This window comes from Canis lupus, chromosome 25 (assembly GCF_048164855.1).
Source record: "Canis lupus baileyi chromosome 25, mCanLup2.hap1, whole genome shotgun sequence".
NCBI lineage: Eukaryota > Metazoa > Chordata > Mammalia > Carnivora > Canidae > Canis > Canis lupus.
The window spans coordinates 41,090,839-41,160,074 of NC_132862.1; the positions used below are offsets into that span (position 1 = coordinate 41,090,839).

Genomic DNA, 69,236 nt, shown 5'->3' on the forward strand with positions numbered 1-69,236 from the left:
TTGGGCAGACCTTCAAAATTTATGCATCTTGGTAATAGAACCCCACCCAAAGCATTAACCGATGGCTCGGAGAGAAAATTCGGGCAGCTTGGGTATGTATCTCCACTACAGGGCTGCTAGGCTGCCTCCAGGGCTGTGAAAGCCACACAAAACAGAGTCACATTGCAGGCCACAGGTGACAGGGGGTGCAGATGGAAGGGAACTCTGAGCCAGGTGGGCACAGGAGGAAGTGCAACCTGCTTCCTGGGATGAGTGTCTCTGGGGACCAAAGCCCAGGTGCAGGAACGTATTTTAAATTTTCTTAAAATAGAGCTGAAAGGGCCCTCGTCTCCACAGAAGCCAAGCAAAGGGCTTTTCCCTTTCTTGCTGAAGGGTACCGCTCTACTCCCGCTACTACTCCAGTGCCCCTGGCTACAGAGAATCCCATTTGAACCAGCCCGACTTGCACTCTATAGCCACCTAATCGCCCTGTTCATCAGCTGTAGATGAGCTCTTTGGTATTGTGGAAACATGAGTAGTAGAAGACAAGACAGTGTGAAAGTGACTACAACATTGTACATGCTCATAAATATTAGTAAAAGGAGAGAGAGGGAGAGAAGAAAGGCAAGATGGGAGGGAGGAGGGAGAGAAGAGGGAGGTGGGAGGGAAGGGGAAGGACTGGAGAATAATCTCAGCAAACAGAGAACACGTTTGGTTAAGAGGGCCCACCTACCATCACCAGGTTCATTCACTCCTAAAGGGCCCATGATGGACGTCAGAAACTCCTTGAAGAAACTTCTGTTGGTCTGAGGGGAAATAAAAACTGTGCGTGTATAGAATATATTCCTTGAAAGAGTGCCCTTATTCTGCAATGTTCTTACTCTTTGTTTTTAAAATATCCTTTCTTAGGGAGAGAGAACATGAGAGACTCCTAACTCTGGGTAACGAACTAGGGGGGGTGGAAGGGGAGGAGGGCGGGGGGTGGGGGTGACTGGGTGATGGGCACTGAGGGGGGCACCTGATGGGATGAGCACTGGGTGTTATTCTATATGTTGGCAAATTGAACACCAATAAAAAATAAATGTATATAAAAATTAAAAAAAAAAAATGTCCTTTCTTGGGGCACCTGGGTGCCTCCGTGGTTGAGTGTCTGCCTCAACTCAGGGCATGACCCCGGGTCCTGCGGGGAGCCTGCTTCTCCCTCTGCCTTTGTCTCTGCCTCTCTCTGTGTGTCTGTCATGAGTAAAGAAATTTTTTAAAAAATCTTTAAAATATCCTTTCATTGGGAAACAAAGTCATAACAAATGGTGTTTTATGTTTATTTATTTATTTTTTATTTTTATTTTTTTTAAAGATGTTTTATTATTTTTTATTTATTCATGAGAGACACAGAGCTAGAAAGAGAGAGGCAGAGACACAGGCAGAGGGAGAAGCAGGCCCCATGCAGGGAGCCCAATGTGGGACTCGATCATGGGTCTCCAGGATCACACCCCGAGCTGCAGGCGGCACTAAACCGCTGCACCACCAGGGCTGCCCTGTTTTGTGTTTATAGCTGTGTCTACCTATGTAGATATTCTGTTTTGGCAAAATACAAAGTCATCAGCTTTTTACTTGTCCTCAATTTTCTTGTGTGCGAAGTTTTACTGATCTGTTGGGGCAAAAGCCTGGAAACCACTTAGGCCATTGCTGACCTTTGAGTAAAATGATCTTTAAACCATCCTGGAAAAATGGTCAATCAGCCTCAGATCCTAGGCTCCTTCAAAGGAGAAACCTTGTACCTCAGCGCTCCCGCCCCAAGGTGAAATTATGTCATGTAATGAGGTCCCCCTAAATGTAGTTCTCTCTACTCCACGAAGAAGGGCTACTTTAAATTTTGTTTGAATTTCATGCTGTGGAAGTTTCCTTCAAGCTTCTTGAAGGAAGACTTAACTTCTTACTTTTCATAATGTAAATGGGGGAAATCTGGAGGCTGGAGGCTCAGACAGTGAAGCAGGCCCCTAGATGCCCCTCACAGCCTCTTGATCATCCAGCCCACCCTCTGGGTCTCTCTTCTGGTCTCCAGGGAGGGGCACCATGGTCCTTTTCCCTCCAAGGAAGAGTGCCTTTGAACTTAGAACACTGCCCTAAGCATGGGACCGAGGAATGTACCCAAATTTCTCTCTGTTTGTAAGAAATCTAAGTCAGGTTAGAGGTGTTCTCCAATGTGCTGTGGGTCAGCCACCACCTCCAGGCCCGGCCCACCCCTTGCAGTAGACTTTCATCATGAGTACTGTTCCTGGCAGCCTCCTGGCAGTGGTGGTCTGATCAGTCACCCACTCTGGGTTTGGGGGTGCTCACCTGTAGGTGGAGGAGATTGCCTGCATGATCTCTAAGTCTGTTCCAGATTTCTGTCCCACTGCCCTCTCACCCCCTAACCCCATCCTCAAACCAAAGACAGCCATTCAAGGATTGGCTCTGTTAAAAGCCCGGGACTTTACAAATCCAGCCGCAAAATCCCATGCATGGAGGAAGGAGAGAGAGACAGCCTTCAAAATATTTGTTTGTGAAGTTTAAAAGCTAAGTACATTACCATTTGTGATAAAGGGAATATACAAGAGTATTTATACATACTAAAATGTATATGCAGAGAATAGCCATGGACTGATATATAAGAAATAGACTTATCTGGCAGCTTTACGGGAAGAGGGCAATGCTGGGAGACAGGGATGGGAGGGAGGCTTTTGGTTGCACACACTTTTGTAACACAAATTTTGAACTAATCGAATTCTCAAAATGACCTCATGAAAACATCCTGGCTCAGCCATTTGGTAACTATTGGTCTCTGCGCAAGTGACCTGACTTCCAGTTTTAGTTCCTCATCTAGAAAATGACAACAATCACCCAATGATGTTATGAGTGAGAATTAAATGAGCAGATGACACATGGAAAGCGGACCCCGGTTCCTGGCACATAATAAGGCTTCACCAAGTAGTAACCAAAGACTCATCAGACAGAAGCGCTGAGCTCTGCATCCCCGGGGAGCCCACAGATGAGCTGGGAGGACCATCTCAGCACGGAACACTTAACCTCTGCATAGGGTAGGAGTGTTTACAAGCGGATACCTCCATCGCACCATATTTCCTCCTCACCAAGCCCTGTGGTGGGCAGGGATGGCACCAGAAACGGGAGCTAACTTGTGAAAGGTCACACTTCAGGATGGTGGGACAGGATCTAGAATTTGAGTCATACAACCTTGTGTCCAGACTCTTTGGGTCATATTTCCCTTGAGCGAAGCCCAAATGTATTGGTTGGTGGGGTGGGGTTAGGACAGAGGTCTGGAATGTCCTGCTCCCCCTGCCCCATCCTTTCTGTGTGTGTGTGTGGGGGCAAGACTTTTGGCAGGGATCTGGTTTAAGGCTAGTGGACAGCAGCCCAGGACTGGGTAGAGAAGCAATTCTGTGTGGCATCATTGCTTGAAAACAGCTCTGGGACACCCTCTCTGGCTTGCTGTCCACTACTGTCATTTGCATTTCCTTTATGTGTTTCCTCCTAATTCCCACTTCCACTAAGGGTGGAATCAACTTTGGGAGCTGCATAGGGAGTTTTCTCAACATTAAAGGAAGAATGTTGGGTTAATCAGCATATTTGAGTCCTAGGATGTCAGACTTCAAGGGTATGAGAGGCATGTAGCCACTAGGTCCCCAGGATTACAGGCAAGGAAATGGGGGTCTGGAGGGTGAGTGTGATATTATCAGGACCACACGTCACTTAGTACCATGTTGAGACTTGAACCCAGATCTTCTGACTCCAAGACAAGTGGCAGTAGAAGTTCTCAAGCTTCTTAGCTGCAGGAAACATGCTGCAACATTTCTGAGGGTTTGTGTGTGTCTCTGCAGAGGTACGAAGGGGTTGGGATAAGCAAAGGTGCGCTGGAACTAACTTGCCAGGTAGGGTGCTAGGTACGCGTCATTAAGCCTCACTAAGGTTCAGAGAAGTAAACACTGCTATCCCCATTGTAGAGAAAACTGAGATTTAGAGTACCTATGTCAGCTTCCCAGGGCCTCACACCCAGTGAGAGATAGAACAGGATTCAAGCCCACATCCACCTGCTTTGAAGCATTAACGCACACTCCATTACAATAAAGTTTGACATTAGAAACAGGGCATGTTTTCCATGAAAGTGTCCTCACAGGCTTTACAAATGAAATCAGAGTGAGGCTATTGCAGTGGAGCTGGTAGATATTTTGTGCCTGACCAACACATGGCAAATTGGTCTCTGAAAGCCTGGGGACTTCCCGTGAAATCCCCTTTGAAGGTGGATGTATGAGGTTTCTGGATTGGTGAAAAGTGAAATGAAGAACTGGTTCTCAGGGATCCCTGGGTGGCGCAGCGGTTTAGCGCCTGCCTTTGGCCCAGGACACGATCCTGGAGACCCGGGATCGAATCCCACATCGGGCTCCTGGTGCATGGAGCCTGCTTCTCCCTCTGCCTGTGTCTCTGCCTCTCTCTCTGTGTGTGTGACTATCATAAATAAATAAAAATTAAAAAAAAAAAAAGAACTGGTTCTCAGATTGCATGTGAGCTGGTATGATCTATGATGCTTGAAGGACCTCTGCACACTGTCAGCTCTTCCTTAGCCAGGGACCACACTCTGCGCTGTGAGTTCTGCTCTCCTGGTCACAGAAGACTGGGCAATGGTTTGGTGCCCAAGCCAGAGGTCTGGCTCCTTCCAGGTGGCTTGGCAAAAGCTTCTGTCCTTCTGTGCCATAGGGGTCTTCTGTATGGGATGTTGACAGCATGACCCAGTTGGATCCCTTCTCTTGGAAAGTGTGAGTACAAGTGAGAAGTGAGTAGCTGGGAGCTGTGTCCTGAGCAATGATGAGCCAGACTGGGAGTCCCCAGGAGGCCTGATGAAGCCACCTCTCAGCACGGTTGCAGGGATTCTTCTTCCTCATAAATGCTCACATAACTCAAGGCTCCCACATTCTTCAGCCTCCAAGGAGCACCCTTTCTTCTTGTGTTCCAGTAACACCAGCTGAAGTCCCCGTAGCTGTAGGGAGTCCCAGTGTTTCTGGGAAGCATCAGGAATGCTTACATTTTCCATAAACCCACCCCAGGGGCCTCTTGATAACTTGGTCCATTGCCTTATGCTTCTAAGCACACATCTTGCTGTGACAAAGCAAGAGAAAGGCAAGGAATTGAGGACATCCACAAAGGAGTGATCCTAGTGATTGGCTGTGGACTCTAAGGCAGGTAAGAAGGAAAGAGGCAGTAAGCTCAGGGAAAGGAGGGTCTGGTGGGATCCAGAATTATTGCTATTGAAGTTCTAGAGGGAGTGAGCTGGAACGATGGGATTACACTCTAGGGATTAGAGTGGACTACAAGAAGTTGCAATTATGGTGGGATGGAAATCACTAGTAATGACAACTCTAGTAGACGGCTGGGATAGGGTAGAGGACAAGATCATTAGAAAAGAGGTGTTCAAGGGACCATGTGTAATGCATAAGAAAATCCCCATGACTTAAGACATAGGAATAACGATGATAGAGGGTGACAGTGCGCTAGGAGCTACAGCCATGAGAAATGACAGCATGAACCAGTCAGGCAGGCAGGTGTTTGTACACGTCCCCGGTACAATCTTCTCTTTCCTGAATTCTGATCTTAAGACAGATTGTTAGAAGAGGCGTGCACTTCTAACAAGGATTTATCTCTTGGATGATGTAAGGTGACAATCTCTTTAATACTTTAATAGTTCATACTGGTACCTGTCAGCTTTGCTTTTACAGGCTTCTTTCCAGGGCAAGGCTTTTTTTTTTTTTTTTTTTTGTGACTGTTGTAGGAAGAAAGAAAGGGTAAGGTTGTTAAATAAAAATTGTCATAATTCCTGCCCCTGCTCTATAATATATCTGAATTTAATGTATCCCATGACAGACAAAAGTTCCCCCATTTCTAACAGGGAACTTTGATTCTAAATCGATGCATAAGACAAGAGCCTGGAGTGAGAAGGTTTCTCCTGATGCCAAGGTTGTGCTTGGTGCCTTCTTTACTGCCTGGGCATGTTGGTATCTGGGATGCCGTCAGATGCTTCTGTGAAGGGGAGAAGAGTATTTGTGGAAGGACATTGCAGGCAGAGCCAGATGGGAATGTGCTGGTAGAAGTGGAGGTCAGGAAATTGATTCGTTTAAGCCGTCCAGGCTCATATAGCTTTTGGGAAGTCCTGTAGCCCAGCTAGAAGGCCACTGATCTACCTCACACTAGTCCTTCGGGTTTGTTTTCATCTCTGTAATATCAAGAGGTGTGACTCTGTGACCCCTGAATTACAATCCAGCCTTCAGTATTTAATTCCCACCATCAAGCCCAGCTACTGGAGAGTTTGTGCATTTACTGAGGCTACTCCTGTCTCCTAGAGAAGCATCGAATGGGCTGGGCACTCCCACCACTCACAAATGAGCTAGACTCCTGCTGCCTCCCTCACTAGTAGTGGTGGTTTGCTCTGTGTCTCTCTCTTGCCACACCACTGAATGGCCCTGCCAGCTCCAAGCCAGGTAATCTGGGGCAAGTTCACTGCATTCAATAGCATTCCTACTAACAGACCACAATACAGCATTAAAAAAACTCTGAACTATGAAAGGAGATGGTTTTTGGAGGATGGCGTTATAGGAACTATGTCTTATTTCTGCAGTGTTTGAGTTTTTCCTATGAGAATATATATTGGTTTTTTTTAAAATTTTTTATTTATTTATGATAGTCATACAGAGAGAAAGAGAGAGAGGCAGAGACACAGGCAGAGGGAGAAGCAGGCTCCATGCACTGGGAGCCCGACGTGGATTCGATCCCGGGTCTCCAGGATCGCGCCCTGGGCCAAAGGCAGGCGCTAAACTGCTGCGCCACCCAGGGATCCCTATATTGCTTTTGTATACATGTATACTTATTTTTTGTATTATTAGTGTTATGTTTCCGTTTTTTACTTGACTGGTGCCAGCTCAAGTGTGGAAACAGCATAATATGCAGCTTGGAAGCCTCGGCCATTATGTATGTCTGATGCATTTTTTAATGTAGAAGAATTGGTGTTTACTTAGTAAACGCAGTCAGAGCATAAAAAGGAGTCAGGGTTGGTAAGGTGGCTAGGTGCCCACCCTACATGAAGAGCGTGTCTCCTCCACCCCACCGCTGTCTCTGACTTCTGTGTGGGCGGTGAGGAAGGGAAAGAACAAAGTCTTTAGGGTAGTTGGGAGGGGGGTTGTGGAGGCCCAGCATTCAGCAGGGTTCAGAGTTTGGGCCAGGAAGGGAGAGGCAGGAGCAAGGCCTCTAAGACAGGAGTGGCTTAGCTGAATTCAGCACTTGTTGGGGGGAAGTGGGTGGTTTGGGTTTTACTTTCAGTTTTCAATCAAAGTCATTTCAGGATGAAACCCATATAACGGTCCGATCTCTCAGCCAGATTTCTCAGCAACCTGTGCTCCACCCCAGCCCAGGTTGTTCAACTTGAGCTGGAGGGTGGGCTGGGGAATGTGAGCAGTAGGAACAAGGTTTTCTGCAGGGCAGTGCCCTGGACTCTGCATCTCAGCAAATTGTCCAGCTCAGGCCCTCAGTAGCAATTCTACTACCACATTTGGATGATAGTGGCAAGTCATTCTACCTCCCTGCACCACAAGTGGGCATCTATAAAAGGATCTCTAGAACATCATTTAGCATCTAGTGTGCACCAGGCTGGCACTGTGTCTTCAAAGATGAATCAAATACAACCTCGACCCTCAATTTGCTCACAGGGTGGAGAGAGAAGAAGGAAACAAAGAGGTACAGTGTGATGAGAGCTGCCATTCATGGGGGCCCACTCCATGCCAGGTGCTTTACTTATGTTATTTTCATAGTCTTTAGTATGGCTCAAAGACAATGGTTCTTGGTGTTTGAGCCAGGGACAACCTATAAGAATGCAGATTCCTAGGACACTGCCCCCCGCATGAGCCACTGGGTCAGAATCATGGGGGTTGGGTGGGGCATCATCACTTTTGACAAGCATCTTGAATCACTCTCGTGTACCCCAAAGACCAAGATCTCCCTTGCTAGATGGTAGATATTTGACCTTAGTAGGTTGTACTAAGAAAATAATCAAATCGCTCTGGACCAGCCAAGGTGCATGTTGTAGAAGAACCTTGAATCAAACCCAGAGCTAGGGTGATCAATGTCTCACTGCACTTGGGAAAATTCTGCTTGATGTCTGTTGTCCCACATAATTAACAGCAGCTCTTTTCACTCTCAAAAGCACCCTGCATTGGATAATAAATTACATGGCTACTCTAGCGGGAGCCCCTGGCCAGAACTCCATCCCCTGCTATTGCCTCTTCTCAAGGGTCAGCTCATGTGGTTGTGGGAACACACAGAAGGTGGAGGGGGGTAACCTGTCTGGGAACGTAGAGTGGAGGTGGAGGGGGAGGAAGGTCAGGGAAGAAATTCCAGCTGTGACCCCCAAGTCCCCTCTCTGCGTTTAGGACAGTGGAATGGACAGCAGGGATTTTACGGAAGGAAATTGATAAACAACTGGTTTCCATCTCCTCAAAAAGCTGCAACTCCAGCAGCAATTACAATAACAATGAACACTTATGTGCTGCTCACTGGTGCCTAGCACCCTTCCAGCCACTTTATATGTGTCATGTAGATGAGCCCAGAGCCTGAAGATCAGGTGAAGGGGTGATGCTGGGCCACAAGAACTTTTCTGCCTAGGAGACTTGGAGTCATACTGCACTATTGACCAAGGACCCAGAAGTCCAGACATCCAGCTTAATCACAAAGCAGTTCCTGATACAGCCTCTGTAAACTGTGGCCTTTCTGGATGATGGAAAAAGTCAACACCAAGTTTCTGAGTCTAATATTTGGTGAAAAAGAGCTCATTTTTCCTTCTCTGGAGACCTTTAAGAACAGAGCTGCCTGCACATCTTGACTAGTTTAGATACAGCCCTGTCCGGAAACAGAAGGACGGAGGAGATGACCTCTGAGGTCTCTGAGAGCCTAAGGGGACTGTGATCATTACAACCACATGTCAGGACCTGGAGACATTCCGGTTTCCTGCTCCTTTACCTGGGGCCCAGGGCTGCAGGGCCCCTTTGCCTGTGTATTTAGTAGGTCAAGCCCTCCCCCCCCCGCCCTCCCCCCTCCGGCCTCTCAGCCTCCTCTTTAGTGAAGATTTCACTGTCCACCCCAGCAGACCCCTCTGCTCTGCCTTTACCTGGATCTCCCTTGCACTCTGTATGTAGAAGGAGCTTGAGTGTGGGTATAGGACACGGGTCCTCCTTCTGTTTTCTCTACTTCATCTCCAACACACATCTGGATTTTTCAAGTCAAGCCTGGGTCCTTCCTGATACCAACTGCTCTTTCAGTGACATGGAGCAGGATGCCCTCTCTCTAAAATACTTACCATTGCAGACTTGCATTCTCTCTGGGCAGCAGAACTAGTGGCCATGGTGGTTGAGGCTGCAGTCAGATGTGCCCAAATTGGCCAGATGTGGATGTTCTCTGAGTGTGGTTTTTAACCCAGAAGACCAATGAAGGCCATCCCTTGAACACAAATAGGCCTACACATACATTTCTTATTGAGATCATCCTGAATTGGGCAGCTGGAGGAAGGGGTTGGCCCAGGGCCCAGCCGAACAGAGGTTCCTTGGAGCCAGCTGCTTGGCTAGAACAAAACTGACAGCTCAACAGATGGGAAGAAAGCCTGGTTGGGGGGATTTGGGGGAGAGGGTAAGAGAGTGAGGGAGAGAGAGAAAGAGTGTGGAGCAAAGAGGATGAAAATGAGGAGAGAAAAGCGAGAGGGAGGAGGGAGTGGATGTAGGGGGAAGAGAGGGAGAGGTTTAGGGTGGAGGCTTCGTCTTGGGGCTGTAGATCATTCAAGGGTTGGCAGGAGAGGGAGGGTTAGGAAGGAAGAGCACAGCGAACTATGGTTTAGGTACATTGGGCTCTCACAGAAGAATCTCAGTGTCTCCCAAACTTAGCTTTGTGGGACTCTGGGCAGTCTGTATGGTGAGATAGAGGGTAGGGATAAGAGAGAAAAAGTGTTAGAAAATTGGGCAGGTGCCATGCATTCAGCTCGCTCACACTTTTTACACACATCCATTTTATGTGTCAAGCTCTGTGCTAGGCACTGGACATAAGAGGGATGAATGAGGCGCAGCCTCTGGCAGCACTCTGAAGGACACCTGCAGTGTGCTCAGTAGGCAGGTAAGGATGCATATGAGGGATGGGCTCAGGATACTGAGAGTTCTCCAGAAAAAGAGGAAAATATGCATTATTTCTAGGTGTGAGCTAGAGGATCTGAGAGTTGGAAAGTCAGCTTGTGGGGTGGCTCCTGAAACCAGCCAGACCAAGGGTTCCTTCTCATATGCTAGCAGGTCTCTGGAAGAGAAGTAGTCTTGTTTGTCCTGTGAAAGGGCAGGAGCAGAGATGAGAGAAGCCATTGGCTCTGCAGGTCAGACAGGGAACTTCAAATCACATTAAGTTAAAAAAAAGGTCCCCACCCCCATCTTTTTAGAGGTTTTGTTTTCTTCTTATTTTGGGTTTTTTGTTAGTTTGTTTTTGGTTTTGACCAGAAGACTTCTCAGAGCTTTTAGTATGTAAATTCCAAGACTTGGACAGTATGAGCTTTTTGAGGCTGCACTATATCTTGTGACTTACTTTGAGTTCTGCTATGGTGTTGGACAGAACTTCCCTATGATGAAGTACAAAGAAAGCTATGGGTGGGGACACTGATCTCCTGGGAGGTCTGAGCCTCCTGTCAGCCATTCATTCCACCTGTCCCCAAAAGCTCTTTGAAAACCCTTCAGCTAGATTAAAGATTTGATGAACTTGTCTTTGTTCTCAGTGATGTGACCTTGGATGAACTCCTCCAATTCTTTATGGTCCTTCCATTTTCTCCTCATTGAATTGAGATAATGGGCCTCAATTCATTCCTGTCTTTAGGGGTAATCTGTCCCCAAAGCATCTGTGTTGTATTATTAGCATCTACTTCCCCGAATTGTTCTGTATTATTTCCTCTATAGGTTCTGAGCCCCAGCTAGGTTGAAAGCACCCTGAGGGCAGAGGCCCTTCTGGCCACAAAGGTTCTAGGTTCCCCCTAACAGGGTGACAAGATGGACTAGCAGGGGACCTCAAGTCGGAGGACTGGATTTGCTTCCCCACTCCTTCTCTTAAGCTCTCAGAGCCTCTTCCTTCTATTATGAAAAAATGGTGTTACCTGAGCCGAGGGAAAGTGATTTATAAATTAAATTTCCATAGACTCTTAGTTATTTTTATTAAACATTTGTCCTACTCATGTTAACCGTGTTTGAGGCACGGTGCAGGATGCTGAGAATCCAGAGATGAGCTACTGGTTTGTCTACCTCATCTCATTCAGGCTGTAGGTTGATAAGGGGATGATTGTGGAAAATCACACTTACAAAGCTAAGAAAACCTCAGCATTGTGAATGGGGAAATAGATATATTTAAGATGCAGGAAAAATGAGTGCTATTTCATGAGCTCTGGTCCCCAAGCCATCGTTTCCTCTTCGGAGCAGCCATACCCATGATCAAGCCAAGCACACGGATACTTTATTTTCTACTGTAAAAGAGGAATTCGACAGAAGTACTTTTTGTGTTCAGGTGAACCGGAAGTGGGGGTGTTGAGGGGGCAGGGGAGGGGAAAGCACGGGAGGAACGGAGGTGGGAGAGGCTGGCAGCAGGGCAGACAGACCCCGGCACAGATGTCTAACTGAAACAAGGGAATGTTGTGAAGCGGTGGGTCCCTCGTGGCTCCATCGCGGCCCCCTTAAGGACCACCCTGGGAAGTCCTCTAGAAAAGCCATCCATCATGGACAACAGTCTGCTTTCTTTCCCCCCTGCTTCAATATCCATAGCACAAAAATGTGCTTCACTAATGGAAACCTCGTGCTGACCTCTCGGAGGGTTGTGGCAGTGAGCGGCAGAAGAGGAAGCGGCTGTGTGTAAAAGAACACACAGAAACAGGCCAGAGCTCCCAGCTCTGCACACACGCACACGCACACTCACACACTCGGCTAGGCGTGGACACAGAGAGGGACGGGAAAGCCTTGCTTGCACTGGCTACTGTGACCGTGACAGCAGGGAGGCAAAGAGGATGGACTTGCCCTGCAGCCCCCCAGATCACCAGGCAGGGCTCAGTGCCACCTTCTCTGTCCTCAGTGATTCAGAGGCTGCTTAGTGCTTAGTGTGTCTGGCTGGGGTTTTCACTGGCTCTCATGCCCTGTTGGAGGGGGAAAAAAAGGCAAGAAAAGGATCGAATTTCAGTTCCCCTCAATTGCCCTGGGTTTGTGCAACCAGAACGGTCATTGTGAGACTGTCTCAGTCCTCAAGGGGCCCTGCCCACCCATCAAAAGTCCCCGGTCTACCACTCTGACCACTACCTCACCCATGGGGCTGTCTGAAGGAAGATACAGTCAATAAATACTTCCAGGATTCATGTGAATGAGCACCAAGTGTATGGAATGAGCCCTGACCAACATTTTAGGGGACTTGAGTGCTCACCCTGGATCTGTTAGGAATTGGCTGTGTGACCTTCATCGGGTCACTGAAACTCTCTAATCCTTTGAGCAGGCTACTGAAAACTGAGCGGGGGCGACGAGACAGTCTCTGAGGCTCTCCATTTCTGACCTTGCGGGGAATCTTGTCCCCTGGCGGTTATCTGCATGAATGAAGAGTTGCAGAGCCATGGATAATACAAAACAGTGGTGACCTCACTTTCATTCCTTCTATTTTATTTTCTGTTTGCCTCTGGAATGTAACTGCAGCACACGTTCAGGCACAAACTTCCTCTCCTTGCCTGCCCCCCTCCGCTCCCCTGTTTAGCCCTCCTGGCCCTGGGTTGGGATGGAAGAATGTACTGCTGACCAGGGGGAAGGTGGTGGAGGTGGGAGTGGAAGGTTTCTGCTGGGGGGGGGGGGGGGCAGGAGGTTGTGGGGGAGGAGCGTTCCAGGCACTGGAGAATTGATCAGCTATAAGATCATTCTAATCCCTTCCCCTATTCAAAAAGGTTAGAGATGGTGAATAGAACATTCCTCACATGAAATACCGTATATCCTTGCATGAGAAGCCCAGGGGGAAACAGTAGTGTGTGTTTAGATGATGAGCCTCAAGGAAAATCATCAGAGAAGTCCCCGTTCTCCCTCTGGTCAACCGCATGCTTCAGCCTTCCTTTCCAGCCAGGGTGGGCCTCCTGCGGAACTGGATTGCTAGGGCAACGGTCACAAACTGGAAAGGAAGACAAGACTGTAAGGGTGAAATCAATGTGCATGTGCTGCTCCTGCCCTTTCACCTTCACTAGGGCTTGGCAAAAAGGACACATTTCTTCTGCAGCAGCATCTTCTATGCGAGCAAATACGGTAAGGGAGGCATTCCAGAGTCCAGCAGCTAGCCAATCAGGAGTTGGGGCCTTTCTGCATTTTTTTTTTCTTTAAGGAAAACTTTTGGGTCCTCTAAGGAGCAGCAAATCAACTGCAGTCCACAGAGTTGTCATCCCATCCCCCAATCTTCCACCCGCCACCCTGTGTGTGTGTGTGCACGCGAACAGGCGCCTGTGTGCATGTCCCACCCCCTGATGGCCTCCCTATGGGACTGGACAAGTGGCAGGGTGGTGGGAAGTATAAGCAGCTTGATTCAGGAAGGGAAAAGGCAGCAGCTGGTGTCCCAAGAGGTGTAGAAGGGGCAGCTGTGAGCCGGGAAGGGCCCGATGACAAGGTTGCTGCCAGCTGTCGGGTGGACAAGGAGAGGCAGACTAGGTTCTGCTGGGTCATGCAGGTCAGGCGTAGAGCTGGCCAGCCTCGGATCTCCCTCCTGGTATTGAAATCTGGGTCCTAACTCTCCTACCCTCCTTCCTTCTTAGGCTTGACCCTCTTGTCCAGCAGAGGCCTGGGCTCTGTGGCTCTGACCTGTGTTCCACTTCCAGGCTTGGTTCTCTTTTTTTTTTCTCTAAAGCTTCTAATGCCCATGTCTCACCACTTCCAGTTGCCCTCCTGTTTCTTCTTCACTTCTCCTTCACTTAGTTCTCCTTTTGTTCGGGGTTGACGGTCACAAAGGCAGTAAGACAACCACCTGGCAGCCTAGAAACAGGGCAACAGCCCTCTGGGCACATTTCTTGGTCAGAGCACCTGGAGTCTTCCCTTAATACTTCCTTTAAGTGGTGGACTCTTCCCCTGAGGAGGAAACAGGTTAAGAGAGTAAAATAAACAGCCTCCTACTCAAGCAGTCACCATTCAATAAGCACCTGCCACATGGGGGGATCTGGGACTATGGAGATGAGAATGTTCATGCCCTAATCTAAGCTACCACCTGGACTCATGCCCTGAACACGATTGGTCCTCTGACCATCAGCAGCAGCATTCTTAGGATCTTAAAAACGCGAATTCTCAGGTCCCACCCCAGACCTGCTGAACCAGCAACTGTGGGAACAGTGCCCAGAAATCTGTGTCCTACTTACCCCCAGGATCGTGAAACTCACATCATTTAAGAAGCACTGCCCTGGACCATGGTCTCCCTAGATATTCCCTGCTCAGGGACAGTGTCTGGGTCACATACACTTGAGGTTAATTTTCTAGCTCTAAGATTCCTTTTTCAATGGTTTTACTACGGAAGGAAGTTGAATATTTATCCACGGCAGGCCTGGGTGTAACACCCATTTTTAGATGCAGTGACCTCAGCCCTTGACCCTTTGCTTGGCCTTTTGAGAATGAGGATGGTCGACTGCAGCTCATTTTACTTCCTGTCCCTTCTTTTCCTTCATGATTTGAAGTTTTTCCTTTGACAAAAGTTTTCAGAGTTTTTTCAGATGTGACAGTTTTAAGGATTTCAAGTCCAGGAAGGCATATCACTTGGAAGAGCGTTTCTATAAGATAGAATAACAAGACATACAGCAGGAGACAGTTACGTTGGATATGTTGGGTACCATGGCAGTATTGATCTGGATTTTTTTTTTTTTTTTGGATGGTCTCTGTTTTAAACACAACACCCTAAAATCCACACAGGTACAGTTATACTTGTAAGATGGCTTTTTATTTATTTTTTATTTTTTAAAATTTTTATTTATTTATGATAGTCACACAGAGAGAGAGAGAGAGAGGCAGAGACACAGGCAGAGGGAGAAGCAGGCTCCATGCACCAGGAGCCCGACGTGGGATTCGATCCCGGGTCTCCAGGATCGCGCCCTGGGCCAAAGGCAGGCGCTAAACCGCTGCGCCACCCAGGGATCCCCGTAAGATGGCTTTTTAAAATTTTTATTTTTGTTTGATTATTAGGAAATGGATTGCCATGTAATTGGAAGACAAATTAATGCATTACAGAGGGAATATATCCTTAAGAACCGGGAAAGATGCACCAGGGAGAGAGACATCTTATTTGGATCAAAACCTGCATGATATGGAAGCACAGAAAATTTGGTAATGGGCCTTTTTGGGTAAAGAGTCTAAGGATGGCGCTGGAGATGTAGGTGGTTTGGGTGTTTTAGGTCTGATTCTTCTTGCTGAGAGTATGATGTAAGCAGGCGCCTTCACTTTTCTGTGATTCAATTTCTCATTTTTAACAGAGGGGTAAAAAACCTCTTCTAAGACTTCAATTTTGTTGAAGGCTTTAGATCTTTTTTTTTTTTAACTTTTCATTTTGAAATTGTTAGGAGAGAATTTTCCATGGGTCTATCATATTTCTGCACATTTTGTAAAGAGAGGCATGGACAGCCTTTTGTTCTTGACTGTCTTTTTAAGAATGTTTGTATGGGAACAGCCTTGGATAATAGAGAGAATGTCTCTCTTTGGAGAATAGAGTTTATTTGTTCTGCAATAAGATAACGATAATATCTTTGTCAAGGACAAAGTTTGAGAAGGTTTTACAGCCTCTTATAAGAGATTGCAATTTCTTGAGCCATGTGATACAAACTCACTGCTCACATAGCATTTATCTTGACCCACCTGTGTCACCTCTATGGGACCTGGAGGGGAGGGGGAGAGAGTGTGATCATGAAGCTCATGTTGCTTAGGTACCACCGTATGTAATGAAGTCCTTTTTCTCTGACCCAGGAGTATCATGTCTTTTTCCAGTATCAATGAAACTGTGGTAGTTTAGGTTGTTAGCTTACAAGCAGAGTAAAATATTAGATCCTTTATAGTTCTTGCCAAATAACTTCAGACTTGAAAAATAATACAATGAATTTGCATTTATCCTTCACTCAGCTTCTTCATGTATTAACTTACATAACCAAAGTACAGCGATCAAAGCTAGGAAATTAACACCATATACAACTATACTATTAATTAATACTATTAATTAATCTATAGATCTTATTTAAATTTCATCCGTTGTGCTACCAATGTTCCTGCTCTGGATGAGAATCCAATCTTGAGTGACACAATGCAGTTAGTTGTCATGGCTCTTCTATTATCCCTTAATCCAGGTTGATTCCTCAGATTGTCTTTCATGACCCTGACACTTTGAAGAGTATTGGCTAATTTTTTGTAGAAAGACCCTCAATTTGGATTTGACTGATGTTTCCAAATGATTGATGCATTTTGGGAAGGAAGAAGATCACAGCAATGATATCATGCCTTTCTTAGTATATCATATTAGGAAGCCCATGATATCAATATGTTTCATTAGCGGTAATGTTGACTTCTATTATGTGGTTAAGGTGGTGTATTCCGAAGAGTCATCTTTATAAAATTATTGACTTTTTCTTTGTAAGAAAGAAATATTTTGTAGTGAGGTACTCTGACACAAAATGCAAAATGTTTCTCATCATACTTTTGCCAATTAATTTTGGACACAATAGTTTAGCCATACTTTAAAAAATTTTTTAAAACTTTATTTATTTATTTATTTATTTATTTATTTATTTATTTATTTATATAGGCTCCATGTCCAGCATGGAGACCAATGTGGGGCTTGAACTCATGACCTTGAGATCAAGACTCGAGCTGAGATCAAGAGTTGGATGCTTAACTGACTGAGCCACCCAGGCACCCCAACAATACTTTTTTAAAAGTACAACTTAGCAGACGTGACAAAGTGAATGACATGGCTGTCCAGAATCAAGAAGTTTCATAAATCTCAAGCAGGATAAATCCTGATATATCCATAGTAAAACTACAAAATATCAAAGACAAAGAGAAGATGTTTATAGCTAGAAGGAAAACATATTAATAGCTAGAGGATGACTTTTTTTTTTAGAGGATGACTTTTTAGCCGAAACTAAGAAAGCTTCTGTGTGCCAAGAGAAAGTTCTATCAATCTATCTATCTATCTATCTATCTATCTATCTATCTATCTATCTATCTATCATCTATCTATCTCTATATCTATATATTAAAAAACAATCTTTCAGAAAGGGATGGCTCAGTTGGTTGAGTGCCCGACTTTTGATTTTGGCTCAGATCAGGATGTCAGGGTTGTGGAATCCAATCCAATCCAATCCCACATTGGGCTCTGTGCTCAGTGAAGAGTCTGCTTGGGATTCTTTCTCTCCTTCTCTCTCTGCTTCTCCCCCTATTTCTATGTGCTCTCTTTCTCTCTAAAATAACTAACTAACTAACTAAATAAATAAAATCTTTAAAAGTTGATAAAATAAAGATTGTTTTAACAAACAAAAACTAAAAAAAACAAACAAACAAAAACTACTTAAGTTTACTATACATAGATGCTCACTAAAGAATCCTTTAGACTAGGAACTTTTAGACTGGGATATATTTAGCTTGATTTCAGAAGGAAGAATTAAGATGCAAAAAGGAATAGAGACTGAACAAAAGGATGAACACATGGATAAAAACCAAACATTGAACGAAGCAGCAACAAATAATGAACAATTTGTGGGGTTTAAAGAACAGATAGAACTAAAAGCCAAAAAGTCATAGAAGTAGCACTGAGGCATAACAACTAGAGTTAAAACATGTGAAGGTCTGTATATTGACAAATATTAATTTCTGAATTAGAGTTAAATAACTACTTAATAGAAAAAAGAATGTAACTTTCAAACTAGTAGAAGGAAACATTGAGTAAAAATATTTTAATTAGAAAAAGCAAAAAGAGGGTACCTGTGTGGCTCAGTCAGTTGAGCATCTGACTTTAACTCAGATCTTGATCTCAGGATCCTGGGATTGAGCCCAGCATCAGGTTTCTCACTCAGCGGGGCATCTGCTTCTCCCTCTCCCTCTGTCCCCAGTCCCCTGCTCATGTTCTCTCTTTCCTTCAAATAAATAAAATCTTTTAAAAAATAGAAAGATTTATTAGAACAAAAAGCAAAAAAGAGAGGAGGAAACAAAGAACAATATGGTAGAAATAAATCCAACTATATCAGTCATCACTATAAATAGGGATGAGCTAAATTCTCCCATGTAAAGAAACGGAATGATTATTAGACTACACTCTGCTGTGAAGAGGCAACTAAGGTTAGACTGGATTTAAATATCTGATTTATGCCTTTCTCAAGGGATATAATTCAAACATGAAGGCACTTAAAGGGTGAAAACAAAAGCATGGGAAAAGATATAATTGACAAAGAATGATAAAAGAAGAAACTGTATATTTATATTAATATCAGACAAAATTTACTATAAGGCAAAAAACTTTATTAGTCATAAAAAGAGACATTACATAATGATAACAAGTTCAATTTATGGAGCACCGAGGTGGCTCAGTCAATTAAAGGTCTGACTCTTGATTTCTGCTCAGTTCCTGATCTCAGGGTCTTGGGATCAAGCCCAGAGTTGGGCTCTGTGCTCTGTGGGATGTCTGCTTATCCCTCTCTCTCTGCTCCTCCCCCAGCTTGTGCTCTATCCCTGTCTCTCTCTCCCTCAAACAAATAAATCTTCTTTAAAAAATTTCAATTTACAAGAAAGATATTTAAAGGTTAAACTTGTTTGTAACCAGTAACAGCTTCAAAATATATAAAACAAAATTATAAGAACCACAGAGAAATTGACAAATCTACATTAGAGGTGGAATTTTAAAAATTCCCTCTCAATATTTGAAACATCAAGAAACAAGAAAGTAAAAAAAATATAGACTTGGGGGATCCCTGGGTGGCGCAGCGGTTTAGTGCCTGCCTTTGGCCCAGGGCGTGATCCTGGAGACTCGGGATCGAATCCCGCGTCGGGCTCCCTGCATGGAGCCTGCTTCTCCCTCTGCCTGTGTCTCTGCCTCTCTCTCTCTCTGTGTGACTATCATAAATAAATAAATAAAATCTTTAAAAAAAATATAGACTTGGATAATACAATTAATAGTCTTGATCTAATGGATGTATACAGAATTCTACTATACCTAAGAAATAGACAGGGAAGCCTGGATGGCTCAGCAGTTAAGCATCTGCCTTTGGCTCAGGGCGTGATCCTGCGATCCCAGGATTGAGACCCGCATTGCTGCATTGGGCTCCCCTCATGGAGCCTGCTTCTCCCTCTGCCTCTGTCTCTGCCTCTCTCTCTGTGTCTCTCATGAATAAATAAACAAAATCTTAAAAAAAAAAAAAAAGAAATAGACATTTTTTTCAAGCATACTTGGAACATTTAAGAAAATTGTTTTCATTCTATGGCATAAAGCAAGTCTCAAGAAGTTTCAGTGAATCTTATAGATTGCATGCATGACTACAAATAAGTGATAATCAAAACAAAGAAAAAAATTATTCTATGCTTGGAAATTTAAAGACACACTTCTAAAGAATTCTACAGTTAAAAAATAAATCATGATGGAAATTACAGCTGTAATTCAATTAAGATGCAGTCATTAGAGTGGGCTCTAATCCACTATGACTGGTGTCCTTACAGACATAGACACAGGGACAGCACCATGTAAAGATGAAGGCAGAGATTGGAATGATGGGTCTACAAGCCAAGGAATGCTCCAAATAGCCAACCATCATCAAAAACTAGAAGAGAGGCACAAAACAGATCCTCTTTCAGAGCCCTCAGAAGAAATAAATTCTGATGACCCCTTGTTTTCAGATTTTTAGCCTTCAGAACTTGAAATAATAAATTTCTGTTGTTTTAAGCTTCCCAGTTTCTGGTATTTTGTTATATCAGCCCTTGGAAACTAATATACTACTGATACAGCAAGAATGAAAACATGAGAAACTATAATGAGTCATTTATTGGCAATAAATTTGAAAACTTAAATGAAAAGGACAAATTACCAGCAAAATATTAATTGCCAAAATGGACTCAAGAGAAAATGGAAAATCATTAAATCTGGGTAATAAGTAGTTAATAATATCTTTACATAGAAAATATCAATCTGGGCAGCCCAGGTGGCTCAGCGGTTTAGCACTGCCTTCAGCTCAGGGGACACAGGTGATCAGCACAGGTGGTCCTGGGGACCAGGGATCGAGTCACACGTTGGGCTCCCTTAATGGAGCCTGCTTCTCCCTCTGCCTGTGTCTCTGCCTCTCTCTCTCTCATGAATAAATAAATAAAATCTTAAAAAAAAAAAGAAAATATAAATCCCAGATGATTTTTTATGAGCATGCCAAACAACAGAGAAAAAGATAATTCCAATATTATCTTAACCCTTCTATAGAATAAAAGAAAAGGAAAGGTTAACTTCTTAAGACATTCAGTGAGGCCAATATAATCTTGATACCAAATGAGACATAGTTGTCAGAGAAAAAAAGTCTCAGGACCATATTACTGTGAACATAGATGTAAAACTCATAAACACAACAGCATTAACATATTGACCTAAGGCATATAGAAAACAGGGTTCATTTCAGGAATGCAAATTTAATTTAGTTCTCTAGACTTAGAAAATCCCTAAGTTTAGTTTGCTACCCAACAGTTCATTAAAAGAAGAAAAACCATATGAACACCTCAATAGAGACAGAAAGTGATAACATTCAATATTTGCTTTTTTTTTGCATTTACAATTTTAGTTTTATTTTTTATTTTTTTGTTCTTTTTTAAAAAAGATTTTATTTATTCATGAGAGACACAGAGAGAGAGAGAGAGGCAGAGACACAGGCAGAGGGAAAAGCAGGCTCTAAGCAGGGAGTCCCGTGTGGGACTCAATCCCAGGACCCAGGGATCACATCCTGAGCCGAAGGCAGACGCTTAACCACTGAGCCACCCAGGCATCCCAATATTTGCCTTTTCATAAAAGTCCTAATCCTTGCCTAACTAGGAATCAAAGGTGACTTCCTTAACCTGATAAGGTGTTTTTTTTTTTAGCACACTTAAGGATGTGTGAGCTTGTGTGCACACTCACACACAGTTAAAGTAATCACATGATAATAAAGTATTTAAAAATTTCATTTGGGTTCAGCAAAAAGCTAAGGCTATCTTTTCATTACTTTTATTCAATGTGGTTATGATTCCTAGCCAGTCCAATATGAAAGAAAGAGAAATGAAAGTTATAAAGAATGGAAAAGAAAGAAACAAAAACTATCATACTCACAGGTTATAGGACTGTTTACATAGGAAACCTAAGCTGTCCTTCACACATATTACTAGGATGAATAGGAAGGTTTATCATAGTTGCCAGTTAAAAGATCACCATACGAGAGTTGATGTTTATGCACCATCAAAACCCAGGAAATTTAATTTTAAAAAGATAACACAGGGCAAGAAAAAACAAGATACTCAGGAAAATATTTAACATATATGCAAGACTTTTATGAGGAAAAATATGAAAAGTTATCAAATTTCATTTAGAATACCTAAGTAAAATGAAGAGACAAACCATGGCTCTGGATAGGAAGATGTAATAGTGTACCAGTATAGATTCTCCTTGTTTTGCTTTATTTTTAGATTCAATGAAATTGCAATAAAAATCCTAATAGGTAGGGATTTTTTTCTTTCTTGTGGGATGTGGCCACCTTATTCTAAAACTTATTTGAAGCACAAGAAACTAACAATAGCTGGGAAACTCCTGAAGAAGTGAAAGTGAGGAACTTATCCTTTTAGATATCAAGACTTATAAGAAGGGATGGTACTAGTTGGGTACTAATAAAGGGACAGACAAATAGGGCAATGGAATAGGACAAAGCTGGGCAGCCTGGGTGGCTCAGCGGTTTAGCACCGCCTTCAGCCCAGGGTGTGATCCTGGTGACCCGGAATCGAGTTCTGCGTCGGGCTCCCTGCATGGAGCCTGCTTCTCCCTCTGCCCGTGTCTCTGCCTCTCTCTATCTCTGTCTCTCATGAATAAACAAGTAAGCTTTAGGGAAAAAAAACCAACCAAACAAAAAACAAACAAACAGCAATCAGGACACTATAGTTTGTGTCTAGGAGAGGATGGAGTCTAGATCCATGGAATAAATTAGAGTCAAGAAATAGACCCACACATATGTGATTAACTAATATTTTACAGAAGTTCCAAGAAAATTCAGTGAGAAAGGATAGACTTTTCAGTAAGTGGTGTTGGTACATTTTGGCATTTATATGAACAAGAGAATAAACCTTGATTCATACCCTATACTATAAATAAAACCTACCTTGAAATGGATCATATGCCTAAACTTAAACCCTCTATAACAGGAGAAAATTTTTGTGACTGTAGGTTATGAAAGAGGATGCAAAGAGCATTCACCATAAAAGAAAAAAAAATTGGCAAAATGGACTTCATCAAAAATAAAAACTTCTGTTTTTGAAAGATACTCTGAGGAAAATACAAGCCACAGACTGAATGAACATATTTGCCATATATAATTTGATTAAAGTGTTGGTATCCAGAATATAGAAAAAATGCTCACACAATAATTTAAAAAACCAAATAACCCAATTAAAGAGTAGACACAGAAGGTTCTAACAAATACTTTCCCAAGGATGAGACACAAGTTGCATAAACGCACATGAAAAAAATGTTCAAGATCATTAATCATTAGGAATATACAAATTCAAATGAAAATTTAAAATGAAAAATCATGGATGCCTGGGTGGCTCAGCTGGCTAAGTGTCTGCCTTTGGCTTGATGGAGTCCCGTGTCAGGCTCCCTCCATAGTGGGGAGTCTGCTTCTCTCTCTCCCTCTGCTTCTACCTTGCTCGTGCTCTCTTTCTCTTTCAAATAAATGAATAAAATCTTTAAAAAAAATAAAATGAAAACTTATAATTAAGAAGTGGCAGCAACTGTAACTCTTATATATTGTTGGTAGGAATGCAAGATGGGTACAGCAAGTTTAGGAAATGGCTTGGTCATTTCTTACAAAATTATAACTTGTATTTGCCATCTGATCCAGCAATCCCATCCTTGGGCATTTACCCAAGAGACATAAAATGTTATGTTCACATAAAAACTTGGGCTCAAATGTTATAGTAGCTTTACTCATAATTGTCAGAAATTGGAAATAGCCTAAATGATCAATGACGGGTAGATAAGCAAATTGTCATACATTGGAATATTACTTAGCAATAAAATGGACTGAGGTATCAATAGGTATAATGTTCAAAAGCATTATGCCAAGTAAGAAAAGCCAGAGTCAAAGTTTATATCCTGCATGATTCCATTTTATATGACATTCCAGGAAAGACAAAATTATGGAACTAGAAAACAAATCAACAGTTGCCAAGACCTAGGTGATGGCTAGGGAACTGTCCATAAAGAGACCCAAGGAACTTTTGGGGTGATAAAAGTGGTCTACATTTGGTTTGTGGTAATGGATACACAATGAGGTTTATCAAAATTCATAGGATGCTAAACCTAAAAAGGGTGAATTTACTGCTTGCAAAATTTACCTCATCTATCCTAATTTTTTTCAGATTTTATTTATTTATTTGAGAAAGAGCTAGAGAAAGAGAGAATGAGCTGGAGGAGGGTCAGAGGGAGAGGGAGAAGCAGACTCCTTGCTGAGCAAGGACCCTTTGAGGACCTCTGTCCTCAAAGGCAGATGCTTAATTGACTGAGCCATCCAGGCACCTTTATCCTGATTTTTATTTTATTTTATTTTATTTTATTTTATTTTATTTTATTTTATTTTAAAGTGGAATTTTATTTTTTTATGATAGTCACAGAGAGAGAGAGAGAGAGAGAGGCAGAGACATAGGCAGAGGGAGAAGCAGGCTCCATGCACTGGGAGCCCGACGTGGGATTCGATCCCGGGTCTCCAGGATCGCGCCCTGGGCCAAAGGCAGGCGCTAAACCGCTGCGCCACCCAGGGATCCCCTTTATCCTGATTTTTAAAGAAAGAAACAATATATTACTTAGGGACTCATCCATTTGCGAATGGGAAAGCTATTTTTAAAAGCAAGTTACTTTTGAGAGCAGAGGGATTTGGGAGAGACATGTAGGTGACTTCGAAGGTTGACAAGAGTTCTGTGTCTTAAGATGAGATAGAATAGAAGTGGATTGTTAAAACAGGAGTATATTATTTGGGAGGAAGGGATAAAATACTAATCTTGTCATCTCTGTGGTGGAGTCATTCATCCACCTGGAAGGGGCTCAGGGGAATTGGGAGTGACTGAGGGGTGAACTGGTGGCAAAAAGGAAGGGGCTGCCATTGCACATCGCCTCTGTGCGTCCTTGCTGAGCAGTTGCAGAAGGAGCTGGATATCTGTCTAGTTCCTTCCCCATCCTGCTCTTGGAAGGGAAGAAGGCAACCCATCACAGAGGGAGCCTCAGGCAGAGGACTATCTGATCTCTTGCCCACGATACACTATCTCTTATGTTTTAAAAATTATTTTTAAAGAATTATTTAAAGTAAGCTCTACACCTAACACAGGGCTTGAACTCATGACCCTCACATCAAGAGTCGCATGCTCTAATGACTGAAGCCAGCCAGGTACCCCCACAATTTCTTCCTAAAGACATGCTGGAGAAGAAAGTCCTCAAAGACAGGGATAGCATGGAGTGATGGAAGGAACATGAACTTAAAAGTCAGAACGAATTTGGAATCCAGACTGCTTTACTAAGTTGAGGGCCCTTGGGCAAATTAACAAATTCTTTGGAGTCTCTACTTCCTCTCTTATAAACATGGACATAAAATTACCTTGTGGGGTTTTGATGTATTCTGATGTATTTTGAAATAGCTCAGTAGGAAGGGGCAGGGACAGCGGGTTTTTCCCGGAAGACAAGCTAGTGGTGATGTGATGTTGGCGGGCATCTGGCTCTCCAGCCTCCTGCTCAAACACTGGATCTTGCAGGGTGCCAGGGTGGATGGGCCTGGTTCAGCCTGACTGGGACAGCTGTGGACATTTAAATGGAACTGCTGACGGGCTACCATCCATTTTCTTCTCGAGGATAAAGTACTCTGGAAGTCAGGGTATGGTCATATGGCTGCTTGGTGAGCACAAAATAAAAACACAGAAGATAGTTGTAAAGTTAAAATGTTTAAGGATATCATGTGATGATAATTGGATGTGCCCATCTCTACAAGAAAGAGACAGCTGCCCCTAGGACCAGGATACTTTCCAGGCCCGCGCTCTGGACTTTCTCTAGGGCCCCCTTTGCCTATTGCTTCTATTGCTGACCCATCTCCCCCTTATGACTGACCTTCTTTTCTGTAGGTAGCCCTCCAAGTAAGTTCCAGTGAAGGCTGGATGCCTAGAGAATCATTCTCTCTTTAAGGTAATCACAAGCTCTGCTTGGATGCACTGTAAGTCCATTTCAGTTTTCCTCTCTGAGAGTTTTTTTCTAATTTCAAATTCCTGGGGGGCAGAGTAGGTGGGAAAAGGCTGCATGTCAGTGTTCACTGTATGTACCATCCACTCAGTATGCTCTTGAAAGATGTTCTCTTCCCACATATGTAAGGGATTCATTCATTCATCACATAAGTTATTTATTGAGGCTGTGTGTGTGTGTGTGTGTGTGTGTGTGTGTAGCATTATGCAGGTTTCTAGCACAATGCCGGTTATCGATCATGCTGCTTGAGACCTTTCTGTTGGAGTGGAGACCACCTCACCGTCCCTGTGATATTGCTGAAGATGGGAGGATTTTCCCAGGCACTGTCTTAAGGACAGAGGGATAATCTACAAAAACTCAGCACATTTTCTTTTTTAAAGATTTTATTTATTTATTCATGAGACACAGAGAGACAGAGAGAGAGGCAGAGACACAGGCAGAGGGAGAAGCAGGCACAGGGGGCCTGACGTGGGACTCCATCCCAGGTCTCCAGGGTCACGCCCCGGGCTGAAGGCGGTGCTAAACCGCTGAGCCACCCGGGCTGCGCACAGCACATTTTCATACTTCCCAACCAGTGAATGAATTGGCGTGATCACCCAGACACCAAGACAGGAGGACATAATAGTTTGGCAATCTGGAGGATGTTCGCATCTGTCAAGCACTGTGTGAAATTCTTCTCACACATGCTCCATTGACTTCTTACCACAACACTGTGCAGTGGGTATTATTATACCCACTTTTTAGATAACAGAACCACAGTTTGGAGGGTTAAAACAAATTGCATGGGCTCAGACTGCTAGTACCGGTGAAGCTGGGCTTCAAACCCAGGTCTGCCCAACCCCAAAGCTCTTCGGCACTGCTTTCTATCATGCCCAGAAAGAGCACACCAGCTGTCAGGAATGCTGCAGCTACTAGACAGCCACGAAGACCACCCTCCTCCCTCTGCTGTTCCAAATACCACCTCATGACCCACGGTGTGAGTTGTGGCCTCTCCATGCCCTGCTGGATCAAGGCTTGTCCCTCACCAGTCACTCAGGCACCCTCCCCCAACAAGGCCCAACATCCCCTTGTAATCTCTTCTTTGCTTATAAACCGCAACTTCTGTGGCACTCTGCCTGCCTTCCCCAGTGTCTCTTGGATTTACGGCCTCTTTAACTGGCACCAGACATTTGCCTCTGTCCTCCTTTCGGCTCTAGATAGTCACTGGCCGTGATCCTGGGGGCCTGCTGACATTCAGCACGGCGCCCTGGCCGTACCTCACCATCAGCCCTGGGACCTCACCTGTCTTTGAACCACTCACCCTGGGTGCTCACCATGTATTTAGTTTTCAAAGCCACAAAGAGAATCAGGAGATAGGAGGGAGAGAATAGGCCTGAGCTAACCAGGTAGGCCCCCCTCCCCGAAGGTCTGGGAACATTTACTCTCTGTGCCGCCCCATTTATCATTGCTCCCTAACAGCCGCATACCTCGTAGAAGTTAGGAATGGTGTGTAAAGTGTTTTGTTCTTCCTCAATACGGAGCACATGCTGACCACATGGTAGATTTTGACTCCTCACTTAGAACATGAATGAAACGAGCAAGTGAAGAATTCCTGACAGGTCGGCAGAGGACGGCAGCATAATACCAGTTGCTATAAGATGGTGGTTGGTGCCTGAATACTGAGGGTCTGGTGTGGGGGAGAAAAGGACTTGGGGGCACTCATGAGACAGGTTGGCGTAGAGGCTGAAAACATAAGCTTTGGAGTCTGATGGGGTTTGGCTCTGAACTCGGCCACTTCACAGCTGTGTGACATTGGAAAAAGTGACCTCACCTTCCTATGCTTTCGTCCCGTCATCTGTGAGAAGGGCCATTACGATGATTAAATAAACTAATTTGTGTAAGTGCCTGGCACAGAGTGAATGATCCACAGAAGATCGTTCAGTGTGATTAGAGAGGGAGAAGGGAACAAAAAAGACTTTTGGAGGAAGATCACATTTAGGGAGCTTTGGAAGAGTGTCTGGTGATGTCCCACCTTGGCTCTGGGAACATCCATCCGTATCTTCATTGTCCTGGCAGAGACGCCTGGAGCCCCCACTCTGGTCATGGACTCTCTGGTTTCTGGGAGTGGTGGCAGCAGCTGTCTGCTGGGTGCTGGCAGGGGTAGGGGTCGCTGGGAGAGTGACAGTGGGGGGAAAAGATACAGGGTGGGGGTGCACTGCAACTGAACCGTTGGTTTATTTCAAGGTTGCAATCCCTCCAACCATCTCTTCCTATAAGTCGCCCTGACCCGAGGGCAGAGGAGCTGAACTCAGAGCAGATGTTTCCTCTCTTTCACTATCAATGGATGGCTTGGGGACATGGGGGAGGGCCACGGAGGGGGAAGGAAGTGAAGGCGCTGAGAGAGATCCCTTAGTTGGGAGCCCCTCCTTCTCCACCCTGGGGTCTGCAGGCTTGGACTGTCTGCACTCTGGGGTTCTAGGAAGCACTCAATGTGTGTGCATTGCATGGCCAAATCCAGGGGCAGAGCACACCAGAAGCAGGGGTGTGCGGTGGCCCGTGTCTGGGAGGGAACTTGCAGGCTGGTTGGAAGCTCCTGCCCAGCTCAGTGAAGAAGAACTATGGACTGGGGAGGGGGAATAAAAACAGTGCCCTGTGTCATCTGCACCTGTTGGAGAAACCACCTTTGTGGCAGGGACAGAAGCTTGGAGAAATCTGGCAGCTTCAAACCATCGCCACGATCTCTCTGGGCATCAGTGTCTTGTTCTGTAACACGGAGAGAGGGGTAATACCTCTCCAGATGACTTTATTCCTCCTGAGGGAGGACTTCCTGAATAGCAGTTGTCACGACACCGCTTTACCAGGGTGCAGGAGCAGCAGGAATGGGATTTCAGGGGGCACCAGCAGCGCAGGAGACGGCGCTTACCATCGGGGAAAGTGCCTACTGCTCTTCCACCTGCTGCACGCATGGAGGTGGCCTCCGCGGTGGGACAGGTGCGCCTCCCCCAGGGTGACTCCGAAATCATTGTGGGTGCCTAGTAAGCACTTCTTGGCTAGAGGTGGAGAAAAACAATGAAAAACTGGCACTTAAAATCTCCTGCACCAATTAATCATTTTGGGCACTTCGGTTTCATCTTCCCTGAGATACATCTTCTTTCTCATGCGAAGGGCTGTGAGGCCCTGGTGAATCAGGAGTGGGTCCAGCTGAGCCAGGTGGGTGTATTTTCTTGGTAGCCACCCCAATTTCTACTACCAAAGGTAAAGGAGGCGCCTCCATCTCTCTGAAGGCGCAGAAAAGCCCAGCAAAGTCAGTGCTGTCTTAACAGTGGGACTGAAAATGAACAGACGGCCTTGCAGTCTAGTGAATTCCCTGTCACATGGGTGTTCGGGGACAACACAGCACTTCCCATTCCACACACATCGGGCTGTGTGTGTTACCTTAGCCCCTGCACCAGTGTTCCAAGAGGAGGGCACAACTATTATCAGCCCCATTTTACAGACAAGGAGACTGACATTCCTGGAGATTAACTGGCCTCGGGTTTTGCAGCTCCACGTGGCCTTCTGAAAGCTTGGAAATCATGCCACTAGAGGTGGGCACAGGCTGCCAAAGGCGCCCGCCCAACTCAGTGGTAGTGAATTTCTCCACTGGAGAAGTCTGGAGTTAAACCTCAGAAAAGTTCGTATGGGTCAGCCTTACGACTGTGCTGGCCTTCCATCCAGGGCTGACTACCATCTCAAGCCACAGGGACTGGGAGGGAGAACAGCAGGGACGGGGCGGGGGTGGGGATGGGGTGGGGACTGCATCGGGAACCAGAGGGCAGATGACAAATCTGACTCTTAACCTTTCCCACTAGTGATACTGAATGCCCATGTGCACGTGTGTGCATGTGTGTGTGTGTGTGTGTGTTTATGTGTGTGTGTATAAGAGAGAGGTTTTAGGGAGGGAGGGTATTTTCTTCCTATGAATCTTTCTTTTTCTTTCTTCCTTTCTTTCTTTTTTTCAGCAAACCACAGACCAGTTACACATTCTTTGGCAGTTTCCTGAGGATGAACTTTAGATTTTTGTGGAGAGAGGAAAGAGAGAGAAAGAAAAAAAAAAGAAAGGAAAGAAGAAGAAAAGAAAGAAAGAAAGAAAGAAAGAAAGAAAGAAAGAAAGAAAGAAAGAAAGAGAGAGAGAGAGAGGAAAGGAAGGAAGGTAGGAAGGAAGGAAGGAAGGAAGGAAAGAGGGGAGGGGTCGGGTGAAAAAGTGAGACAGCAGCGCGCAGGCACACCCTCCACACACGACTCCTGGCAATAAGGAAGTGAGACTAGATCTTTTTCATGAATGGGCTTAACTCAGCCTTGCTGAACTTCCGCTCTCCCATTCACTAGCATTCAAATTTCACCTTCTGACCATCCAAGGCAGCTGGCTGCTGGCCCAGGAACTAGAAGCGGTTTGAGATCATCCCCCTGACCACAGGCAACTGTGTGCTTACAAGAATCTTCTTTTCTGAGCTGGTAAATCCAGAATGATCAGGATGTTTACAAGGATGCCAGATTCGAGGGGCACAGACCCCTGGATCCCCACCCTCACCCCCACCCCCAGCTACCTCAAGACTATTGCTTACACCCTGGGGAAGGTCAGAAATTGCAACAGGCAGTGCATGCAAAAGAAATGCTCCCGCCCAGGAGCTGGCTCCCGGAAGCCTTAATGCCTGCCTGAAAATTATGCTGGGGGAGAGCAGCCCATTTGGAAGAGGGCACTTTAGAGTTTTCCTTTTGGGGCTGTGGGGCAGTTAGCTGTGGCTGGTGGCTCTTGCAGGGGTATTCTTTCATTTTGGTGGGAGGTTGGTTGAGGAACAGGGAGCTCTCAAAGCTGCTGTCTTTTTAAAATCGGCCTGGAGGTTGCAGAAGGTTTGTCTAGGCAGTGGAAAGAGGGGCTGCGGGGTCTTGAGCAAGCCATTTAATTTTGCTGTGCCTCAGTTTCCTCATTGGTAAGGATGGGTCCTAACACCTCCCAGTGGGGCCTCTGGGACTACTGAATGAGCCGAGGCAAAAGACAGGGCTTCCCAGTGCAACCTACCCAGGCCCATGGGCTCTCAGATTAGAGAAGCCCCTGCTGCCACTCCTCAGGGAATAAGGAGCAGCTCTGCAGCCGCACGCGACCGGGATGGTGGTTGCCCCAGACTTCTGGTGAGCGGGCTGGAAGGGGAGGAGTGCAGGGATGGCCTGTTCTGGGCTCCAAAGATGGAGAAGGAAGGAGAAAGGTGGGGGGGGCAGACACCCCACGGGAGGCCGAGTTGCCCTTTCCCTGTCTGGCTCTCTCCTGTAGCCCCTTCCAGTGGAAGATCGAGCAGATAAGGAACATCGTTTTCCTGTGCCCACCCTTGTTCCCCTGGTCCCCGTGCTTGGACGGGCGAAAGGGGGTCCCCAAACGCCGCGGTCGGCCGAGTGACCTTCAGGGCGCCTCTCCACTTCCGGGCCAAGAGGCTCTCCTAAGGCCAAATCCAGGACAAAGTGCCTGCGAGCTGCATTCCACTCCCTGCAGCTGCTGTGCCGCGGGGCTGGGCTCTGGGCACTGGGAATGGACTCGGAAATACCAGTGGGCTTTGTTGGGCTGATTACTCACAGCAAAGGAATGACATCCATTTCATCGGACTTTCTAGGAACTGGCCTGCAGCTGGAGCGTCCTTGTCCCTCGGTCCCTCTCCAGCGCGGAGGCCGCTCGCAGAGGCCCGGTGCCGGGCGGGCGCGCAGCTCACGGTGGCCTCGTGCCAGCGGGCCCGGGAGGCACTGGTGCGAGTCTCGGTCAAGGAAGTTGGGCCCTGGGGCCCCCTCGCCGGGATAACTGGAGGCAGCCTTTCTCGACGTGTGTTTCTGGTCTTCTCTCTCCCTCGGCTTTCGTCTCGTCTCCCAGAGCAAAAGGGGGCTGCATCCCAGCAGGGCACAGTGGGGGAAGGCCCGGAAACTAGGACGAGTGTGATGTGGCCGTGGGACAGGCCAGGCCCGTGGGCCCTGCGCACCTGCGCCCCCCAGGAGCACGAGGAGCCCCGCGGGGATCACCAGCTTCTTCCCAGCTTCCACGGTCAGCAGATGGCAGAGCTAGGACTGAAGTCCACGTCTGCCCAGTTAGGAAGTGTGTGGGTGTCGCCACCACTTGATTTTGTGTGTTCCGTATTAGCTCTACTTCTATGAGAACGAGATGAAGCACTCCCTGGGGGGAAAGGCCACGTTGTATTTTTTTTCTCTGTCTCTACAAGATACCCAGAGCTTGTTTGAGAAAACAGCTGCCAGAGTATGCTGAGGTGGTGGCAACCCAGCTGTCTGAGGAGGCTGTGGAGGCCACAGCAGCTGGAGGGACCCTAGAGCAACCCGGGAACTTGTACCTCTGTCCAGGCTCCTCTTCCACCTGTACTCCCACCCCTCCCGCTGCTGTTCTCAGCTTCAAATCATTCCCTTCCCATCTTCCTCGTAGCCTGCCTGCCTATCGGTGGCTCTTGCAGCCTCAGGGCCTCCATGACTGCCCTCTCTTTGCAAATGCCTCTATTTATCATGAGCGCTGCCACCACAAGACTGACCTCCCCACTCTTCTTTCCCCCGTCACGATGTTTTTGTTTACTAACGGCTTCCACATATCCCTCTCTCTGTCTCTAGGCTCTGGACCACCTCATTCTCTGGATCCTCTCAGAGTATCTCCCATTCCAATGTCCCGTCAGAAGCTCTGATGGCTTAGTAACTATCCCAGCTAGACATTCCCATTGGTGAGGCTCACAACCTACTTTCAGGCAGCTGGCATTCTACAGAGGATCACAAGAGGCCATTGGTGATCCAAGTTGTGGCCAGGGCGGCAGCATCACGTGGTAGGAAGCATGTGGAATCAGTCTGATTATCCTCAGTTGAATGATGAGGGATCCAAAGCTCAGAGAGGTTAAGCAACTTGCCTGAGGTCACACATTTAGAAGACAGTGGAATCTAGAATCTAAATTAGAACACAAGTCATCTGCTTCAGAAGCCTGAGAATTTTCTGTTCTATTGTACCCTCAAGAAAAACTTAACTGGGTCTGGTTTGTTTTTTGTGTTGAGAGTCATTAATTACATTTTAAATTACAGAGAGATTATAATTTCTACAAGGTATTTCACTTGGTAGAGATTCTTTCACCTTGAAACTTCCATCATTCTGAATAAATGAAAGCGTATTATCATGAGTGTTAATGTCAATTTTAAATAAAACCCTTAGCATGAAGTCTGACATAGACTTGCTTGATAATATGATTCATAATTGTTTTGTTAATAACACCCTGATGATTGCTGTTTGAAAAAAGATAAAGCAATAGAATCACTAATAATAATACTGCAGAAACCTATTTAGTCCAAAACTGACATGAGAGCACTGGCCTTTGGGTTAAGAAGCTTGACTCTTTAGCTGCTGTCAGCTGGCTATGTGGCCTGGGGCAGGACGATGACCCTCCATTGAAAAATTAAAACGATTTGACCCTCCATCAAATGAGTGGCTCATCCCTTAGACACAGACACGGGGCTCAGTCTAAATAATCTCTCTGACTTCCTTCACCTCTGATTCTTGACAAATCTAGAAGTTTGGCTACGTAGCCTTGTAAGGGGCTGAAGTAAGTATGGAAACAAGTTTATAGTGAAGCCACACCAATAGACTTCCCCACCCCAGCAGTTGGGGTGGCCCTCACTGTACCTGACTGCGGGGACACACAGACGTTCTTGCTGGAACTCTGAAGTATTCTTATCTGAACCATGCTAACTAGTTGACCTTTAGGGACTCAAAAACTTCCTCCACGTTAGGGCTGACATACACAGGTCTTACCAGTGGCCAAGGCCACTCCCTCTGTTCTCATCTGTTGGACTCTGTGGGCAACAGAATTTCCATCCGCTCGAGCAGCTGCTGATAGCTGCAGGGTCTGGGGTGGTCTCTGTTAACCTGCCAGCTGCTTAAACAGCAGGCAGGAGGAGCTTCCTCTGGGTTCCTCTGGTCTGCAGCTGTTCAGAGCATCACTGAACAATGGCTGACTTCCACAACAAGAATGTGTCAAACCCAATTTTTTTTTAAGGCAGAAAATTATTTCAGGTTGGCTTATAAACTGGCCCAAATATGTTCTCTGAGATATGAAACATGGTGATAAAGTGCCCCCAAATAATGCCTCATACATAGCAAGCCCTCTGATGATAATGTTAGCTCACTGTTGTTAATGTCAGATCTCGCAGAATAATGAGATTAAAATGATGATGACATCCAAACTCGACTAACTCTTTTAAGACCAGCTCAGATTCCCCTTCCTCCAGGAATTTTTTCTGGACTCTTCAGCCTATATTCATTTCTAGCACTCACTCACAAACTCATTCATTCATTCATTCATTCATTCAGCAAATGCTTTTCAAGTGCTTGGGGTTCTAGGTGTTGAGGATCTCCTGGCAGACCTATTCTAGTGGATGAAGACAGATAACAGACAATATACAAATTTTAAAAAGCCCAATAACATCTATTCATTCAGTCAATCAAAAATCTTACTATGTGCCAGACATAGTTTTAGGTATCAGAGATAGAGGATTGAATACAACAGACTTGGCTTCTCAACTTACGGAGCTTTCTTTTTGGTGGAGAGACAGACAATGAGCAAATGGATGAAAAAGTTTAGACATGGTAGATGTTTGAAGAAAATGCAATAGGGGCCTGTACCTTTGGTGAAAGAGCAGGGAACAGGGTGCTGCTTTAAGCAAGGAGGTCAAGTTTCAATTATTTCTAGAGAAGTCAAATCAAAATGAAAACTTGTATGTGATGTGATGAGCGCTGGGTCTTATACGCAACTGATGAATTATTGAACACTATATCTGAAACTAATGATGTACTGTATGTTGGCTAATTGAATTTAAATTAAAAAAAAAGCAAAAAGGCAAAATGAAAAGTTGTACTGCACTCACAGTCATATTGTTCAAGACCTCTCCCACTTAAACATCCCTGGAACATTGGCTTATAGCGGCCACTGACTGTATTGGAAGGATTTCTTAAGACTTTGGCAGAGAAGAGGGAAAGCTGCTCTGTAACTTGATTGAAGATACTTCGGCAGGGTCTCAGCTGCAAAGTCTTAAGAATCTGGGGCTTGTGGGAGCAGGGGCAAGTGCCGGGCAAGTGGTGTAAAGGAGCTTATGGCAGGGGCACTGTACACTCTAAAGACCTACTAGAACATGAAGTCTTGATTTCCAGTGAAAAGCATTGAATGACATCATGGGCAGCTGGAGCAAAGCCTGGCTCTTTCCCAAGCCTGCCATCTGATTTTCAGTCCTAACGAACCACTGCCTCACTTCTGTATCAAGATTTTAACTTTCAGAACACTTTTCTTGTAAGCTTGAGGTTTACAGCATCCTTGAAAGATAAAAGTGATAAATACGATTATCTCTGTTTTTGAGAGTGAGGAAGCAGAGAGAGAAAGGTCAAAAGTCTTATCCAAGGCCGCCCAGTAAGTTGGGGGAAAAATCAGCATTAGACCTCATTCAGAGCCCTTTGTTCTTCCCACTTCCGGGCTTATCAGGACTCTCATTTGCCAAATTTGCATGAAATATGCATCCATTCTTAATTCTTTTGTGCATTTAGAATAATTATCTGACTTGAGACTTCTTTGCAGAATAAACTTTCCTTCTCTTTGACTCCCTAGCTGCTGCCTGGAATTTTTTGTCTTCGGCCCCAACTTCCCACACTTCTGGATGGTGGAGAAGGAACCAGTAATGATGGGCAGTGTGGGAGGTAGACACTTGGGGCTACAGCTCAGGACAGCTGTCCTTAATTATGGAAGGGTGCACAAGAGCCCCCAGGCACACCCTGCTCCACCCTGTTTGCTGAATTCGGACTTGAAAACCTCACCAAGTGCATTGACCAGCTGGGACAGCTGCTGGCGGTTGGGCTGGTGGAGACCTACTGTAGGTCCCAGGCCTATCTTCCATCTTCCCCTCCTGGGTTTCCTTCCCCTTCAGGAAGATGCACCCCAGTGGATGTGGGTGGGCAGTGCCTTGTGAACCATGTGGAAAGAGGGCCATTTCCTATTCCTATGCTAATCTCCTCACTGGTCTCCTAACGTCTTCTCTCCATTCTTTCCATTCCAACATCCACAAAGCAATTATAGTAGGCTTTGAAGACACAGAACTCTACTTTTCTCCCCTGCTCAAAACCCATGAATCCCCCACCCTGCTCCTTGCCCCCTTATCTATGGACAAAGTACCTCTTACTCAGCTTCCAGGTCACAGCTTAAATGTCACCTTCCTTGATTCCTTAGACTAGATTGTATTCCCCTTTATATAGCATTTCTTCACTTCTATGAGATAGTAGCTGTCACAATTGTACTAAAAAAAAAAAAAAAAGCTAATCTTTTAACCCCTTAGAAGGTTCTCCTCTGCCCCTTCCCTCTCTTTGCTTCTTCCCTTCTTCCTTTTAGTAACATGATCTGTCATAGTGCCTAGGACACTGCCTGGCACTCCACACGTCTGTTGAGTGACTGAACAACCCACTTGCCTGAAGGGTTGGGAAAACTTTTAAGATCTTTAAATCTAGGGCAGCCCTAGTGGCTCAGCGGTTTAGCGCCGCCTTCAGCCCAGGGTGTGGTCCTGGAGACTCGGATCGAGTCCCACATTGGGCTCCCTGCTTGGAGCCTGCTTCTCCCCCTGCCTGTGTCTCTGCCTCTCTCTGTATCTCTCATGAATAAATAAATAATCTTTTAAGATAATTGAATCCAATGTGTCTCCTTGACAGCACTCCTGCCCAATGTATCCCATGTCTGCTTCAATGCCACTGTAGGGGGCGACTTGCCTCTCAGGGCAGCTGATCAATCTAAGAGGGGACCAACAAGTGGTTAAATGTTCAGCCTTCCTATGTTCCTTAACTCCTCTCTACCTTTGTTTCCCCATCCATAAATGGCGGTTATAATAACACCCACTTCACAGAAATGTTGTAATTATTAACTGAGATCAGGTATGTGAAATACAGTTTTTCACCATGATGGTTCAACAAATGTGAGTTATTATTATTATTACTATTATTATATAATCATCATCCCAGAAGGTGAAATTTTCTTTATGTCACACTGTTTTGTTTTATTTTTAAAGATTTATTTTATTTATTCACGATAGACACAGAGGGAGAGGCAGAGACACAGGCAGAGGGAGAAGCAGGCTCCATGCAGGAAGCCCGATGCAAGACTCAATCCCTGGTCTCCAGGATCAGGCCTTGGGCTGAAGGTGGCGCTAAACCGCTGAGCCACCGGGGCTGCCCTAAAGTCTTTGAAGACAGTATCTTGTTGACTAGGTCCTGTCTTCTCCAGTGTACCATGGGGCAGGTATTGTACCAGTTACAGTCTTCTCACTGTCTTTGCCCCCCTTTGAATAATCCCTTTTTGTCTATGTTCCCTCACTTCTCCGGCCATCCTAGAGATGAAAAAGGGGCTGGCCCAAACAGATCCAGGACCATGGGCAACAGAATAGAGTGACAAGGAATTATGTAGTCACTGGACACAGCCAAGGTGTGAGAAGCTTTATGGACTTTTTAACAAACCTTCGGGTTCTGAGTCTGTTACTGTGAGATGGGAACTGAAGGAACCAATGTGGGGACACCCGGTCTGATCTCAAGCAAAATTGATCTACTCCAATCCACCATTTGTTTTCTTCCTACCTTTCTCTTTCTTTCTTTCTTTCTTTCTTTCTTTCTTTCTTTCTTTCTTTCTTTCTTTCTTTCTTTCTTTCTCTTTCTCTTTTGCCTTTTTCTTTTTTTAAGGATATAACTTAGGTGCCTACATGCTACTCCAGCTTACAATATAGAATGTCTTGCCTAAACAACCACCAAACCTGTGCAGATCCTCTTTTAGGAACTTACCAGTCTTTTAAAATACGTTTCAAGATCTTTTCTCTCATGAGTTAAAATACCATATTAGTTCCTGCTAAAGTGTTAATGACTAACCTCAGTTCCCCTTCCTGCTTGGCATCCCCACCCCCTGCCCCCAAGAATTGGATAAATTTGAATTTTAGAATAAATTGCAGGGTCAATGAGGAAGTTAATTTTGAGCAGGTGGAGACCTAACCTAGGGCTGTCCAATTCACAATGTGTAGGTAGCTTCCTACTGCACCTATGCGTTAAGCTAACCAACCCCACAAATACGATCTTGTAGAAAGGAGGGCCAATCCAGTGAAGTCAGTTAATATGAAGACCGCCATCTACTGGCTGATGGTCACTAATGGACCTATTGGTGTGCTCAGTAAGTTATAGCTGCTGCATGGAGTTCCCTGATTGGAATGCCTGAATGAGGAAGACAGGGAGTGTCCCCCCATTCTTTTACTCTAAACTTCCTTTTGTCTTATTCTTTTATTGTACTTTGATTCCTTAAGATACATAACATGTCACAGAGCCTTTGAACTGAAAGGGATCTTGGAGCTGAAGGGTATACATGTTGTAAGCCATTAACACTTTAGTATAAATTAATACATCCGACTACCACCAGTCCAGAAATTGAGCTGAAATTCTAAGGGGATGGAAACTGGTTGTCTTCCTTCCTCCTTTCATTCCTCCATGCCTCTTTTCTTTTCTCTCATTCCTTCCATCTCTCTCTCTCCCTCTATCTCTCCCGTTTCTCTGTCTTATCATTGAATATAGAAGTCTGGCTCAAGAACCAAATATTAGGGATCCCTGGGTGGCTCAGCAGTTTGGTGCCTGCCTTTGGCCCGGGGCACAATCCTGGAATCCCGGGATCGAGTCCCACATCAGGCTCCTGGCATGGAGCCTGCTTCTCCCTCTGCCTGTGTCTCTGCCTCTCTCTCTCTATGTCTATCGTGAATAAATAAATAAAATCTTTTTTTTAAAGAACAAAATATTACCTATGAATAGGAAAGAAGGGCAAACATTTTTATTTACCAAGAGATAACTGTGGACATTTTTAAAAGGTCTAAGTCCATTGGCCTTACTTACCCTAACAAAATTCATTTGTGCCTATTTCTGAATCTCTGAAACAAATGCAACTCCTCCTGAAATCTCCCCAATCTTCGAGATCCCTTATTTCCAGTTCCTTCAACCCCTCTAGCAGTCTCCTACCTCCCTTTCAGTAAGAAGTGTAAATATTTTTGCCATATTCTTATGCACCTTTCATGTGTGGTGTGTTTGTTTCATGTATGTCTCCCTGGCTTCTTGTCATGGGCTATTGCTTCCTGAAGACATTTGACTTCTCTTTCTTAATACCTCACCATTGCACTAAGTATAAATTCAACACTGCTGCTTACCCAACTAGGTACGTTCATTGGTTAGGGCTCAAACAGTACTGAAATGATGGACAAGAAGGTCTTTAAGTTCAGATAACATTCTAGATACACCTGCTTCTGTGTGTGTGGGTGGCAAGAAGGGAAAATAATGTTTACCAGCTGGAGTGTGAGTGTGCCTGAGGAGACATGAAGACTTACCAAGGGATATTCAGGCATGAGTTGATTTAAGGGAATCGGTTTCTAGATCCTTAATTCCATTTCTACCCTTCCCTGAAGTTGATCTGCTTGACAACACACCCGCATTGGCTGGTTCTCTGTTCTTGCCTATTCTTTCTCAATAGCTCTTTGCTCATTTTATAAAAAAGAAAAAATTCATTAACTTTTATTCATCCCCAAACTTATTATGGTGCATTAAGGCAAGTATAAAAACCTTGATGGCATCAAGGGGTAACTGGGAATATTAAGGAAGACAACATAAAACTCGAAGCTTTGTGTCTTTCCTTGTCATATACAGATTTCTGTTAAGGGCAAAGCATGGCATTAGAAATGGGGTACTTTGCCCCATTTGGAAGATATTTTGAATTCAGATATATTGCACAATGAGCTAGGAAACGTGATATTTTTTGTTTAATGAATCTTCTCATCCATATCCCAGTGATTGTCAAACAAAATACTGCAATCATGCAAATCCCATAAAAATACAGTGAGTGAAGACAGGAAATAGGCAAGGTGGTGGTACATTACTTCATCCAGGTGATATATGATAAATTCATGGTAAGAGTTCAAGCTCTCTCTCTCTCTCTCTCCTCTCTGTATCTATCTGTCTATCATCTTAGAATGTAGACTGTTTGCTGTGAGGACATATATTAACACACTGATTTGGATTACAAGATTAAAACTAAGTGTGATGGTTTTCTTTTTTGTTTGGATAGAGAATAAATCTACCCTGGGTGATTACTTTTACAATGATAATTACTTTCAATGATTAGGCTATGATTTGTGAGTGTTTGTAAATGATTGTGGAAGTTATTCATAAACTTTGTTAAATCTGAAGCTTACATTTAAAAAATCTACATTTTGAAAAGTTTGACAATAATAAAATTAAGAATATGATCATGTAAAATAATTTTATAAAAGTTGTTGGCATATGTGTGCTGAAATTAACACTATTTCAATTTATCTTACTCTTTCTAAGTGTATCAAATTAGAAGGTGCCACCAAGAAAAAGAATAGTAAGGATACTAAATCTTTTGATGAGTCCAGGTAAAGCATTTTAGTGACTCTTCAGAAGCAGAGAAAGCTAATGACTGCAAAGACTGAACACTAGGTATTTGTAAGTCAGATGTTTTCCAATTCTTTGCTTTCAAAGATATCAGAGGAGGACCTAATCGAGTTGTCAGCTGATAGATTATTAAAAATAATTCTTGATGATAGAGCTGTATGTTATTTTTGGCATAGAACTTGGAAAGAGTTCAGAGAGTTAAATCATATTGCTATAATAAAACTCCTTCCAAACTTATTTATGTGAACAAAGTTTCCCAGCACTACTTCTATAAAAATGAAAAGCAGGAATAAAATAGATACTGATGCCTGTCTAATTCTAATAACAAGTAATATCATGCATGGCTACATAAAGCAATTAAAATTAAAGCCTTAATCTTTTCATTAAGAAATAATTTTCCAGTAAAAAATTCTTAATTGAACTTCTCATTTAGAGGAAATAGATTCACATGTAGTTGTAAGAAATAATGCACAGATATCCTGGGTAGCTTTTATCCAACGGTAACATCTTGCAACACTCTAGCACAATATTATAACCAGGACATTGATAACAATATAGTCAAGATACAGAATATTTCCATTACCACCAGGATTCTTCAGGTTGACCTTTTATAAACACACCTAGCTTTCCTCCATCTTGCCCCTTCTTAACCACTAATTTGGTCTTCATTTCTGTTATTTTGTCATTTCAAGAATGTTTTAGGATAGAATTATCAACTACGCAACCTTTTGGGCTTGGCTCCTTTCACTCAGCAACGTTCCCTGGAGGTTTATTCAGGCTGTTGTGTGTACCAATAGTCTGTTCCTTCTTACTGTTGAGTGATATGCCATGGTATGGATGTCCTACGTACAATCTGTTTAACCACTCACACAGCGAAGGACATCTGGGTTGTTTTCAGTTGGGAGCTATTACAGGAAAAGCCTCTATAAATACTCATACACAGGTTTTTATGTGACTAAGTTTTCACAGAAGTTCCCTGGCATAAATATCCAGGAGTCCAATTGTGGGATCACATAGAGGTTGCATGTTTAATTTTTAAAAAGCGCCGAAGGGTCTTCCTGAGTGACTCTTACCCTTTTTCGTTTCCACTAGCAACGTATGAGGGATCCAGTTTCTCTGCATCTTCACTGGCAGTCAGTGATCTTCCTTTTTTAAACGTGTGGTTTTGTAATAGACTTTAAATTTTAGGATCCGTTTAGATAGGTAGAAAAGTTGCAAAGATAGAAGAGAGGTCCATGCAGCCCTCACTCAATTTCCCTTACTGTTAACATGTTACATCTGTCTGGTCCCATTGTCACAACTAAGGAATCAACATCGACACATCACTTTTAACTAAATGTCGCAGTTTATTTAGGTTTCACTAGTTTGTTCCTAGTGTCCTTCTTCTGTTAGGGGATTCCACCAGGGGACCACATTACTTTTATCTGTCGCATCTCTTTTGTCTTATCTCTGTAACAGTTTCTCAGATTTCCCTTGTTTTTAAAGACCCTAACAATTTTGAAGTGCACCGGCCGGCCGGGTAGTTTATAGAATATCCTTCAATTCGGGTTTGTTTTGTTTTCCTCAAGGTTAGCCTGAGGTCGTGGGTTCGGGGAGGATTACCACAAAGAAGAGGTGCCATTGTCATCACATCATACCAAGGGTGCTTGCGATCATGACTTATGATGTCAACCTTGATCACCGGGCGAGGGAGAGTCTGTCAGGTTTCTCCACTGTTGAGTTACTCTGTTTCTCCCTTTCTGTAATTTTTTTTTTCTCTTTAAAAGCAGGTTACCAACGGCAGACCACCCTCATGGGGTTAGGTGTTAATCTCTACCTCTTTGAGGGAGGGGTTCCTGCATAAATTCTCTGGAATTCTTCTTTATGGGAGATTGCACTTAAAAAAAAATTACTAGACATTATTTGTTAGAGCATTTTTAAGGTTTCAGAAAAATTGAGAATACAGAAAGTTTCCATAGACATATTCTCTTTCCTCCTTCTCTCCCCTCCCCAGCATATAATTTCTCCTATTATTAACATATTCCATTAAGGTGGTGCATGTTATAATTGGTAAACAATTACTGATACATTGTTATTAACCAAAACTCATATTTCACATTAGGATTTACTCTTTTATAATTCTTTGGGTTTTAATAAATGTATAATGTTACATATTGCCCATTAAAGTATTAAAATACAGTGTACAAAATAGTTTCATTGCCCTAAAAATTCCTGTACACCCTCCCTCTCACCTTGCAAATCCCTTACAACCAATGATTTTTTATTTTTATTTTTATTTTTTTTTAATTTTAACCAATGATTTTTTAATTGTCTCCATAGTTTTGCCTTTTTAGAATGTCATGTATTTGGAATCATAGAGCGTGTAGTCTTTTCAGATTGATTTCTTTCACTTAGCAATATGATTTTAAGGTTTCTCCATGTCTTTTCATGTCTTGATAGCTCATTTTTTCTTATTACTGAATAATAATCCATTGTACGGTTGTACCACCACTTGTTTAGTCAATTACCCACCGAAAGATACTCATTATTTGGTAATTATGAATAAGGCTGCTAGAAACATTTGTGCACACAGTTTTGTGTGGACACAAGTTTTTATTCATGTGGGTAAATAGCAAGGAATGCAATTACTGGATTGTATGGCAAGACTACCTTTAGCTTTGTAAGAATATGCCAGCATGTCTTACAAAGTAGCTGTACCATTTTGTATTCCTACCAGCAATGAATGAGAATTCCTATTGTTCGATCTCCTTTATGGCATTTGGTGTTATCAGTGTTTGGGGTTTTAACCGTTCTAATAGATATGTAGTGCCTGTTTTTTAAATGTACATTTCCCTAATGATGTATTATGTTGAACATATTTTTATGTTTATTTGCAATTATATATCTTTTTTGGTGAGGTGTCAGATCTCTTGCCCACTTTGTAGTTGTATTGTTTGTTTTCCTATTGTTGGGTTTTAAGAGGTTTTTTGGGGGTGTATTTTAGATAATAGTCCTCTATCAGATGTGTGTTGGCAAAGATTTTCTCCCAGTCTTTGACTTGGCTTTTCATTCTCTTGAAAGTGTCTTTCATAAAATAGAAGTTCTCAATTTAAATGAAGTCCAACCTATCAGATTTTTTCGTTCACAGACTATGTTTTTTGTGTTATATTTGAAAGTCATGGCCAAATATTATCTCATGTAGATTTTCCTCAGGTTATCTTGTAGACGTTTTATAGTTCTGCCTTTTACATGTAGGTTTAATGATCCACTTGGAGTTAATTTTTGTGGAAGTCGTAAGGTGTGTGCCTAGATTACATTTTTTTTTTGCATGTAGATGTCCAATTGTTCTCAGTAATATTCATTGAAAATACTGTCTTTTTTCCATTGACTTTCCATTCATCCTTTACCTAAGATCGGTTGAGCATATTTGTATAGGTCTCTCTGTTTTGTTCCACTGATCTATTTGTGTATACTTTCACCAACGCCACACTGTCTTGATTACTGTAGTTTTATGGTAGGTCATGAAGTCGGGTAGTGTCTATCTTCTGCCTTTGTTCTTCAATATTGTGTTGGCTATCCTGGCTTTTTTGTCTTTTCATGTAAACTTAGAATCAGTTTGCTGATATTCTCAAAATTAGTTGCTGGGATTTTGAATGGGATTGTGTTGGCTCTATAGACCATTTGGGAGGAACTTTAATACTTGAACAATATTAAGTCTTCCTATTTATGAATATGGAATATTTCTTTATGTTTTTATGTCTTTGATTACTTTCCTCAGAGGTTTTTTTTCCTCATATAGATCTCTTTTACATTTTCTTAGATTTATATATAAGTATTTCATTTTGAGGCATGCTAATATAAATGGTAGTGGGTTTTTAATTTTTAAATTCCAAATATTCATCGCTGGTATATAGGAAAGCAATTGACTTTTGTATACTAATGTTGTATCCTGCAACCTCTTTATAAACACTTATTAGTTCCAGAAAGCTTTATTTTGTTAATTCTTTGGGATTTTCTACATAGATAATCATATCATCTGCAAACAAAGAAAGTTATATTTCTTCCTTCAGAATATGTATACCTTTTACTTTCTTTCTTCTTTTATTAAATTATCTGGGAATTCTAGTATGATGTTGGATTGGAGTGGTGAGAGAATATATTTATTTTCTTGGATCCAAGTGTATCTTATTTTAACTATTCTGAAGAGTATGCAATGATAGCTCATGATTTTACTTGCATTTTCTTTGTGGCTAATGATATTGAATATCTTTTCAAGTACTTATTTGCTGTCCATATATTCTCTTTGGTACAATGCCTTTTCATGTGTTCTACCCATTTTCTAATTGGATTGGTTTTTGTTTGTTTTACTTGTTTTTTACTGTTAAGCTCTGAGAGTTTTTTTAATACATTCTAGATACTAAGTACTCTGTCAGTTTGCAAATATTTTCTTCCGATCTTTGGCTTGACTTTTTATCCTCTTAACAGGGTCTTTTGCTGAGCAAAAATTTTAAATTTTGATAAACTCTGATTTATCAGCTTTTCCTTTTATGGATCACACTTTTAGTGTTATGTCTTAAAACTCTTTGGTTAGTCCTAGATCCTCATGATTTTCTCTTTTTTTTTCCTAAAAATTTTATAGTTTTATAATTTACAGTTAAATCTATGATCCATCTTGAGTCAATTTTTGTATAAGGTGTGAAACTTAAGTTGATGTTTTTTTGTTTTGTTTTGTTTGTTTTGTTGTTAATATATCTATGGCTGTCCATTTGTGCCAGCACCATTTGTTGAAAAGGCTATCTTTTCTCCACTGTGTGTCTTTTGTACCCTTGACAAAAAGGAGTTGGACACATGTTGTGGGTCTATTTTTGTGTTTTCTGTTCTGTTCTAGTCTCTCTATGTCTATTCTTCCACCAATAACACACAGTCTTGATAATTGACTTATTGCACCTATAAAGCAAATCTTGAAATCAGGGAAAATGGTTTTTCCTAATTTCTTTCTCTTTTTTGAAATTGTTCTGGCTGTTCTAGTTCCTTTGCCTTTCCATGCAAATTTTAGAATAATCTTGTGACTATTTGACAAAAATCTTGTTGGGATTTTGGTAAGAAGTATGTGTACCTGTATATCAATTTGGGGAGAATTGACATATTTGCTGTGTTGATTCGTACAGTACATGCACGCAGCATGTCTCTCCATTTAGATCTTATTGATTTCTTTCATCAGCATTGTATAATTTTAGGCATACATGTCCTGTACATGTTTTGTTAGATTTATACATCAGTATTTCGGCTTTTTGATCAATTGTAACATGGCATTATATTTTTTCTTTTGGTGCCCATTTGCCTATATACAGTTTATGGGAATCAATTTATTGATTTTTGTATGAATATCTCATAGTCTGTGACCTTGCCAAACTCATTTATTTGTTCGAGGTAGTCTTTTGCAGATTCCTTGGAATTTTCTGCGTGGACAATCATGTGATCTGCAAGTATGGGTAATTTTATTCCTTTTTTCTGATCTATATGATTTTTATTTTTTTTCTTGCCTTATTGTCCTGGCAAGAACTTCTAGCACTATACTGAATAAAAGCCGTGAAAGTAGACATCATTGCCTTGTTCCCAATCTTAGGAGGAAAGCATTTTAGTTTTTTACCTTTAACTGTGATGTTAGATGGAGGTGTTTTGTAGATTTTCTTCATCAAGCCGAGGAAGTTCCTCTCTATTCCTGTTCTTTTTTCCTAAAAATTTTTATGTTGAATAGATATTGAAATTTGTCAAATGTTTTTTATGCATTGGTGGATATGATCATACATGTTTTCTTATTTTCTGTTTTTAATATGACTGATTACATTGATGATTTAAAAATACTGAACTAGCCTCACATTTCTGGGATAAACCCCACTTAGTAATGGTGTATAATTCTTTTTATATGTTGTTGAATTCTATTTGCTTATTTTATTAAGAACTTTTGTCTATATTTATGAGGTTTATTCGTCTATAGTTTCCTTCTTTCCTTCCTCCCTCCCTCCCTCCCTATCCTTTTCCTTCCTCCCTCTGTCTCTTTCTTTCCTATGTTCTTTCTTCCATCTTTGGTTAGTTTTGGATCTTGATAATTATAGCCTCATAAAATGAACTAGAATGTATTTCCTCTTCTATTTTCTGGAAGAGATTGTGTAGAATTGGTGTTAATTTTTCTTTAAATATTTGGTAACTTTTTCCACTGAAACCATCTGGGTCTGGAGATTCCTTTGGGCAGGAGTTTTAAAATTATGAATTCTTAATTGTCATATGGTTTTCCAGATTGTCTTTTTTCATCCTGGGTGAGTTATAATTTTTATAATTATTTGAAAGGTTGTTTTTTGAGATATTAATCTATTTCATCTAAATTGTCAAGTTTATGAGAGTAGAGTTGTTCATAGAATTTTATTATTATTTTGATGTCTTCAGACTCTGTAGTGATATCCACACTTCCATTCCTGATATTGGTCATTTATATATTTTCTCTCTCTTATTATTTTTTCTTTGTCAGTCTTGCTGAGGGTTTGTAAATTTTATTCTTCCTAGAGAACCTGCTCTTTATATCACAAATTTTCTTTATTGCTTTTCTGTTTTTAAACTTCATTGATTTCTCTTCTTACCTTTATAATTTTCGGTCCTTCTGCTTGCCCTGGGGTTCATTTGCTCTTCATTTTCTAGATTGTTGAGGTGGAGATTTGGTTTATTGATATGAGACTTCCCTCTTTTCTAAAGTAAGCATTTAGTGCTACATACTTTCCTCTCAGCATTGCTTAGCTGTGTCCCACAACTTTTGATATGCTGTATTTCATTTCCTTTCAGTTCAATGTATTTTTGGATTTCCCTTGAGACTTCCTCTCTTCTCATGGATTATGTAAAAGTGTTTTGATATTTTCCTGTTATCTTTCTGTTATTGATTTCTAGTTTGATTTCACTTGGTTGGAGGACACAGTCTATATTATTTCAATTCTTTTAAATTTTTTGAGGTTTGTTTTATGACCAGGATATGGTATGTGTTGCTACTTTTTATTAAAAGTTTCTCTTCTTACTGAAATGTATAATATTTTATATTGTCTTGATCAATTATGTACTACTAATAGTTATTATAACATAACATAAAACAATAATTTTGACAACTAGAACATAACAGTTACAGGAGCTTCTGTGTGGCTCAGTTGTTTAGGCATCTGACTCTTGATTTTAGCTCAGGTCATGATCTCAGGGTTGTGAGATCCATGCTGGGCATGAGCCTGCTTAGGAATCTCTCTCTGCCCCTCTCCAGGCCACCTCCCTCAAGCTCTCTCTCAAAAAACAAAACAAAACATAACAGTTACAGGTATTTTGAAAAATTATGTTTTTGAACTTATTTTTGTTGAATAAAATTACAATAGGTATAGTAGAAATGCAATTTAAGGAGAAAGAAAACCATATAAAATTCTCAACCACAAAGAAGAATTCATTCATAATTTTTAAATGGATGATTTTGTATATCAAATAATTATCATAACTATTTTCCATTGGATCCATGTAAAAGTGTGACTTTGGATTTTTATTTTCAAATGCCAATATTTATAATACCCTGGAAATTATCCATCTTATTTACAAATTTAAACTTTTTTTTAAAAGATTTTTTTTTATTTATTCATGAGGGACACAGAGAGAGAGAGGCAGAGACACAAGCAGAGGGAGAAGCAGGCTCCATGCAGGGAGCCCGATGTAGAACTCCACCCCAGGACTCCAGGATCATGCCCTGAGCTGAAGGCAGACCCCCAATGGCTGAACCACTCAGGCATGCCTACAAATTTAAGCTTTTGATGTAAACTTTCAGATGTTGACTTACAAATGACAGAAAGAATAAATAACTTTTAAAATTCTGTATGTGTGTGGTAGGGCCAGGGTGTTAAGTAAGCAAGTGACAACTAAAGACCACTGCTCTGGAACACAACACTAGATCAGTGAGGAGGCATGGATGAAGAGGAGTATGTGATTAAGATGGTTTACCTTGTTGGGTATTTATTCAGTAGTTCAACTAGACATATTAAGTATCACTTATTATTATATGCAACTTCTTCTGCTAAGTGCTAAGAAGGTATAGGTGACTGATTCAAGGCCCCAGCCCTCAGGCAGATCATCACTTACCAAAGAAGGATCAGTAACAACACCGTTCCGTTGTCTGTGTCTAGCCCTGTCTTCCAGCCTTACTTGCTGCTATGGGACAATGGATGAGGATTTGTAGGGCTGTTGCTTTTTTTTTTTTTTTTTTAAGTTTATTTATTTTTTAAGTAATCTCTATACCCACCGTGGGGCTCGAACTCATGACCCCAAGATCAAGAGTCACAAGTTCCTCCAACTGAGCCAGCCAGGCACCCCAGGGCTACTGTTTTTTAAACCTAGACCATGGAACTATATATATAGCCCACTCCACACTTCCTATAGTTACCCTCCTGCACAGCACATCATTATCAGTACTAAGTAGTTCACATAGTGAGAAGAATAACAGCACACAAGCTATCAAGACTTGAACAAAGGAGTGCCTGGCTGGAGCTATGCTTCCTACTTCCTACTCTTGATTTTGAGGGCGGAGTCCTGAGTCCAGCTCCGCCCTCAGCATTTAGTCTACTGGAGATTCTCTGTCCCTCTACCCCTCCCCCATGCATATGCACGCTCTCTCTTGCTCTCTCTCTCTCTCTCAAATAAATAAATAAATCTTAAAAAAAAAAAAAAGACTTAAGCAAATTATGGTCAAATGGCTTAATCACAGAAGTTTGGCTTAAGCTGGCTTACCAACAAAAGAAGTCTGGCTTCTCCGTGCAGACCTTTTCCACCCCAGGCCAGCTTGACTTCTTCCAGAGCAGCCACTGCTCCTTGAAGAAGCACAATGCAGAACAGTGAGGTGGGAGGACCTAAGACTAGATTCTTGTCCTAGCTGTAATTTTGTGTCACCTTAAGTAAGTGGCTCCCCTTTTTTAAGTCCCAATGTCTCTATCTGCAAAAGTAGGAGGTTGGATTGGAGATTTATGGGACCCTTCAGTCTGAGGACTCTGTGATTCTAAGTCTCTTCTGGCTGGCCCTATATACAGTCCCCAAGTTCCAAGCACACCTTAATATTTGCTAGAGTTTCTCACTCTGAATTATATTCATTGCCTTGTCTTTAAAAATTTGGCTCTTCCTTAGTCCAAGTCCCACCAATTTATTGTCTCCCCCTGCTTACTTTCTCTGAGAGTATCAATAGTTCTCCACATTTTATGCTCCAGCTATTTCCTCCAGCTGCCTCCCTCAGCACACAGGGTCTGTGCCTGGCTGTTTCTTGATTCAGTTCATACTTCCTATCTTCCAGAGTCAGCCAGGCACTTTCTAATTCCTGAGTCGTTATTAATTCATTAATGCGGTCCACACCCACAAGATAGCATTCAAGGGAAAGATTGCCTACACCTAACAACAGGCAACTCTTCCAAGCACCTTGGAGGTGACTCTTCTCCCCTACACAAAGGAGGCCTTTGGACCTCAAAGGCTGAGTGAGCCCTACTGAAGCTGAAATACTGTGGCTTTCGCATGTGATGCAGATTAGTCTTTAAACGTACCACTCAAGAGAATATAGTGCAAAGTCAGATAATCCAAGACTATATGGAATTTAAATTTTGTGTCTTTTGGAATTTAATCTTTTGTGTCTATCAGCCATCACAGTATCTGGGAGCCGTCCAAACACATTAATATTTCTCTGCACTATAATTGACAATTAGAGGAGCACCTGGCTGGCTCAGTACATGGAGCATGCGACTCTTGTCTCAGGGTCATGAGTTTGAACCCCACGTTAGGTATAGGGATTACTTGAAAAAAATAAAAATAAAATAAAATAAAAATAGACAATCAGGTACCAAGTGCACTGTACCATCTATGTGGTGTTCTTGCTAATGAAATGAACCTCATCAAGCTTTTCCAGCTATACGTTTGCAGGGAATACGGGAGATAGAAGAACAAGTCAAACACACTCCACAGAAGCAATCCAGCAAATCAGGATTGTGAAGCATTCGTCCAGAAAATGGACACAGTTTCTTTAATAATCAATGAAATGGAAAGGGAAAAGAGAGGATAAAAATGTAAATTAAGAAGCTTAGAAAACTTGAAACCAAATGCAGTACATGCATCTCGTTTGTATCCTGAGTCAAACAAGCCAATGTGAAGAGGCATTGATGACACAGAAGGAAAAATTAGAGCTGAACTGGGTATTAGGTGACACGAAGAAATGTTTATCTGTGTGAGGTGTTTGGTTTTGTGATTCTGTATGAAATCGCTCCTTCCACTCTCCTTCCCCCTTTGAGCTACATATGGAAGTATTTAGGGGAAAAAGACACAATGTCAGGAATTTTCTTTAAAGTACTATAGAAAAAAAAAAGAAGAAGAAGAAATGGTTAGATGGAGTAAGTATGGCAAAATGTTGGTAATTGTTGGACCAGGGGGATGGGAGCTCATTTCCGATTCTGTGGTTTTTCTGTATGATTAAAAACTTTCAGTGTAAAAAACTTCAAAAAAAAAAAAAAAAGATCTGGGAAATGCCAATGTTTTGGCATCAAAATGATACGTGACTGTTGGCAAAGCCCATAATTACACCTCTGAGTTTAGTTTTATGGCAGAGAGTGCGAGTGCTGAAGTCAGGACAAGATGGCAATTGTAGCTCTGTCACTTACTGGCTGCGTGACTTTAGACAACTCGATAAATGTCTCTGAACCTCATTTCCTTATGTGGTTCCTGTGGGAGCAAATGAAACATGCATATAAGGTGCTTAGCAAAATAGACATTTAGTCAATAGCTTAAACAGAAGCTACTGTCATCGTTAACCTTAAACCCAGAGCATCAGAGAAATCCTTTGTCAGGCGGTGCATCCTAGCTTGGGTTCAGAAAATAGAAATTCGGAGAAGTAAGATAAGAACCAGGAAAAAACGTGCCACAAGTAGCCCATACTCTCAGGGCTGCACGAGGGTTGGAACACCCCAAGGATGAAGCTGTGACTCCTGCAGGCGGCCTCATTAACCTCCAGCACCCTGGCTAAGGTAGGAAGGGGCAGTGTTCTGAGATGAGGCCCCGCCCAGGGATCAAGCAGAGAAGGGAGCCAATTAAGAGCCCTAGGAGAGGGCTGGGGGTCCAGGAAGAAGACTCGGGTAAGCCTCCCAGTTTGTGCTGCACCCACTAGGAGCATTAGTTGCTGGGAAGAATCTAAATGTATAGTGTGTTGTTGTTGAAATGTTTTCTTCTGACAGTCCGCTGTGCATTTTCTCTCATGGTGCTCATATTCCCCAAACTGGAAAGTGAAATCGTTTGCAGACTCCCAAGGGAAGCTGGAGCCCCGGATTCATTTTTCCCTAGAGAAAGCATGTTCCCTGGAAATTAGAGAAGGTAATTGGAGAGGCCTAGGGAAGAAAGGGACCTGCAAGGGTCATTGGGTCCATCCTCTAGCCTCCAGGCAGGAGTGAGACTAACCCGTTCCAGATGGCAGTTGTCCCTGTCTGCTGGAGACCGCCAGCAGAGACCCTCGCAGCCTGATTCAGCAACTCATTCCAGAGGAGGGCCCAGCGAGAACTTGCGTCTCCTCTTGGCCTCATCATTGGCCCACTGTGGGTCCTGAACGAGCCATTAGTCTTGGGCCCCGGTTTTCCAATCTACAAAACGAGAGGTTGTTACTCTCTGGCTGTTCTGGGATTAAATCCTAATACAAAATGGAAACAAGCTCTGTGCCCAGGAAAGGGGCCTGTATGTAAAAGGCCTGACAGCGTTCCATTGTCAGCTCTTTGATGAAGTTTAAAAAATCTTCTAGAGCTGGTCAGAATAAGTAGTGTGTCCTCACTCTTCCCTCTTTCCTTATACAATGCAAGGAGAGGTGGCCAATTTTTTTCCCCAAGAGAAAAAAAAATTCCCACGGGTTCTACTAAAGTCATGTACCGGTGTCATTCGCCCAGAACAGATGGAGGCCGTGGCCGTGATGAAACACCCAGAGGCATTGCTGTTAGGGCAGCGACGTTCAAGCAGAGCTCAGGACCAGGAGTCTGAGCAAGGGCTGTCGCCCGCGCGGAGTCTGCAGAGCGGAGGGAGACGACCAGGGACGGAGGCCCAGGGAGCCTCAAAACCACAGCAGTGGAGGGGTGAGAGAGGAGTAGAGCCAGAGCTGGGTTTTTTGTTGTTGTTGTGCTGGTTATCGGATTTTTATTACTATTTTTTTAATTGAGGTATAGTGCACACACTACATGGCGTTAGTTTCAGGTGTAGGACATCATGATTGGGCAAGTCTATACCGTGTTCTACGCTCACAAGCATGGCCTTATCTGTCACCAGAGGCGCTCTCGCAGTACCACCGACAATGAACCAGAGCGGTTTTAATTTACTGAGTCCCTTGCCCAGTACCAGGCCCTGTGGGGTGGGTGGTAAAAAAAGATGGGCTGGCTCTCAGGAACCTTAGAGGTTAATGGGGAAGAGGGACATCCCACTGCCTGGACGGTTGCAAAGGAGAAGCAGGAGGCAACAAGAGCTGCTAAAGAGGCAACATGGCTGCCTGGCCTCTCCCAAGTCCTCAGTGACTGTTTTTTTAAAACAATTTTATTTATTCACGAGAGACAGAGAGAGAGAACGGCAGAGCAGGGTCCTCGTGGGGAACCTCCCAGGACTCTGGTCTCACCCCCTGAGCCAAAGGCAGACGCTCAACCACTGAGCCACCCAAGCATCCTGGAAGCCAGTTATTTTATTTTTTTTAAATTTTTATTTATTTATCCATGACAGACACAGAGAGAAAGGGGCAGAGACACAGGCAGAAGAAGATGCTCCTTATTAGGAGCCCAATGTGGGACTTGACCTGGGATCAAGACCTGAGCCAAAGGGAGATGCTCAACCTCTGAGCCACCCAGGCGCCCCTGGAAGCCAGTTATTAAAGCAGGGTTAGTGCGACCTTTATGGGCCGTGTCTTGCACTTGGCCTTTGGCCCTAATCATTCTTGGGCTCCTGTCAATCTCTACAGTTCTTCAACTCTGGTATCTTTTGAATTCTTTTTTTTTTTTTTTTTTTTTTGAAGTGAAATTCACAAAGCAAAATGAAACCATTTTCAAGTGAAAATTCAGGCATTTGGGACATTCCTGCTATTGTGCAACCACCACCTCTATCTACCTCCAAAACATTTCATCCCCACCCCCAAAGAAAACCCCATACCATTAAGCAGCGATCCCCCATTCCTCCCTGGCTCCAGCCCCTGACAACCACCAATCTGCCCTCTGTTTCTATGGAGTTGCCTATGCTGGATACTCCACACACATGGAGTCATACAATATGTGACCTTTTGTGTCTGGCTTCTTTCAATCAGCATAATGTTTTTGAGACTCATGCACGTTGTAGCATGTATCAATACTTCATTCTTTTTTATGGCTGAATAATAACTCTGGTATTTTAATAAAGGTTAGCAAACGGATATTCTGGAGAGTACTGGATTCAATCAGGAGGAAACTGACTCTTCCAAGTAGCAGCTAATTACTCTGCACCTCAGTTTTCTCTTCTGCAAACTAAATGGTAACCCCTGGCACCTTGCAGAATGACTGGGAGCTAACAGGTGACATACTTATAAATAATAATACATTTTTCAAATATACTATTTAAAAATTTTTTTAAAGATTTATTTATTTATTTGAAAGAGAGAGAGAGAGAGAGCATGAGTGGGAGGGGCAGAAGGAGAGAATCTCAAGGAGACTCCCTGCCAAGTGTGGAGATTGAAGTGGGCCTCGATCCCAGGACCCCGAGATCATGACTCAAGTGGGAACCAAGAGTTGGATGCTCAACCGACTGTGCCACTCAGATGCCCCAACTATTTAAAACTTCTAATAATAATGATTAATTAATATCTCATGGGTACATCTTTTTTTTTTTTTTTGGTACATCTTATCTCTTCAACTACCTGCTAAGTTCTTTGGGGAGAATGTCTGTGTTATGCCCATTTCTACCCTTAGAATTATGCCTATCACTTATTAGCTATTCAACAAATCTCTCTCAGGTAGATGACTACTTGAATAAATGACTGGATGCGTGGATCAAGTGCCAGTTGACCTGTGAGGGAAACTGCTTCCTTCCAGGTCACTTGATCCCTATTCTCTGAATGAATGAATGAATGAATGGGGAGGAAGCATTCTCAACTGGCCTGGGAATTACCAGACTCTACCTTTCCTCTCTTTAGCTGTGCAACACTGGTCCTAGCCTAGCCTAATAGCCCAAAGGGGAAGGCTGGTGAAAATATCCATGGCACCAAGGGAATGGAGACTTTCAGTCTGAAAACAATGTCCTAGGCAAAGAAGTTGGGATTCTGAGACCCTCTGCTCCAGCAGAGTCCACCTCGACTATTCTAGTTCTAAAGAGGATCGGTGTGGATGAGAACTGTAGGTGCAAGCTCAGACACCTCATTTAGGAAATAATGCAACCTAACCCAACCTCCGGGGTTGGCTAGGAATAAGGAGGCATGTGGAGGAACAACCCTTGTCATCTAAAAATGCACTATCCCCTCCCTTGAGTTATGAGATAAACCAGGGGGAGAAATGTTATTCTGATGCAAAAAAATACTCATTAACTGGTCTCTTAAGATTAGTTCACCCTTAAGTATTCCTTTTTTTTTTTCTTCCAAATATTCCTCCTATAGGGGCACCTGGATGCCTCAGGTTAAGCATCTGCCTTCTGCTCAGGTCATGATCTCGGGGTCCTGGGATCAAGCCCATATCAGGTTCCCTGCTTGGCAGGAGGTCTGCTTTTCCCTCTCCCTTTGCCACTCCCCCTGCTTGTGCTCTCTCTCTCTCTGTCAAATGAATGAATAAAATCTTTGAAAAAAACTCCCAAAACACAAATATTCCTTCTTAATCCAAGTGTATCTTCACAAAATAAAATTGCAAACCTTGCAACAGATAACAAATCTGCTCAGGTGGCCCAAAGTGGTGTCAGAGGACGATGCAGATCACAGGTGGAGCCTACTAGGGAGTACCTGGCTGAAGTGGCTGGTGAATGGGTGCAGAGAGGCCTGCAAAGAGGGTGTTGGGCCTCCAGAGAGAAAGCTTTTCATATCAAAGGGTTAAGGAACGTAACTGTTGAAGGACTCTGTACAATTACACTTTGAAAGGCAAAAATTGGGAACGCCTGGGTGGCTCGATGGTTGAGCGTCTGCCTTCAGCTCAGGGCATGATCCTGGGGTCCTGGGATCCAGTTCCACATCGGGCTCCCATCAAGGAGCTTGCTTCTCCCTCTGCCTATGTCTCGGCCCCTCTCTCTCTGTGTCTTTCATGAATAAATAAAATCTTTAAAAAAAAAAAAAGAAAGGCAAAAATTAATTGAACAAAGTCACTATAAAATTGGGCAAGAAAAGTCCTGCCCACACAAATCAATCTTTTTAATGATTTATGCTACGATTTTGCATACAGTAGCAATTCTAACCCACAGTTTATTTTCTTCAGCGCCTATGTTCATAAGCTGTCGCATAACTTTTCATGTTTTTTCACTATTTCCTATAAAATCTCAGGATTTAATTTTTGTGGCCTTTCTGGTTCTAATCCTGCTTTGCAACAAGGCGCTCCCATATTTTATTTAATGATGGGGACTGTTAGAACTCTGCCTTCCTGGAATTGACTCGAGTGGCCCCACGTTAGGGATAAAGAGACCTGAATTGTATTTGGGTTCTGCTTTCAATTTACCAGGCAACGGTGCCAAAGCTGGCTGTCCAACATCTTTGCGCCCCAGTTTCCATGTCTGCCAAAATTAAGATAACAATCTCTGCCTTCCTTGTACTCTGCAGGGATCTTGGTGGGACAATACGATGCTCCTTAGGTAGTAAGTAAATGGTGGTCTTTGGGGAGAGGATGATGCCACATCCTCATCAACGCTACAGGAACAGAAAACCCCAAACGAGAGATGCCCTAAACATGGTTTCTATTTAGTTTTGGTGTCATTATAATAAATGAACCTTAAGATTTCTTTCAGCACTGAAATTCTAGGACATGTGTCTTCACAGCAGATTTATCTTCCTAATTACAGTTTACTCAGGGCAGCTTTATAATTCCATTTCCTCAGCACACTCCCACTGGCGGAGTGGGGAGGAAGCCCAGGAGCCTGTTGCACTGGGGCTGTTATGAATGATTTACATGCTGACTTTCAAGGGCTCAGGGGACGATCAAGGAAGTATTGCCATGACTCTGTCATTCACTTTGCCCCATAACATGCTGCGAGGGCAGAGATGCTGGGCTTGGTTCCCTGTGGGATAGATTGGGAAATTGAGGCAGTGGCAGCCTCCGAAATTGGTGAAGCCACTCACTCGCCTCCAGCTTAAATCTGCGTCTCTAGATCTCCAGCTTTCCCATCTAGTGCTGTTGCCTCCTTTGCAAGATTGAAGGAAAAGAAACTGAAACCAGCCAGGGCCCTGACCACTGACCCGCAGCATTTTGGCACCGCGCTGGAAGCCGGAGAGGCAGCCGGGGCGAGGGGGCACGGGCCGCGGGGGGGTCACCCAGGGCCTTGGGCAGCGTCTCCAGAGCTGGGAGCTGAACTCCACCCCAACCGCGGGGTGCCAAGCCCTTTTCTCTTAATTGTTGTAGCTTTACGAGCTTTGGGAAGAAAATGTCATCCAGCTGGTTTGGATTTCTCAGCACATAAGGGATCCAAAGAGTGTTTTGTAAGTTCTCTTGGATGACCAACCATTCTGAGTTTCTGCGAGGAATCAACTGAGGCCCTTTGCATTGGGTGAAGGAAGTTGCATTTTACCGGCTGTCCCAGGGTGGCGGTGGAAGGCTGCCTGGAGGAAGTGGAGAAAGGGGCAGAAAGAAGATGGAGCTTGCCGGCAGAGCAAGGATGGAGCCCTTTGCTAATCACACTCCCGGCTGGGCGCTCCCCTTATGGCAAGAATCGCAGACCAAAGACAGCCGCGGTGACTCAGCGGTTTAGCGCCGCCTGCAGCCTGGGGCGTGATCCTGGAGACCCGGGATCGAGTCCCACGTCGGGCTCCCTGCATGGAGCCTGCTTCTCCCTCTGCCTGTGTCTCTGCCTCTCTCTCTCTCTCTCTCTCTCTCTCTCTGTCTCTCATGAATAAATAAGTAAAATCTTAAAAAAAAAGTCTATAAAAAAAAAAAAAGGATCGCAGACCAAGAAAGTCATTCCATGCCTGTGCCACAGACCTAGCAGAAGGACCACCGAGACTGGGGAAGAGAGGGGTCCCTGAAGCCTCTGCAAGCCTGTCATGACACTGTGCAACAAGCAGTGACTGGCGGTAGATCGTCTGCTCTAGGGGTGGTTTCCCACAAAGCTTCCATCACTAGGGTTCAAATTTTGCTTCTTGGTGATGTTGGGAAGTTACCTAATTATCATGAAACTTCACTTTGCTCATCTTCCAAGTGGGGATAAAAATGCCTCTTTCTTGAAATGTTGGGAATATGAAAATTAAAAGATATATACCAAATACCCAGCACGTCACCTGGCAAATGGTAGTTTGTTGAACTATGATGATATATCTCAACGAGCAAATGTCCCAAGGCCTAGGATGCCAGCACACAGTGCTAGGCACTCTGGAGAACACCCAGAGGTCGAGGTGAGCCTCATGGCCCAAGGAGCTTGTGGGACGGTTGTGAAGGTGTGGGAAGACTGGGAAGGCTTGATTAACATACCAAGGAGACCCGAAGTAACAAAACAAAGCAGCTCATGTATGAGTGGTACAGCGAATGAGCATTCCAGATTTTGAGAGGAGAGTTCACCATGAATTGAGCAGATCAGGGAGGGCTTCTTGGAAGAAGCAGAAATGGATTTTCTTGTCCTATTTGCCACAGACAATTCAAGGGGGCTCTTTAGTGATCCAGCGAAACATATATCATGTTGAACTCTTCTAGAAACTAGTTATCTTCTGACAGGCACACATCTTTAGGGTGGGAAGGGACAGAACAGATGCTCAATCTTTGCTGGAATCCTGGGGGCCCAGGTGGCCTGCCTGCTAGGTGAGCTCTTTCCACCAGGGTAGAGGAGGTTGAGCAAACTGAATCTGCTGCCATTGGCACTGGTGGCTATTGGGCCAGAAGTTAAGGACTTTTTACCAAGTTCTCAGGCATCTGGGTCACTATTACCAAGAAGTCTCCAAAGCAAGCTTCTCTTGAGATATGTCCTTCCTTGGAAAGAATTGTGAACAAGGTTTGAGGCATTTGTGCAATGGGTGGGGGGCAGTGGGGCCTGGGGATAACGAATCAAGAAGGTAACCAAGACGGTGGTCCCAGAGAGAAATAGTTTCCAGAAAGCAAATCCCCATGGAAGGGAATTAGTTTTACAGTGTAGTGTCTTCAAATGCATGAATGCGTGTGTGAGAGAAAGAGGGGGGCAGAGAGGGGAAAAGCAAGCAGTAGCACCAAGCACAACATTGGAAAGTTTGTTTTCCACACAGCCCCTTTATCTGGTAGCAAATATATCTTCTGGGAAAAGAAAACATTTCTCAGGGCAATCCCTCGGGAACATTTTTTTTCCTCCTTCACATGATTTACTTTGAGGCTGCTGGGGGCACCCAGGGGTCTACTGGGGAGCGTGAGGGGGCTCAGAGCTTGCTGGGCAGGCAGAGGAAGCAGGAAGGGTAGAGAGACAACCCGCACCCCCCACCCTCCCAGACTGCAGTGGAGCCCTGGTTATTAGATGATGTAAAGGAAGGAGCTCAGGGTTAGAGGCAGATCTAGGATCCCAGCCCTACTGCAGCATGACCATGGGCCAGTCATTGCAAATCTGAGTCTGATCTTCTTCATCCAGAAAGGGGGTAAAACCATTCACCCGCCCCCCAACTTGGGTATGAAGAGGAGCAAATGGGTCATGACCACAAAGGTGCTTTGTATGGAAAACTGCTATATAAAGCATATGTGTTAATTCTGTTAGGAATTTAGGGCCAAACCAGCTGAGAGGACAAGTGGGAACTTATGAAGAAGCACCAATATTTTCTGCCCATTAATGGAATCCCTGGACTTTCCTGGTGGCCTGGCAACTTGAGAAGGCTCTTGCTTTTTGTTTTTGTTTGTTTGTTTAATTTAATTTATTTACTTTAAAGTCACCTCTACATCCAACGTGGGGCTCAAACTCAGGACCCCAAGATCAAGAGTCACATGCTGTTCTCACTGAGCCTCCAGGTGGCCCAAATGGCTCTTGCTGTGAATGAAATAATTTGACCCTGGATATGACCACTTACTTTCAAATGTGTGACTATCCTACATCCTTAATTGTAGAAAAGAAGGCACAAGTTAATTTGTAGCATTTTTGTTGCAGAGGCAGTGATTGTTTGCCAAATAGCCCTCTCTACTTTCTTCCTCTCAAACAACCCTGTTTGAGTGTGGGGGTGGCAATGTGCTCAGGCAAAAATCAATGCCATTTTCTACCCCCTGAGCTAAGAGTAGAGGAACCCTAGGGCTGACTTTGGGCCCCTGACCTGTAAGTAGAAGCCCTTCGTGAGGCTTTGGGAGGCTCTTCCAAAGCAGCTACTAAATGAACTGGTACCAGCCTTTTGCTTTTTTCTCTTCCCTCTTGGAATGTAGACATGGTAGCTGGCGTTCCAATAGCCATTCTGTGATCATGGCGCTGCCTGAAGGTAGCAGTGATATATTAAGGATCATGAAGCAGAATAACAGAAGAGTTTTCTTTTTTTTTAAGATTTTATTTATTTATTCAAGAGAGACACACAGAGAGAAGCAGAGACACAGGTAGAGGGAGAAGCAGGGAGCCCAATGCGGGACTCGATCCCAGGACCTCAGGATCATGCCCTGAGCCAAAGGCAGACACTCAACCACTGAGCCACCCAGGGGCCCCAAGACTTTGGTGTATTAATGACATTACTGAACCACAATTCTGACCTTAGCCCACTACCTCTGGACCTCTTGTATGTGAGGAAAAATAAACCTATTTATTTAACCTGCTTTTTTCCCCATCCTAAGGTTTCTGTTATAACTGAGTGCAATTCCTAACGGTATACAATTTTTATCCATACTATTATCTTTATATGGTAGACCCACATGATTATTACCTTACCAATAATAACCTCTCATTCCTGAAAGAGTTCCTAGAACATAACATTTACTAATAGGTAAGCCGAGTCCTAAAGAATACGATTAGTTGAAAAAAATCAGGAGAATGCCTGTTTTAACTTCTGGGTCAGCTATAGACTCATCAGCCAAAATAACTATCTTTCTAAATCTCCCTAGGATAATTTTTTGACCGAGGGAAGACTATAAGGCATTACAGAGACCATTTTGCAGTTTGAAACAGTAAATCAAACAGGCTAAATTTCTCAAATACTATTTTGCCACTTAAAAAAATATTTTATTTATTTATTCATACAGAGAGAGAGAGACAGAGACACAGGTAGAGGGAGAAGCAGGTTCTCTGCAGGGATCCCGATGCAGGGCTCGATCCCAGGACCCAGGGATCACAACCTGAGCGAAAGGCAGATGCTCAGCCACTGAGCCACTCAGGTGTCCTTATTTTGTCACTTTTACAATGAAGAACACAATCAGAGAAAGACTTGATGATCCAAAGGTCTTCAAAAGTCCTGCCCTTTCATCAAGTGGCTGAGAGAGTAAGAGTGGGGAGGGAGGCAGCAGAAAGGCAAGAACAAAGCCAAGGAGCCCCAGAGGAGCACAGCTGCCAAACCCACACCCTTTCACACGCTCTGATTAAAGCCACACCGCACATTACACCAACAGTGCACACATCCCTTCATCCCTCAGAGCTCCGTGAGACTGAAACCGTATTTCGCACCATGCCAGCACACCTGAATACAAATGGAAACATCTAGATCTCTGTCTATGCCCAGAGCAGATCAAGTATTTCTTTGAAAACACCTGGAAGACTGGTGAATTTCCCTTTCTTGAAATAGAGGTCTGTCCACGTGGGGATACAGGATAGTGCAATCATTTATGTAATATAATCACTGTGATTTGAATCTCTGACAACGTACTAAATGAATTGACAGAGCTGAGGACCTGTAGTGATAGCATGGAAATATGTCTGTGTATGCAAATTTAAAAAACAAAATAGCTCATACCACTATCAGTTAATTTTCAAACCTCCAGGTGTTGAAGCAAGAGTACTCTTTTGTCTATCCAAACAAAATATCTTACAATATATAGGAACATATAGTTATTTGCCCTGTCTTCCTTCTGTTCCCTTTCTTCTGTGAATCCTTACTGTCCTGCTGTTTGAACATGAAGTATAAGCAAACCCTAAATTAAATGTTTTCTCATACTGATCTCTAGTTCATGTGTGTTAATTTTGTAAACTTCTTGAATTTAAGAGATCCTATGAAACATCAATCAGGTTACTTAAGAGTGAGAAGTCTTGAATTCTACCTCCAGAAAGATGGAGATGTACCTTTTCCTACTTTTCCCACTAAATATAATGAAAAGCCCTGGACATTATATATAAAACAAACATAAGTAAACTCTGAAAGGGAGAGAGAAGAAGACAGACCTGCTAGGGATCCTGGCCCCAAGAAATAGCACAATGGTGAGCTACCTGAGCTGTGGTGGTGGTGGTGGTGATTTGCTTCATCAATCCCAGACTTGCAACTGAAGTTAGAAGCTAAGGACCTGATGATGCCTGGGTGGCTCAGTGGTTGAGCACCTGTCTTCAGCTCAGGGCATGATCCCAGAGTCCCGGAATTGAGTCCTTCATCAGGCTCTTTGCAGGGACTACCTGTGTCTCTTCTTCTGTCTCTCATGAATAAATAAATAAAACCTAAAAAAAAAAAAAAGCTAACAACCTGGAAACACCAACAGACACAGACAAAGCCTACAAAACCTACTCTCTTTTGAGCCAAAGGGGCAGTCTTACAGTACAGAAGACATTTAGACCATAGCTGCACTACTTTAGCCAAAACCACAGAAAAACAAAAAAACAAACAAACAAACAAACAAAACTGTGGCTTTCTCTCCACCCAGAGCAGCAAAGGCTGAATAGAAAACCCAGACTCCCATTTTTTAAAAATATTTATTTATTTATTTGTGAGAGACACACAGAGAGAGGCAGAAACATAGGCAGAGGGAGAAGCAGGCTCCCTGTGGGAGCCCAATGCAGGACTCCATGGCAGGACACCAGGATCACGACCTGAGCCGAAGGCAGACACTCAACCACTGAGCCACCCAAGCATCCCTAGACTCCTGTTCTTTCCTGGGGATGCAATAAGGCATCAGGAAGGAAACAGGATATCACTACAGATCCTACTAACACCATAAAGATAATAATGGAATACTGCAAAGGGCTCTACACATGTAAATTTGAAAATGCAGATGAAATGGACAACTTCCTGGAAAATACAAAAACCACCACAACCCACTCAATATGAAATTCAAAATTTAAATAGCCCTGTAACTCTGAAGATACTTGAATTTGTAATTTTAATACTCCAAAGAAAAGAAATCTTCAGAGCCAGATGGTTTTGCTGGAGAATTCTACAAAAACATTTAAAGAATTAACACTAATTCTACACAATCTCTTCCAGAAAATAAAAGAGGAAGAAACTTTTCCCAATGTATCCTATGAACTTAGTTGTACCCTGATCAGAAAACCAAACACACTACAAACCCTCAACCTCCAACCAAAAAAACCTGTGGACTGATATTTCAACATATAATCCTTAACAAAGTATTAGCAGAAAGAATTCAGCAGTATGTAAATGAAACATATTCCATAACCAAGTGGGGTTTATTCTAGAGATGCAACACTGGTTCAATATTTGAAAGCCCATCTACCAAACTGACAGGAAAAAGAAGTAAAATATCACATGATCCTATTAAATGAGGTAGAAAGGAACTGGACAAAATTCAATACCTATTCATGTTAAAAAAAAAACTATCAGAAAAAATATGGAACTCTTCAGCTTGATAAAAAGCATCTACAAGAAACTTAAAATTAACATCATACTTAATGATGAAAGATTCAATGCTTTCCCTCCAGATCAGGAACATGGTGAGGATGTTCACTCTATTGTCTTCACTCTTATTTACTATTGTCTTTCTGCATAGCAGAGGAAGTTCTAGTCAGTGCACAGAAGCAAGAAAAGGAAACCTAGAGCTTATGGATCACAAAGAAAGAAATATTTGCAGATGATGTGATTGTTTCCCTACAGAGAAAATCCCAAGTAATGGACAAAAAGTTTTCTAAATTCATTAAGTTCAGTAAAATTGCAGGATACAAAATAAACACATGGAGCTCAGTCATATTTCTACCTACTAGCAGTGAACACACGGATACCAGAATTAGTAATACAATACCATTTACATTTACTAAACAAAATAAATGCTTAGGTATAAGTCTCACAAAACATGTATGGAGTTCTATGTGGAAAGTACAAAGTGCTGATGAAGGAAATGAAAGAAGATTGAAATAAATGGAGAAACATACTATGTTTTTTCATTGGAAGATTCCACACAGTAAAGATCTTCCCAAACTGATATACAGATTTAATATAATTCCTATCAAAATCCCAGCCAGATTTTTGGTGGATACCTACATTTTTGTTCTAAAACTTATATGGAAAAGCAGAGGATAGAATAGCCAAACAATTCTGAAAAGGAAGAATAAAGCAGGAGAAATCAGTCTGTTCAATTTTTAAGTCTTATAGCTAGAGTAATCAAGATTGTGTGTTATTGGCAGATAGACACAGAGGTCAGTAGAACAGAATGGGGATCCAAGAAACAGACCCGCAAAAGTAGTCCACTTCTCTTTGACAAAGATTCAAAAGCAGGTCAATTGGAGGAAAGATAGTCTTTTTAACCAAAGGTGCCGAAACAATTTGATATCAATAGACATAAAAATGTACCTCGTCTTGAGTTTCACACCTCATACAAAACATGAACTCAGGATAGATCACAGGCTTAAATGTAAATCTTTTACAAAGCTTTTGGATGAAAACATAGGTGAAAATCTTTATATCCAGGGCTGAGCAATGAATTCTTAGATTTGGTGCCCAAGTATGATCCATAAAAGAGAAAAACGATAAATTAGACTAATTAAAAATTTAAAAATTTTGCTCTATGAAAGACCATGTGAAGAGGTTGAAAAGACAAGCTACAGACTGGGAGAAAATATCTGCAAACTTCCTATTTGAAAATATATTAGTATCTAGAAGATATGATAACCTCCCTGAACTCAACTGTAAAATAAACCAAAAACAACAACAATCCAATCAGAAAATGGACAAGAGTCATTTTACTGAAGAGGATTATAGACGGGAACTAAGTATGTGAGAAGATGTTCAATCTCATTAGCCATTAGGGAAATATGAATTAAAATCATGAGATATTATTACATATTTATCAGAATGGCAAAAATAAAAGTACAGAAGAACCCCAAATAATTGATGTAGCTGCTTCCTTGTCAAAGAGATGGACCTTAACTCCCAACCCCGTTGAGTATGGGCTCTGTTAAGGATTTGCTTTCAAAGAGTAAAAAATATGGAGGAGAACAAGGAAGATAAGTTGACAGTGGAGAAACCTGGCAGACACTCCTTCACCCAGCTGATCAAGGTTGACATGACCAGTCATGCTGATTGTGTGTACCTTTGATATGATGTGATGGCAGTGGCACTTCACCTTCGTGATTAATTACGCCCCACCCCCAACCAAGACCTCAGTCTAACCATGAGAAAAACAAAACAAACCCAAATTGAAGCACATCCTGTAAAATATCTGGCCAACATGCCTCAAAACTCTTAAGGTCATCAGTCTGAAAAACTATCACAGACCAGAAAAGTTTAAGGAGACATGATTAATAAGTCAGGTGGTTCCCTGGGTGAAATCCTTTCAACAGAAGTAGTTGAGACAATCTAGTGAAATCCAAGTAAGCTGTGGCATTTAGATAAAAGTGAAGTGTCAATGTTGAGTACTCAGTTGTGACAAAGGGACCATACAGATGTAAGATGGAAACAGAAGGGAAAATTGAATGGAAACTGAGGGGAAATTTCTTGATTCCTTTCCTGGAACTCACACTCTCTCTATCTGAAACCAATTCTAAATTTAAGATTATGACAAAATAATGTGTCAAAAAAAAGTGATACTACCAACTGCTGGTGAAAATGCAGAGAATCTGGATCCCTCATCCATTGCTGGTGGGAATGTAAAATAGTATAGCCACTCTAGAAGACAGTTTGGCTGTTTCTTTTTTTTTTTTTTTTAAGGTATTATTTATTTATTTGAGAGAAAGTGCAGATGCATGAACCGTGGGGAGGGGATGCGAAGGGGAGAGGGAGAAGCAGACTCCTCACTGAGTAGGGAGCCTGATGGGGTGTTTGATTCCAGGACTCTGGGATCATGACCTGAGCCCAAGGCAGACGCTTAATTGACTGAGCCACTCAGGCACCCTGGCTGTTTCTTTTAAAATTAAATATGCAACTACAATATGAGCCAGCAACTGCATTCCTGGGTATTTGTCCTGGAGAAATGAAAACTTATGTTCAAATCAAAATCTATACAGGAATATTTATAAAGGCTTTATTTGTAATAGCCTTCAACTGGCAACAATGAGATGTCCTCCATGGTGTGAATAGTGAAACAAACAGAGGTATATCCACACGATGGAATATCACTAAGCAATAAAAAGGAATAAACTAGGATCCCTGGGTGGCTCAGCAGGTTAGTACCTGCCTTCAGCCCTGAGTGTGATCCTGGAGGCCTGGGATCGAATCCCACGTCGGGCTCCCTGCATGGAGCCTTTTTCTCCCTCTGCCTGTGTCTCTGCCTCTCTCTCTCTGTGTGTCTCATAAATAAATAAATAAATAAATAAATAAATAAATAAATAAATAAATAAATCTTAAAAAAAAAGAAAAAGGAATAAACTACTGTTCATGTAATCACCCCTGGATCAATCTCTAGAAAATTCTGTTGAATGAAAAATGTCAATCCCAAAAGGTTATATACTGTGTAATTCTACTTGCAATAACATTTTTGAAATGACAGAATTGTTGAAGTGAAGAAGAAATTAGTAGTTGTCAGGGATTACCAATGGGTGGTTAAGTGAAGGCAATGGGCATGGCTCTACAAGAACAGCATGGATTCTTGTGGGAGTGAAATGTTCTGTATCTTTACTGTATTATTGTCAATATCCTGGTTATGGTATCGTACAATGATGTTGGAAGGTGTTACCCATTGGGGGAAACCAGGCCAAAGGTACATAGGATCTTTCAGGAGTATTTCCTACAACTATATGTGACTCTAAAATTATCACAAAATAAAAAGTTTAACTTCAAAAAAGTGAAAAGTCCCAAACTGAAGCACTTTCAAAATCAGACCACAGACGTGGAGGTCTCTTAGTGTCAATAGGGATCACAGAGACCCTAGTGTAGCTAGCTGCTCAAGCCCTCTCTCAGCAAAATGGGGACAAAACATTGCATCATAAACATCAGGGAACATTTTCAGGAGGAAAAATTGACAGGCAATAGAGAAGAAAGGACAAGGAAAAGAGGGTATGAAAATCATGAAAAGGAGTAACTGAAAAACACTTGTCCTTGGCCTCTCTGAAGCAGTCACTCTGGGAAACTGGTGACTTATTCTGGGAGCGGGCATTGCTAAGAATGGTTTTGAAACATCATTTAAACACATCTTGGAGTCCACAGCATGTTAAAAGCCACAGTACACAAATATTCTGCTATCTAAAGTACATTTTATTTTTCTGAAACCAGTGAATATGATGGGAGGTGATATGTTACATTGTGATGAGCATAGCCTCGGGGTACTGAGAACCAGGTTTAAGTGTACTCTCTGCCACTTGGCACTATGTGGCTTTAGACATGCCACTTAATCTTTATCAATGTCAGTTTCAGAATGTGTAGAATCGAGCTAATTATGCCCATCTCCCAGGATTTGTGTAGGATTAAGTGTGACCATAGATGTGAAGCATAAGCATCTAGTCCTGTGCCTGGCTCAGAGTCAAAGCTCACATTTAAAGAGTTTATAAATATGGTTGGTGGGCACAAGCTGATTTTCTTGTGAGACTCCTGAATGGAACCTAAAGGTCATCCGAAGAAGCATTCAAAAATGTGCTGAGCTGCCTCAACCAACTTCTTTGGAATAGGCTGATAGTCTCTTAAGTTGTACAAAGAACAAGTCACATTTTGTTTAAGAAGTTCTGCCATGAAAAAAAAATAAATAATAAAAAAAAGAAGTTCTGCCATGGTTGTTATGAAACTAATTTTATTTCTTTAGTCATGTCCCATGGTGATGGGCATCATTTATTAAAGAAGTGATCAGCATCCTCTCCCTCATCAGACCTGAAGGGAATCATGAATATTTATAAAATGATACTCATGACTTATCAAAAAAAATTAAACCGTAGGCTCAATGGGCTTTGTTTAAAACTATTGGGATGCATTTCTAACATATCCCCATACAAAGTGGCTCAAACGTGTTCTTTTTTAAAAAAAAGCTTTGCCTTAAAGATAGGGAAATTTGAACATTAAAAAGAATAATAACTGCAGTGGACTGAAACACATCAAATATATAAAAACTTTTGAGTTAAGAGAACATATTTGCAATCCATATATCAGACAAAGGACTTTTATCCAGAGTATGTAACTCAATAGTAATAAGAAAAACAGCCCAATAAAAAATGAGCAAGAGATTTGAACAGACACTTCACAAAAGAAGATACATAAAAGTTCAATAAGTCCATGGAAGGATGCTCCAAACTTCGTCATTAGGAAATACAAATTAAAACCTCAATGAGATATCATTTTCACACCTTCTAGAATGGCTAAAATTAAAAAGACTGACAAAACCAAGGGTTGCTAAAGATGTAGAACAACTGGAACTCTCATACATTACTGGTAGGAATGCAAGAGTACACTTTGCAAAACAGCTTGGCAATTTCTTTTTTTTTTCTTTAAAGATTTTATTTATTTGTTCGTGAGAGACACACACAGAGAGAGAGGCAGAGACACAGACAGAGGGAGAAGAAGGCTCCATGCAAGAGGCCCGACATGGGACTCAATCCTGGGACTCCAGGATCATGCCCTGGGCCAAAGGCAGGTGCTAAACCACTGAGCTACCCAGGGATCCCCCCGGCAATTTCTTATAAAGTTAAATATTCGCCTTCCATACAACTCAGCAATTCTACTCCTAGATATTGACCCAAGAGAAATGGAAGGGATGAATAACTGCAAAAAGGCACGAAAAAACTTTGGGGGTAATAGGAATGTTCTGTATTTTGATTGTAGCGGTGAGTTCCTTTTTTAAAAGTATTTTTTTTAAGATTTATTTATTTATGATAGACCTAGAGAGAGAGAGAGAGGCAGAGGGAGGGAGAGGGAGGGAGAAGCAGGCTCCATGCCGGGAGCCTGACGTGGGACTCGATCCCGGGGCTCCAGGATCACGCCCTGGGCCAAAGGCAGGTGCCAAACCACTGAGCCACCCAGAGATCCCCTGTAGCAGTGAGTTCCATAGTAGGTTATACTTTGTAGGTTATATACTTTGTAGGTTATAATTTGTCAAAATGGGTGCAGTATACTTTATGTAAATGGTGCTTTAAGAGCTAAGATTTAAAAAATGTAAGTCTGTAATGATTCTTCAAAACAAAGCATCAAGCAACTCTTATTAAATGTTTTTGAAAAATGCTAGGACACCAATGCATTATTCTAAATACTGATGGAAAACATTAAGCACTTATACTGCTTTGCCCAGAATATGGAAATGGTTGAGAAAAAGTTCTATTTTATAGAAGAATACTAATTCACACATGTAGAAGGAATGGCAATTTGCAATGTCTAATGAAATAATATGATATCGTTGGATGTTGAAATCACTGAGTGGCTGATGAGAAACATCATAATGGATGGGTCAGACCGACAATCACTGACCCCACCGATCCAGTTTTACATCACTAAGACAGGGACAACCAGATAAGGTGTTCCTTTAGATGTGACACAATATAAATTCAAATCTACTTGGGGGGCAGCCTGGGTGGCTCAGCGGTTTAGCGCCGCCTTCGGCCCAGGGTGTGATCCTGGAGACCTGTGATCGAGTCTCACGTCAGGCTCCCTGCATGGAGCCTGCTTCTCCCTCTGCCTGTGTCTCTGCTTCTCTCTTTCTCTCTGTGTCTCTCATGAATAAATAAATAAAATCTTTAAAAAAAAAAAAACTGCTTGGGACCCTAGCTCTACAATTTACAGCAAATAAAAAGAATAACAGAACAAGAAAAGAATCAGCCAAATATGAAGTTAGAGAAACTTTGT

General features: G+C 42.8%; 2 long non-coding RNA genes across 3 annotated transcripts; both read right to left on the minus strand.

Moving 5' to 3' along the window:
- Positions 1-12,438: 12,438 nt before the first annotated feature.
- Positions 12,439-14,818, minus strand: LOC140616897 (uncharacterized). The gene is made up of 3 exons (XR_012017215.1): positions 14,435-14,818; positions 13,954-14,150; positions 12,439-13,209 (listed from the first exon to the last, which is right to left on the minus strand). It is a non-coding gene; the product is annotated as an uncharacterized lncRNA (long non-coding RNA).
- Positions 14,819-25,938: 11,120 nt separating this feature from the next.
- Positions 25,939-50,759, minus strand: LOC140617632 (uncharacterized). Of its 2 annotated transcripts, XR_012017815.1 has the most exons (6): positions 50,698-50,759; positions 48,797-48,876; positions 48,152-48,220; positions 32,265-32,464; positions 31,115-31,699; positions 25,939-28,559 (listed from the first exon to the last, which is right to left on the minus strand). It is a non-coding gene; the product is annotated as an uncharacterized lncRNA (long non-coding RNA). The 2 variants fall into 2 exon arrangements; XR_012017814.1 differs by having other exon boundaries at positions 31,115-32,464.
- Between the last annotated feature and the right edge of the window lie 18,477 nt (positions 50,760-69,236).